This window comes from Taudactylus pleione, unplaced genomic scaffold (genome assembly GCF_031769625.1).
Source record: "Taudactylus pleione unplaced genomic scaffold, aTauple2 ptg000103l, whole genome shotgun sequence".
Classification (NCBI taxonomy): domain Eukaryota; kingdom Metazoa; phylum Chordata; class Amphibia; order Anura; family Myobatrachidae; genus Taudactylus; species Taudactylus pleione.
Window position 1 is genome coordinate 1,004,018 of NW_028284505.1, and position 72,089 is coordinate 1,076,106.

The window sequence follows — 72,089 nt, forward strand, 5'->3', positions numbered from 1 at the left end:
ATAGTGCTTAACAAAAGAAAGAGCACTGTTCTTCCTTATTTGAATGTCAGGTCCAGGTCGCTGGGCAACTAGATACACTTGTCTTCGTGCCCAAGATGGTGAAGGAGGTCACAAACTCCCGAAGAGTTCAGACCAAAAATACTGGACTATAGTACACCAAAGAAATGCAAAAAATTCTTTAGCAAGTCTAGGAAGGGTCCAAACTAATGTCCGACCAGCATATAAGGGCATGGAATTTGGACATCGAACCACCATTTATTAGGACACACATTCTCCAGTTCCCAAACGCTGTTTTGCTTTTCTTAAATGACACTTTGTGAATGATTGCAAAACTGGTGTAATTACAGATAGGGGAGCCTCGAGGAGGGGTGAAAACTTGTCTGTGCGAGTAGAGGACATGGAACTGGCATTTATTTGTTTATTATCATATTATAGAGGATTTAGATTCACAAAAATACACTTTAGTAGATGCACAAGATAAGCAGCAAGAAGACATTAATATACACAAAATCTTCCACCATGCCCAAAAAGTCCAACTACGGAAGTTTTATACTTATTATAAACCCTCAACGTTCCAGAGATACTCACTCTGTGGACACGTCATCTCCAAGCAGGGCCCAGCAGCTGAAAGGATGACCCATGTTGATGGCTTGCATAGAAACCCACCGTTCTATTATATAAGAAAATAAATATGGTGTGTGTGTGTCTTTGCATGCACTCTCATTTGTAAAGAGAGATAGTTTTTATTATTTGTCCTTTTATTATTTATATTTTGTAGGAGCCTTCTTATTTTTTTCCTTAAAAATTAGCTGTTGACATGAACACACGAGTTTTCACATAAGAATGTAAAACACTTTGACTATTTTTAAAGCACAAAACATAAAAATATTGGTTTAATAGTATAGTCCTTAATAATTCTAAAAATATTTTTATCATTTAGTCAAAACCTGGCCTGCGGCCAAACTGACTTCAAAGTGCACCGGCCATCTAGATATACCGCACAGAGAACCACTTTGTGGCAAAGCTGACAAACTGCATTGTTTAAAGGGCAACTTCACTCAAAAATGATTCCATGTTGTTACTGTAATCATTCCTGATACTTGAACTAGGACTTGAAAGCACCTAAAGCGCCTGCTGAAGGCTCAGATGCTGCCATTTAACATCTGTGGGCTGCACGGTCTTCACATGCTGCTAAGGAAGGACAATTAGACACAACCCACTTACTATACTAGTGCTCTCCCAGGTCCCTCACTCATGTATTAATCTCCATTCTTAGTTTCACTCGGTCCCTCCTGTCTCAGCTTTGCTTTTTTGCCCACTAGACTGTAAGCTCTTATGGCCAGGGCCCTCCCTAAATTTTTCCTGACTACCTTGTATGTCTATTTCTTATGTATGCTCTCTTTTCCCCAATTTCCAAGGCTGTAGAGCACAGTGGAGACTTGAAAATCCACAACAATAACTTATTTGTCAAATGGCAGAAAACTGTGTTTTTCTGTGGTTTCAACAGTCGATTTCATGCATAAGTTTAATTTTTCAAGTATTAAGAGTTAGACCTTTTAGTTGTAGCGCGCGGCACGAGAATGATAAGTAGGTAAAAAATTTTTTTTCCAAATTCAGCTACTTTATCCATGCATTGATCATTACATACTAGTCATACTAGTATAGGGTTCACCTACATTTTTTTGTGATTTTTGGTCAGTTTTGTAATTTTAGGACCAATTTGCTCTGCGTAGGCCCAGACCAATATCCTACGCCTGAAATTACCCCGACCTCCAAAAGAACACAGCTGCCCAACTTGGCCTTCTAGTGGTATGGTCAAATAGGAGACAAGTGTGGACATTTTGTGAGTTGATCCCTGAGAAATCTATCATTATAGGTTGATAATAGGATTGCAAAAGAACCCAGCCAGTGATTATCCAGTAACAGCGGACGTCCAGACCACCCGGTGAAAAATATGGGATGGAACTCATGGGCAAGTAACAAATTTATGTAAGGCATGGAACTAAACAGTGATTTCTAATGCTAGACAGAAAGCCAAAAACACACAGGATGACAAGACAGGGCCGCCGGCCGCAGCTGCAGTTAATGCATTAGCATAGGAGTGCAAAATGTTTGCATTATATTAATCTTTATTTTATTGCACCATCTCTGAGGAAGAGGTGTTGTCATTCCGCGTTTTATAATGTAAGCTGCAAATTGGAGGAGACAAAATAACAGCGAGTAAGCAGAGAAAATAACCACAGCAAACACTGCCAGAGCGTTGAGCGCGGCAGCCGTGAACACAGTCCATCACTAATCAGACCAGACTGAAATTAAGTGCAGCATTTAAACGGCAGTGACAAATAAATTGTGTAAACGGCGACAGTTCATCTGCTCGCGCAGGAATAAAAGGGCTCCCAGTAGTTATCCTAAATGCTTCGAATTGTCTGTAATAACTCAATGTGCCAGCAATATGCTGGGGATTTCAGATGAGGAAGGAGTTTGGTTGCTGCTAATTTCATCCGGAGGCCTGTAGGCTTAGACTGTTGAACACAGAGAAAATCTTGCAGTGCAAAGAGATACTGAGGGCTTAATGCTGAAGAAGGGGAACAGGCGTGTGATCACTAAAATTTGCTATCCCCACAATACAGCTGCCCAAACATGGCAATCGGATAAATTCACTGGATCAATAAAACATTTTTAGCAATTGAACAACGCACAAAATTATATTGCAAGTGAAACGAGCTTGCTTGCCAGTGTCTAAATTAATTTTTATATCTGTGCATTCTAATTTCTATACTGTCATGGTCATGTTGCAAAAAATGATAACAGGATTAGGCAACATGTAGTTCTCCATCAACTACAAATCTCAGTCTGTCCTGGTACACTGAGGCTTGCAGTTCATCCTGGGACTGGTAGGTCCATGCACGCCGGAAAGCCATAAATTGGCTACCCTTGGGAATAATGAGTATGCAATTAATTTGCCTAGTGAACTTTGTAATAAATATTTTTAATGTCTAATTTTAATGAAAAAAAAAAAATTATACTGCCGCACAGACGAAAAGGGTAAAATAAATCTTCCTCGACAATCTGTGGAGACAAGTTGATCCATAATGTAATGAGAGGCAATTTACATTTTTTTTTAAAAAAAGGTGAATTTAATTGACTGAATTTAAAAACAAAAACAAAACTTGAACCACAAAAAATAAATCCCTTTTTACGGAGTTCATTAGGTAACGTATTTCACATAAATTGTTATTTGCTGTAATATAGACTGTATGCAGTAGTACTAGTATGTATAGCTGTTAATGCAGTTGATATTACTTTGCAATACAATTGTTTTGCACATTTAATGCAATCACATGGAATTACTTATATTGTTTCCAGAAACATTAAATCCTACTTAAGTCGCCAGTTAAGATCTGCTGCGTGTTTATAGGAGGGAATTTATGGTAATTTATAGGCAGTGGAATAGTATTAAACACTTTTACCAGGAAAAGAAAAATTCTCTACCTACCTGGTGTTCTAGTGAACAAAAGGACCACAACTCCAACAACGTATCTCTTGTACAGTTTTACAAAATCGCTCCTCAATGAATTAGTTGGCAACTGAACTAAATTAAAGTTATAGGGCATCCTTGCAATTAATGTAAAGAAATATGTAATTTTCTTTAGTTCTAGAAAACAGCAGCTCCCTCGGGATGGACAGAGAGATTAGCACATCGCCAAGACATCTGTGAAATAAAAAAAGACATTTCTACCTCTTTTTTTATATATATATACAGTACCGTACATCAAATACTTATCCCAGAATTGTGAAGGACCTGTTTAATATACTGAAGCACAGCTGGATACCAACTCATAGATAACTCAATTTCACTTTTCATATCTTTGAATCATTATTTAAATTTCTCTTTTACTTTTTTTTTTTCAAGAACAAATACAGAAACGGGTTCATCACATTAACCCTTCAAAGCAGTTTTTAAATAGTTATTGAGCTAAATGGCAGCAGACTTTTACAAAATTTTAGGAAAAATGTCAAAAAATATATAGTTTTTTGCCTGGAAAAATGTTTAGGAATATAAACCCGGAATAGTATTTTTTTTAATAATAGGTATATTTAAATAAAAAAATTATAGTATTTAGTTATTATGAATTATTTTTATCTTTTTAGTATAGGTCACATTTTAATATTTTCCTTTGTGATTTATCTTACAGGAACCGATTGCATGTGACATACACAATATATGCGCTAACAAAACATGTACAGAGTACCTTGCAAATCAACAAATGTGAATATAAATTGTGTCTGACACATAACCCCCAATATTCATACATTTGTTTCATGAAATATCAAAGTAAAAATCACAAAAATGCCAATTAGTTGCCATATCTCATTTTCAGTATTGCTGTATTTATATTTATTTATTAACAGTTATTTATACTCCATATTGTATAATGTAATATATCTATTTTTTTGCTTCTAATTAAGCAAAGGAAATAAAAAATAGGTGTTTTTAGTTAATGCCACAATAAAGCATCTTATTTATCGAATATACACAATATAAACGGTTCTTTACTTTTATTTATTTTTTTGCACTCAATAATAAAAATAGGAAATGGTCTATATTTCTTGAAAATAAATATATTTCAGATGTATAAAATATAATTTTCATTATTTAATAGAATAGAGTTTAAAGTGATACAGTCATTCATACATTTAAAATGGATTTTTTCAGGATCCTTCACTTACTGTATCTAGAAACCCTCCATATTAACCAATTTATGGATGAATGTATGTACAGTCTTAAACTCCTTAGCTGTGTGTGTGTGTGTATATATATATATATATATATATACACATACACATACATACATACACATATATACACACAAATATGTATATATTTATAAAATATGATTGAAAATATATAGTATATTTGTATTTCTATTTCTACACAGTTGCATACAAGGCCCACATTAATAATCACCCTCTCTTAAAAAGATAATAAATACAAGAAAAGTTAAAAAAAATCATGTAAGCTCTATAAAGCAAATTTTTATCAGGAAAAAAAGAGAGCTTAATATGTAGTGGTAAGGGCAAAACTTGGTATAATCAAAACAGTCAAATATGTCAACAGAAGTAGAGATTCCAGGGGCAAATGTTGCGTAATCTTTGGAGATAAAACTAATGGCCACCGCTGCTTACAGTTATTATTAAAAATCAAAACACTGGTACACCAGACGAGAATATGTCATGTGCAGTGTTCAAAAACACACAATAATAATAATAATAATAATAATAATATACAGCAATAACATTAGATTTACTATGCATTAAATACGATACGCACATTCGCTGATGAGTGCCAGCATATAGCATTTAATGTGCATAATAAACTTTACAAAGAATGGTGGCTTCAGATTTCTGTCCTCCTGGGCGCTCGCTGCTTCCAAACGTTAAATCTCAAATTATTTTGCAGCAGGAGGAAATTTGACAAATTACCGTCCAGACAATATTGTCAGCAGCCGCTTCCTCTCGAAAATTAACAAAAACAAACATGGACACCTAAGCCCCCCTACCAACCCCCATCTCGCCCCAATGTATTTCTTGCTTCGTTACATTTTTATGTATTATTTTTTCCTAATGGCCCCTATCTAAGCTTTCCAAACCTGGCAGCGATTCGCCCCCCGAACAGGAGGCGGTTACAGCTAGCAAAAAAAGAAAACGTCTACGTTAACCAGGGAGCCCTTAACTAAACTGAGGGAGATGAAACAAAATAAACATGTTGAACAGACCACGAAACTAATCTGCAAACACTAAATAAATGTTAGTGTTCTGAGAATTTATTGTACAAAACTGCAGTTAAACAAAAAAATATATATACGTATACTATATATTCGCGCTTTAGTGGTTCCAGATCCTGCTAAGGAGGAAATATTCAGGGTGCATATTTTGGGCTGTCAGCTGAACAAAGACCTAAATACACATGTAACTTATTACATAGTCACGTCTTAACGTAACCATATTCGCCTGTACTCTGACAGCGGTCTATGCCCAACACTAATTGAACATGTTAATCAAATGTAAGGTTATTAGATTTCATAAGTTCTACTTCAGAAGGTCACAACGGGCCCTATTTACAGCCATGCATAGGAACGCACGTGATGCATATGATTAGGTCCATGCAAACATGTGGCGCTCGCATTCCAGGGCTATCGTATAGATCCTAAAGAACATGCCGGCTATATTTAAGTTAAACACTTTCCCCCTGTAACACGACACGGCGGCCTTGTATATGCATTCCGAATCTTTAATTTCATCAGTATATGCCATTATACAAACAATGCTGCCATTACACATTTAGTCTGGTCAGCAAATGAACACATTACTGCAGCGGCAAAGTGCGGCCGAGCAGGATAAAGTGTAAGATGGCGCCACCTAGGGGCCTTTAGGAGAACTTCACATTGTGACTATGAACGTTATAGAAAATTAAATAAGTATCACAACATAAACTCATATAAATCGTTACAGGTATTAATGACAGGGAGGTTATCTTATAATGCTGAGGATAGCAATAAATACCATTACTTAGATTAAATAAGTAACAAGTTAAAGGAACTGTCCAGTTTTTTTTTTGTCATGCTTGCTGCCTTGCACGGTAAAAAACAAAATGTAAAATTATTAGCTTCTTTACAGAACTGAAGATGACCTGATGACCACTGTTTCAACAAAGTTAATAAAAAATTAAAATAATAATAAAAATTAGACAGCTGCGTACCAGGTCCTGTTTTAGTGAATAGAAAGAGAGGCCAAATTACTGTATATATTTAAATCTACTGGATATTCACTCACATGTAGACAGGTTGGAACAGCATCTGCATTTGTAATTTAAATCCACACTGTACGTAAAACCTTTAATACTATGACCTAGCCCCGTTTCACTGACAGTGAACATCCAGCAGGAGTTAAAAGTGACATCATCGAGGCATGGGGTGGTTCATGATGTCACTACTACATAGCGGATTGATAAATATTGTTTCAGCCCGCAAACGGTCTGCTACCACTGTGTATAGGTGACGGGAAGACTTCAGTAACATCAGCCAGACCTCCTGTCCCAACCAAAATGTTGAGCTCTTTCTCCAAGTTGTTCCAGCTACAGCGATGACAGTTAGTATGAACATACGGATATTCGATCCTCCTTTCTATACAATCAATAGTTAAAGGTTACCTCATCCTGAAAACACAGAATGTGCTTGCGGTTATTTATTCAGCAAAAATCAACAGAAATCCAATTACCTAGGGTGGAAAAAAAACCTTGGGACACCCCTAGCCTAGATTACCATCTACGTCAGGTGCACCAAAACAAGTGGAACCGATTAAGAAATCATCACAGTGTAGCTTGAAGAGCCCATAAGTACAGCAAGGAGAAAAAATGTCCTTCTAGGTTAGTCTCAGCCATTGAAGTGAGTGGAAACACGTCATGCTAAGATCAGCAGATCTGAGGGTGCCCTAGAAGGTCTGTTGGTGGCCGTGCACTTGGGTGGGGTTACTAAGCAATGTCTGAGGATTTCCAAGGCAGTCACGTTGCAGTATGACAGATTATGTACAGATGGAGAACACTCAAGGTCCCTGGCAAACCACCAAGAATGCACTGTCCTGATGATACGCACTGACTGAAAGATGCTCAACCAGGGATCCAAGAATCTCCAGCTAATGGGTCTACAGGTATCACAAATGTTAATCAGCATGCATGGGACAACAGTCAAAAAGAGATTGAAGAAATCTACAAGGGAAGTCAGGAAAGCAGAAGCCTCTCGGACGGCATCATATATTGGATATCGACTGAGGGTAGAGAAAGCTCTTTGGAACAATGTACTCTGGAGCAATGAGTAAAAGGTGGAGTCAGTGGGCAGCAATGCCAGGCAGGATTGGCGCTAACCAAAAAACTGACTTTAAATAGATGATCTTCTTACTAGACACAAGACTTCTGGTGGTAGGTGCATCATGGTTTGGGGGCTGCATTACTGTCTCAACAATGTAGGACAGTTCTCGGTCATTGATCAACCATGGATTCCACAATATACCAAGGTAGACTTGATCAGAATATGAGGCCATGGGTTAAAATGCTCATCAAAGGTATGGACCATCAGTAGAACAATGATCCAGGACACTGTAACAAATCTACATATTTGGTGAAGAGCGGCTGAAGGAGGATTTTTGGGTTACAAAACAGAATAAGATCACACTGGCGCAGACTGTGACTCGGTGGGAACTATCACCTCTCTGCAGCTCTGGGGGCTTGGTGTGCTATCTGTGTGGAGTTTGTATGTACTGTACACATCTGCCAGGATTTCTTTGACTGTTCTAATTTCTAGTAAAAGTCCAAAAGCTTACTGGTAGGTTAATTAACTAAATTGCATAGGCGTATTACTATACCTGTGATAGGGAAACCGAGCAGGGGTGGGAGCTGATGTGTTAGTATAACATTACCTGTCCAGCACTGCGCAGTTTGAAGGCACTGTATGAATAATGAATAGTAATAACTTATTTGAGGGCATGTAATGATTTTACTTTCTCTTATTATTTAGAGCTTTCAAAACACTTAAGCTGGGAACACACTTACTGATGTGTGTACCCGGCGATGCGACGGCAATATATCGGGCAGCCAGTACACGTTACACGATGTGGTGTCCAACCACCCGATATGTCAGGCACCGGCTCCATTCACCAGCCTGGCTGGGTTGTTCCATCAGGCCAACTGATCGACCCCAATGCACGACCTGCGGGAGCACACATGGTCATCCATAGTGGGTACTCATTTGCCGATTTTGCTTGTATTCATATTTTTTTTTATTACTTCTAGTGTTTAGAATATAAATTACCCTTATACTGAGACAAATCCCATAGACCTAAATGTTTGCAGTTTGAGTGACATCACAATGAAGGTAAAACCTAATAAACAAGAAGTCAAGTTTACTACAGCAACAAAATACTTTCCATAGATAACATGTAGAACACTGCCACCTAGTGGTCATGATAAGGAACAGTTTTTTTGCATTTATTGTGCATCAGAATGGCCTATTCATTAATGATGGCATTTGCAATGCGATCTGGGCGCGATATTAGCGATAATGGTCTCTTCACACCTGTGCCGTGACTCTTGTGCATGCGTGGCCTCCAGACCACACGTGTGGCGCCCATTGTGGCAATATGTAATATGTATCCCATAGGCTACAGCACATTACGCCATTTTCAGATGGCGTAAACTGCGGGGACCAAGTTCCGCAATGGTTCACATTCCGAAACGTGTTAAGTCTGGCAGAATCGCATCCCTCATAGAATCCTATGGGAGTTGCGGTGCTGGCAAAAATGGAGGACCAGATTTCTGCTGCGATTCCCTACCAGGGCCGCCATCAGCGGGGGGGACTGCCAGGACTGGAGTCTCGGGCCCGGACATAGAGGGGCCCATGTGGATTGGTTCCGGACTGCCGTCTGCCAGCTAATGGCAGCCCTGATCCCAACATAGTACATCTGGGAGATACTTTATATTTATGGATATCCCCGTGTTTTCGGGAAATACACCACAAATATTAAATGATAAATGGACCTCCTAGTAAGAACAGCTTACGGTGCACTTTGGTCAGAGTACGGAGCCTACTATTCTATCAGCATCTCACATGTAGTATTCTCAGAGCCGATGGACTACATAAAACTAGGACTTAAAACTTTTCAAGGGATAATATATGTAAAAATAAAACACCACTTGCTTTGACCTTTATGATTTTTTCTTGCATTATACAAATGAGCAAAGCTCTGCCTTGCTGGGGCTTATTACATTGGGAAGCCTTCCGTCACCTGGCTGGGAAAGATGCCATCACACAGGTTGGTGAGCTGTCCCGTGACAGATGGTGATGGGCAGGAAGGCAAAGTCTGAACCATAATACACTCAGCGAGTGCAGGAGACTGCACCAAACAACCGCAACACGTAACAAAGACAAAGGTCTCTTTAAAGGGAACGCCAAAAGCTCTGAACAATGATACACTGCAATAGAATATTAGACACAAATTATATCAAACTGTTAACAGTATAAAACCTGCCCACTGCAGTCAATAGTTACACGCGGTAAATTACCGGTATAAAACCTGTCCACTGCAGTCAATGGTTACACGCGGTAAATTACCGGTATAAAACCTGCCCACTGCAGCCAATGGTTACACGCGGTAAATTACCGGTATAAAACCTGCCCATCGCAGCCAATGGTCACACGCGGTAAATTACCAGTATAAAATTTGCCCACTGCAGCCAATGGTCACACGCGGTAAATTACCAGCGTAAATCCTGCCCACTGCAGACCAATGGTTACACACGGTAAATTACCAGTATAAAACCTGCCCACTGCAGCCTATGGTTACGCATGGTAAATTAACAGCGTAAAATAGGCATACCATAACGTATTTCTGCTTCAGTGTAAATCTTGTGCCTAATCTACATTTATCCAGCAATGGCCAGCTCAGTGCCCATAGGTTTTGCCAAACTTCTGCACCCCCTTAAATGCCATCATTTGAACCCACTTTGTCCGCTTCATTGGGTCTTACGCCCCTTTAGTTTTGCTAACATTGCTATCCTTCTGAGATGCTCACTCTTACATGTAGCTGTTGAGTATTGTATTTCATGTAGATGTTTTCTGTACAGCCTACAGTATATATGTTGTATCTAGGTATATTTATGGCTTTATACTGCACTGTGTAATAATGATGCAAACTCGGGGTGTAGCAGCCAATGTAGCGCCCTCTTCTTTCCGGGTCTGATTGCGATTCGCACACAAATCGCAATGCGTCCGGATTTCGTGGAGTTCAGCATAATGTGCATGAACCAAAGAAAGAAATATCGGCTTCTGCACAATGCGCCTTACCAGGTATCTGCACACGGACGGAGGTCGCTAGTGCGTCCAGACTGATCCGTCTGTTGACGGATCGCACTATGCAAGAAACGGATATTTCAGAGCAGCGTTCAATGCGATCGCACGGAACTCTTTTGTGGGAGTGTCACGGACATGCGAGCTGACTTCCTTGCTGGATTGTATCATGCGGCTGGAGATGGGACGTCTGTGTCGGCCGAATCTTTTGCACCCAGTACAGGGCTGGTGTAAGTCTAAGTGCTAGTGATGTAAGAACAGCGGGCGGGATAGGCTTCCACATGCAGCCGCAGGGATTTCTATTCTACAAAGGCGGAATCTCGTTACCATAAGGTAGTAGGCGGACATCCGTGGCCAGATGGAGAAGTGCCCAGGGATGCGTGCGATACAGAATCAGGCCCTCGTGATGCCTTTCCAAGCGCTTAGGGAGCAGAATTGCGCAGTACATATAAAGGTCTTAGAGCAATTATATAATAACCGCACCAAGTACACAAATAAACTGTAAACAGCGCCATTTAAAGGTCTGTTCCGTATCTACCACTCGGGGAAATTATTATCTTCTATGGATTGAACATTTGTAAATAATCGGCAAAGATCACCATCTACAGCCATATGATTATCTACATATGATTACCAAATGTAATGGACAACATTTCATATTAGTCAGTGGAGTAAAGTTTTACTTGATGAAACTGAATTCTCTCTCTCTCTCTCAATGCATTTATTCTCCATATAGTATACACGACTTAAAAACTTAGAGCTATAGAAAATAACACGGATATCATCACACCAGGACAATAGATTTTATGTTTACTATGCCTTTACTAGTTATGTACAAATGTTGTATGAATCCATCAATTATAAACTTCATGGAGAAACTCCATAAATGATCTTTTATAGCATCTGGCCAATTTATGTATTTAATACTGTATATACATCACTTCCCGTACTGACAGAGCAGTAGGCATGAGGATGTGACTGTGTTATTGCGGAGACTGGTCAGGAACGTGCGGGCAGCTGGGTGGGCACCTTACGGTCTTTACAAACAAGCAGAAATATCTGAAATACAGAAGGTCTATATCCCAACCAGGCGAAACGCTGCCACCCGCCTTTGGGTTAACAAGGAACTTGTGCTTTATTATGTCTTTATTATTATATCAGGTTTAGTATTTGCCTGTAATATTGCTCATTGTGGCAGTTGTATTTTGAAACATTATTACAACAGATTGTGGTCATACCGGGATTGTTACGATGTACCTCTCATTGTGCACTTACCTAAATGATACCTTTACTTACATGTATGACCTGGAATATTGTTTTCTTTTCATATCCAGTATTCTCTCATGGTATGTTTATATCCACTGTGTTATATAATTTGGCTTTATTTTCTGTATCCCCATAATTTGGATTTGTTTTCTGCACCCCTATTGTTGCATGCTCAATAAAAACAGTATTATTATATTAATAATAATAAAAAAAAGGACACTGCCAATCTAACATTGTTCGCCTTAGTAGAGCCCGGGAACTTCACACCAAAACATTTTTCACTCATTCTCCAGCATTGCTTTAAAGGGAGGCAATCGGGAAGCCGACTGCCTAAATACCGGCAGCCGGCTTCCCGACTGTCTTATCCCGGCATGGGTATAGACGCACACATTTCCCCGACGCCGGGAGACCGGCGCCCGGCATCACGATCGTAGTGATGCCGGGCGCCGCGAGCGGACAGCCGCGCGGGGGGGGTTAGGGCTCCCGGGGGAGACTTAGGGTTAGGCAGCGGGGAAGGGGGTGGTTAGGGTTAGGCACTTGGGGGGGAAGTTAGGGTTAGGCACCCCTAAGGAGGGTTAGGGTTAGGTTAGGGGATACTTACCTATCCACGATCGGGATTTCCAGCGCTGTCGGGCTTCCGCTGTGTCGCACTCTGCTTCTGTCGGGCTGCCGCTGACGGGAATCAAACCGCCGGCCATGCGGCCGACGGTATTTCATACCAATTCCGCTGTAATATAATGGCAAAGAGCGTTAGGGGTCGTTACCGGTCCGTAGGGTTACACCCCCCACCTGGCAGACACATTTGGGCACTTATCCGAAAAACTGTGTAAGCGAGAAGATTCCGGGAGTTCTGCTAAGGTGAAAGAGACGATCAGTTAAACATCAATGTTTACTGGCTTGGCTCAGTTAAAGCATATATATTTTTTTTTACCTGAAGACAAAGTGGTAGGCTATAAGAAGAATATGTTGCCTTTGTTTATGTCTTCAGGTTAATATTAATGATTTATAATTCTGCACAATGTCATAGACTACCATGGCAACCACAGTCACATGTCACTTTGAGTGAGCAGAGAGGCTTTGAAAAAGTCCCTCTGAGCTCTGTCTGCTCTGGGCACTGTGACATTCTACCCCCCCCCCCCCCCTCTGCCTTCACCTGACATGTTAAGAGTTACAAGTTTGTGTGTAACAGAAAGCTATTTTTTATTTTTTTGCAACATCCAGAGAGATTTTGACAAGGAGATATTGATTTGTAGAAGGACTGCTAAGTAAAATTGCTAGTTATGTACAAGAAAAACACTTAACTTGCTTTTTAAAGAAAATCAATAAATAATCCTATTGCTGCTTTAATATGGAATAAGACTATAATAGATCATCATCATGATGGAATAAGACACTGGTGTCTGTATCATCAACTCCATCTTCACTCAGACCACAGTCTGATCTCTTGTCCACGTGGTGCTTTCTCCTGCGCCGGGTATAGACGGGACTGGAATCCTCGGCCTCGCAATCTAGGTCACCGACACTGTTCCTCTTGTGTAACGCCGTCTGGAGGCAACGATAGAACCTGCAGAGAGTCAGAGGGTAATATGCATGGCCCCTTGTGTCCAGGATGAAGCAGACACTGCTGTTATTGCTGGAAAACAAAATGGCCGACAATGCCCCCTTGTGGGGGAATGGCGCAGTTACAGTACAATAACATTACTTGCTGTGTGGTAAGAAATTCAGGACTGTGAATTTCATAACTTTATGGATTTATACAACCTTATACTAATAGCGCAAAATGTGAAAACATTTATATATCAGCCTGGACCCTGCCCTGATGCTCTTGTCAATACTTTTTCCCAAACACGCAGTATAGGGAGCCATTTGTGTACTGGGCCACAGTGCCTCACAGGAACTAGTAGAATGACCGGCTGTGCATAGGTTCAGTGTATAAATGACTGCCTTCAGGGAATGTGGTAACGGGAACGCTTTAATAGTCCTCGTTATTAAATAAGATCTAGGTCTAGGAGTCGGAGAACACAACTATAATATGTATTATTACACACCTGGCAATTCTCTTCTTGTTCTCTTGCATCTTCTGGTTCGCTGTTTGTACTAAGAATGTAATATATTCATTGCTCACCAAACATTCTCCCTTGTGGCTCAAAGGCACTTCCAGGCAATGAGTACTACGTACAGCCTGTAACACAGAGATACAGACAAACTGCTCAATTATAACGGACAACAGCTGGAGAGTAAAACATTTTATTTTTCAATTTATTTATTTAGTTTTTTCAGATATGTGTTGTGCTTGTTGTATGTATAAGGTAAGGCATGAATGTACATAAATATCCTGGTTATAGCTTTTCCCATTGTGCCGGTCACGTTTGTTTGCAGAGTTAACCGATCGCTACACTGGCCGCTGTCTGACTTCCCTTCTCCATGTACTAAGCCTTAAAGTGGACGGAGAGAAAGTACCAACCAATCAGGTCCTGTCACTTTACAGGCTGTGCTTGAAAAATCACAGTTAGGAGCTGATTGGTTGGTACTTTCTCTCTATCCATGGCTTAGTACATAGACCCCAGAGCTTGTACAATGGCAGTTAAGGTGCTGATAAGTTGGTACTTTGGGGACTATATACTAACCCTTAGGTCAGTATTCAATTAGAGGCGAAAAGTTGGAAAAGTTTCGACTTTCTGCCTCCTTCGCCTGTTTCAGAAGCGAAAACTTTCCGTGCGCGTCCCCGCTTTTCTCCCTATCAATTCCTAAACAGGCCAAAACGGAAAGCGGCGAATGCGGAACAGGCGGAAAGTACTGTCAGAATTGGGGAAATCAGTCTGTACCCCCAAATAAGATGCACTAACATAGGAAATCAATGTAGATGTGTACTAATAGCCCTAATAATAGTGTTTGGGGTACTTGAGTAATTTAAATAGCTTCTTATTAGCGTCTATGCAAAAGTGAAGAATGGCAGAAAGCTGTATTGTCTGGTGAAAATAAGTAGTGCAGTCATATTTGGGTACGTGTAAATAGGTGCTATAGAAACATAACATTTTTTTTCAATAGTGAACTTAAAAACAATGTGAAACCACCCTCACACATGCACCTGCAATCCCAAAAACACTTGGCCCCTCCTTACAACACCCCAAGAAGTCTATTTCGCTAGTTTGTATAGTTGTCCGCCCACTTTTTACTTTTTCGCCCCCAAAACTAAAGTACTTTTTTTGGGGGTGTTCTGAGGTAAATTTTTTTTTTGGTTGATTTGTCCGTTGGGGAACTGTCGTTTGCACCCCAAAATAACGATTTTGCACTTTTTTTCTGCTGCTATTCATAGGAGAAACTTTTCCGCCTATTACCATGCATTGAGTTTCCGCTCACGCGAAATCGTCCTGTACATGAATATGGAGATACTTTGAAAACAGGCGGAAAGTCCGAATCCGCGGAAACTTTTCGCCACTAATTGAATCCGGCCCTTAGATGGAGAAAAGGTTAACAGAGGTAAAGTACCAACCAACAAGCTCCTAACTGCCATGTCACAGGCTGTTTTTCAAAAATAACAGTTAGGAGCTGGTTGGTTGGTACTTTATCTCCATCCAAGGCTTACTAAATAGACCCCTGAATCTCCATCCACACGATGACACTTTCACACCATGACAAAACCATCTGGCACTGTCGGGGGGATACATTATATACATAAAGGAAATCACCACAGAACTAATTTTGTGTTTTAGGTTTATACGTCTGATTCTTGATCCATGTGGTGTATCTGCTATCTGTCTCCTTGCTCTGTAACATATTCTGGTCACGCCCTCAATTCATCAACAGAATGGCTAATATAGTAATTAATCAGCTTTCATTTCTGCCGCTAGAACGCGGCACCTAATCTGTTGCATGAAGTCTAAAGAGTGTTGAGCGTAAACATTAATGACATCATAATTACCATAATAATTTTCCCCTTCTTGCCGACGGTGATTCCAGAGTTTCTGAACCCTGAACTGATGGCGACTCTGTGCTGCATGGACAGAGGAGACAAAGATTATAATTGTGTACAGGTGACAGATCGTAAGGAAAAGCGATAGAATGTGTAAGTCGACCGTAAGTTTCTTTCAACAAATGCCGGCAGAACGTCGTCTTACTAGGAGCTGCGCATCCTTCAATGTGCGACACTGGACATGCAGGACGAAGGGTTCAAATTTCAACACTGCGTCCCCCGTGGATCTCTGAAGGGCTGCAAACTGATTGAAGGCAGAAATTAATTAAAACGCTGACCCAATGGGCTAAATCGCAGTTACGGTACGTTGTAAGCTGTACTGAGGAGGCAGGATACCGGGAACCCTAAGGGGGTCTATTTACTAAGCAGCGTTAGGAGACAGAGTGAAAAGTGATAAGGTACCAGCCAATCAGCTCCCAACTGTCATCTCACAGTCTGTGTTTGAAAAATGACAGTTAGGAGCTGATTGGCTGGCACCTTATCACTTTTCACTCTGTCTCCTAACACTGCTTAGTAAATAGACCCCTGAAATGTTTGACGGCTAGAAGAGGGTCAGATGGGGTAGGTGCTGTGCGCAAGAGCTAATGAACAAGAATGACGGGTTATTGGTCAATCACAGAATATAAGAGTACAATTATTTAAAGAGCCATTAAAGATACAATGTCACATTATCCTATATCAAATGCTGTGTATAACTGGGGCAAATTATAATCCTGAATTATTTATAAATAGCCAAATGTATCAATAATTCTCTCATTTCACACCTATTCCGCATATTATCTCATTATAGAGAAGTCCCACTCTATATGAGCCAGCAGACAGTGACTGACTGACAAGCTTGTAGTCCTGCTCTGTAGAAAGGTCCTGTGTGAGTTGGTGGATTCATACCAGTGTTGTCACATGTGATGTTCCCAGACTGTGCCCCGCATCCCCCGTACAGAGGTGCCAGAGGCGGGAGGTCAGTCTGGTCCCTGGCAGAGGCAAATAGCGTCTCCTCTCCTCCCCGCCAAACGTAGGCAATATGCCAGAGATTGGAAGCACGAGAGATATAATGATTAGCGCACCGTGTGCGCACTCACCACGTCATCGCTTCCGCAGAACTCATGAGTTACAAAAAGCCACGAGCAGTTCTCCTTCCGTACTACGGACAGATCAGGATCCTGGGAGAAAGTTATATGCATAATGAACAGATTATTAGAACACATTGATATGAGGGAATTTATTTCTGCGTTAATAGGATGGTCAGAGCGCAGACAGAAGATAAAGTTTATCACACAAAAGCGATAATCGGGAGCTATATGCTACCCTCCGTATGCAAATGTACCCCCTACCCAAATTATTCTACTGTATATGACAAGAATATACTTACCTTATTTTAGGTTGGCCTAGTAGTGCCGACTAATGTAGTCTAATGGTGCGTACACACTGGGCGATTAAAGTGGACGACTGAACAATAACGATATTGTTCACTTTATCGTCCATTTTTTCACCAAAACGACCAACGATGCGCATTCCCGCAGGTCGTTCGTCTATATCGTTCACCTGGCAAACATGCAGGCCAACCTGACAATATCGTCAGGTTGTTGCATGTTGGGGAATGGGGGAGAGAGCCCGGCGCTGAATGATATCGTTCAGCGGGTGTGCTCAATGTCATGAACGACATTGAGCACACCCTGCCAGGACGATATCGCTCAGGGAGCATATAGTCTAGTGTGTATGCTCCTTTAGACTTTTACTTATTATAGGGGATGCAAAATAGCACATTGGGGTGATAAATGTGACGCCCTCTCTAGTGTTAGTTGATCCTGTTATGACTGCAGGCGGAGTGATACAGCCTTGTAGGTATGCGTGATCGGTCACAAGTAGAGGGGCGGAGTCATTTAGCTCACGGTGATTTGTCCCGTCAGAGAAAGAGGGGTGGAGGGATATAGGGGCTTATGCAATAGCCTGCAAGATGCAGGCACGAGCGTAATTCCAGCCAGTCAGCCCTTATGTTTAACCTGGCTTTGTCTATTAAATTGTTTGTGTGGGAGGTGGTAGGGGCGGAGGGGACTGGCACCCTATTGATTTTAAAAAGAAGGGGAGCACTACCACACTAACAGAGTTTAAAACAGAAGGGGGTGTCCCCATTACAAAGCCGCAGCAGCCAGAAAGGAGGAAAGTGTAATTCCTGACAGGACTATACAGTAGGGGGCTGAGGAACCAGCAGTGTGAGAGGGGGGCAGCGCTGCCAGGCCTTATACAGAGATGGACGTAACCGCGAGTTGTGGCTTCTTCAGCGCTTGCTTGTCTTTTCACTATAATATATATACATATATATATATATATATACACATACATATATATATACATACACATTAATATATCCTTCCTACTTATTATCTACACTATACAACTCATTATTTAGGTTCCTTTTTACCTTAGTTTGTTTCATCATACTGCTATTAATAATTGATAATTCATCAGGTTTTCACGTGTTATATGACTACCATAGCAACCACAGTCACATGATATAGTGAGCAGAGATGCTTTGCAAAGCCCCTCTCAGCTATTTTGTGACACCCTCCCCTTCTTCCCCTCTGCCATTGCATGGCGCGCTGGTAGCTTGTATCTGTGTAACAGAATTACTGCTTTCCTACCAGAGAGATTTTGAAAGAGAAATGATGAAAAATGCATGACTAAAAAGGTATGTTACTATAGCAACTATAGAAAGATGATAGCCATTTTATGTGGGATTACGGTTTTAAAGAGACCTGTCCCCTGGACTAGCCATCTCTCTAAACACTAATATCTTTCTGATGATGTTTTCCTAACTCTGCGACAACCAGCTCTCCTTCACATTGGCTAATGCAAGAAGACAGCAAGTGATTATGACACACTATACCCATATAGAAGACTCATGGAAGATAGGACATCAACAAGTACTACCAGCTTTGTAAAGGAGATAAGAAGATCAGTGTAGTCTCCAGGAAAATAGATCATCTGTTCCTTGTAAACATCCTAAATGTCTACCTCATCGATGAGGATGATCCTTCCAGAGCAGGAGCTGGTGGTGAAGTAACAGTCCTGGAGATTAATGTCTCTCACAGTCTCCTCTATGTCCTTGTCCACACTTCCCTTCTTACTAAGGTCTGTCCTGCGGGACGCCTGGAGCTTCCAGTGGGAGAAGGGCCCAGGGGACTCGGAGATGGAAGATACGGTCTGCGGCTTCACCAGGCTGCAAGGAGTGATGTGCTTCTTCAGGTTCTCCAGGCTGCTGGGGACACTCTGGTTCTGTGATTCCTGGAGACTACAGGGAGGGGTCTCCATGCTGCAGCAGGCACCTTACTCTGGGGGATTGCCAAGATGAAGAGGTTATCCTAGTTCTTTGGGGATACAGGATAAAACTAGGCTCCTTGGGTCTGTGGGTACAGCCGGGTGGAGGAGGGGTCCCTGGGTCTGTGGGTACAGCCGGATGAGGAAGGTGTACCTGGTTCTGTGGGTACAGCCGGGTGAGGGAGGGGTCCCTGGGTCTGTGGGTACAGCCGGGTGAGGGAGGGGTCCCTGGGTCTGTGGGTACAGCCGGGTGAGGGAGGGGTCCCTGGGTCTGTGGGTACAGCCGGGTGAGGGAGGGGTCCCTGGGTCAGTGGGTACAGCCGGATGAAAGAGCGGTCCCTGGGTCTGTAGGTACAGCCGGATGAGGGAGGGGTCCCTGGGTCTGAGGGTACAGCCGGATGAGGGAGGGGTCACTGGGTCAGTCGGTACAGCCGGATGAGGGAGGGGTCCCTGGGTCTGAGGGTACAGCCGGATGAGGGAGGGGTCCCTGGGTCTGAGGGTACAGCCGGATGAGGGAGGGGTCACTGGGTCAGTGGGTACAGCCGGATGAGAGAGGGGTCCCTGGGTACACCCGGCTGAGAGCACCAGGCTGCAGAAGGAGTCCCTGGGTCTCTCAAGTGTGCAGAGAGGGTATCAGACAGTCTTACAGCTCAGTGCTGGGGGTACAGACATATCACTGAGCTCTGGTCCTTGGGGCGCACAGCAGCCAGTGTCCGAGATGCAGGTATCCGGGACCTGGAACAGCATTCACATTCCACCCAGCAGCTGCACACCTGGGAGCCGCCATATTATGTACGGAAGCTCAGGCTAGCCAAAACAATTCTCTGACTAGTCCGCGAAGCCAGCACGTTGGCTGTGTGACAGTTTCCCTAAACAAACATGGCGGCGGCCGCCCCTACTTCCCACCCACATGTCAGTGCAGGACACGCCCCCTGCTGGCCGGGTAAGTACAAGTAGCCGCTGTGCTGTGTGTGCTGCTGGTTCCTCCTCCAGGGTCCTGGTGCTGACAGCTGCAGGGTGAGAGCACAGCCATGCCGGGTTACAGAACCGACACAAAGTAACATTGTCTGTCTGTCTCCCCCACTGGATGTTGCATAGCAGGCTTTTACGGTTGCAGTTCTGTATATGTCAGACTGTCAGTGCATGCTGAGACTTGTAGTCCTACATCCTTTGGAGATCCCATAGTTTCCCCCTCTATGGTTGCATACAGCCATCCTATAGCTGCCCAGCACTGACTGCAGCTGACCCTGATCTCCCGCAGGTGGGAGGAGCTCTGCAGCCACAGATAATAATAATAATAATAATAATATAATAATAATAATAATAATAATATTACAGTATGAGCTGAGCCTCTTCTCTCCACATTACTCAGTCACCATCTGTGTTACTGTAATTAATATATATATATATATATATATATATATATCTCCTCTCAGAAATCCCTATGTGAGACGGGGCACCAGGTTCATATAAGGGGGCGTCACTGGGACAGAGCGAAGGTCATTTGTACAAAATTCCGTTCATACCGCTATATAATGTGGACATTAACCCTGCCACTAACTTGTCCTGGATTACAGATTACATGTTCAGCAGCCGCCACACATTTCACCAATCCTCATTATTATTACTTTGCTGTATGTGAAAACTATTTATTTGGCTTTAGGGCCACAAAAGATGAATGTTTCAGACTATCGTAGATCTTTAGGGTAATATTGCTGCGTCACGTCTACAGAACAGCTTCCTATCTGGCCCTTTGAACTGGAATGTGGTTAATTACTATCAAAATAAACTCTGGTAAGTGCTGAAAACTGCATAAAACCAATTTGGACCCCAATATTCTGCACCTAACTGGTGTATGCAATGGTTCCCAAACTGTTCTGCGGGGCAATAGCAGGGGTGCCATGGGTTGGTGGTCCAAGACCACATCAAATTATGATTATTTATGGTCTAGAATAGACAAAATCAGAGCTGGTGGCTGCCGATCAGAAAATGTGTGTACAAACCGAACGTAACCCTCCCCGTCACCACGTAACTGACCCTAAGGATGACCTATAAGCACAGTTTACTTAGGGCCGGACTCAGTCGGTATTTCAACGCCTATCTTAAGTCCAATGTCGGGATACGGATGTCTGCATTGGGACCGGCGGCCGCAACATCCCCTTTTCCTCGCACGTAAATCTTTGGCTAACGCATGTTAACCCATATATTGCGTGATAAGTACACGGAGCTAAGGGTTAACGTGTTCGAGGCAGCCACGATAAGGGCAGAAAGCGCTACTTAACGCAGGCGTCTGTACGATCCTCAGCAGGAGGTAACCTGAAATCCCTGTTAAGTGCTGCCTGAGGGCTTATCACAGGCTGCAATTGAATAGCCCTGGGCACAGCATCGCGGCTAATCCTCGCTTCGAGGGTAGTCGAATTCTGCCCTTATTTTGTTAATTTTTGCAGCGTTTCGCATTTGGCCTCGGGGCGCCGTGGAAAACCATGCTGGTATTTTAGGGTGCTGTGATTCAATAAACAAGTGTTCACGTTTTTGTAATTAAACACAGTGGGGCTTGGGTTATGGGTGTGTTCCAAATCTGGTAATCTCTACACGCGACCTGCAGCCTGCACTGGATAATACAGGTACTGGCACCGGTTATAGGCTACACTCCAGCAGACACTGGGACTGTGCCATATGCTTGGAGCAACCATAATATGTCCTCTGTGCTCTTGAAAGGTATTTATTAATTTAGTTTTATTTATCCATTCCCAGTATATTCTGCAGCAATGTACAATCCGGTCATTTTGTCAGAATATTTTATTCCGTTAGATTATTCCCTGCACAGTGACTCTTCCTATCTAAGAGGGAGATGTATCAAACTTTGGGGAGAGATATTGGGGTCTATTCCTGTAGCAGTAAAAAAAAGCCCTTTATCAGTGATAACAGGACTCTTCAATGCTTCACCCTATTCATAAAAGGTTACCGTGAAGAACACTCAGATTTCCCCAGTGGTGCCCTTGATTGTTGTGGATACCACTTCTCCATACAGTAGTATGGGGAGAGCGATTCATAGAAGCTTCTATAGAATAATTTGGCAGCTCAGGATGGTGTAAGGAGGCTTGTTAGGGGAGAAGAGCAGAGAACACCGCTGTCTCCCTGCCTTCCCGCTGTTCTCCCCGCCCCCTTCACCAAAAGCAACCAGTCAGAGGAGCCCAGGGCATATGCCCCAGTCCCCCCTCGCTCTTCCCCTTACCCCAACCGCCACTATAGTAAGGTGACCCAACCTATGCATATGCCGGTTCACTGGTATGCAGTCGGAATGCAGACAGTCTAAATGCTGACTGTCGGCATCCCGACTGTCTAATCCCGGCAAGTGTCTAATGACAGGCGTCGAATTCCCAATGCCTGTCATTAGACCTATGCCGGGAGCCCGACACGCGGCTTACCGATCGAAGGTAAGCTGGACACGGACAGCCGGGCGGGGGCAGGGATAGGTTAGGGGCTCCCGGGGGGGACTTAGAGTTAGGCACCACCCCGGGAGGTTAGGTTTAGGCTAGGGGGGGTTTAGGCACCCCCCCCGGGAGACTTGGGGTTAGGCTGCGGGGAAGGGGGAGGTTAGGTTTAGGACTTAGAGGGGGGTTAGGCACTTGAGTGAGAGGTAAGGGTCAGGCACCCCTAAGGCAGGGTTAAGTGGCGGGGGGGGGGGGGGGGGTTAGTAAATAGATTAAATACTTACCTGTCGGGATTTTCACTGCCTGGCTTCCGCTGTTGGGATTCGAACCGCCGGCCATACTGATCCCGGTTCACCACCTCTTAACTACCCGCTCCCCCCTCGCACTGCCCCACACCTGCCGCCGAACTGACTTGAGATGACCAGGTGGCAGGAGCATATGCTGAAGGGAGAACCTTACCAAATCCAGAGGACCACAGTATCGCTGGAGCCTTGGTTACCGGATTACATCGCAGGATAGGTAAGTACACATTTATATATCACATCGAACTGATGTGATATATAGTGAAAAGTTATTATTTTTTTACATGAATAGACCCCAATGTACCAACCAGTGACTTCTGTCATTTCTCAAACCCAGCCTGTAAAATGACAGTAAGACACTGATTGGTTGATACGTTATCAATCTCCAAGGTTTGATCCATTGCACCCTAAAGGACATAAAGAATAACCTGTGATATTCTTGTTATTGTTTGTTACTAATCTTAAATGGTGCTCCAACCAATCAGCTCCTGTCATATATCTGAAAAATGACAGTTCATAGCTGATAGGTTGGAGTTATTTAAGATTAGTAACGATTGATAACAAGATTAACATGGTACTAATACTATGAGGGTGGAGAGTGTCTGGGATTATCTTTGTGAGAGCTCTCAAACCTTCAACTCTCCGGCATCCATCTTGGCTGTCGGTGGCGTCCAGTTGCAGGAGTGACTCCGTCAGAACTCCAGAAGGTCCCCGCACTGTTCGGCCAGACTCACTTACGATAAATGTAAGCTCTTGATCATACTGAAATATGTATTTATCACGTGTGTTGCAGGTAAACTAACATGGCGTCCGTGGGAAGAGTCATGCGCGCTATAAGGGTCCTGGAATTCGGGAAACCTGATGTTCTTAAACTCTTCACAGATGTCCCATTGCCTTCACCAGGAGATAACCAGGTACACACGCCTTGCTTAGCAGTTATTGCAGGTGGGATGGTATGTACCAGAGGGCTGTCCTCATTTATAAACGATGGCAAGTTTACACCTTGGCCAGCACAGTCATTTTCTTATTTCTAAAGGCGCCCGTCCCTCTGATGTGCCCGGAGTGCTGCAGCTGACTGCACCCTCTCCCGGCTAATTATGCGATGCATGGCCCATAGGCTACAGCGGCTAACGCCATCTTCAGATCGCATTCCGGAATTTGGTAAATTTGGCAGCATCGCCTCCCGCATGGAAACCTAATGGGGAAGCGGGAATGGAGGGATCACGTCAGGTATCGGAGATATCATCTGCTGCGGCCCCTCCATCATACATCCGGGGGAAATGAATCCCCTAAAAACGTGTGTTTTCAGGGATTAAACCGCAAATATACAATGATAAATGGTCCCAGGAGAGATCTCTATGGCGAGCTTGCGATGGTTGTTTGTTCTTCCTGTAGAGAAAACAAGTGTAGTACAGCTGGATCCGGTAACAGGGATCCTGGCAGGGAGCAGCTCCCCATATGTGCTGTATACAGGGGGAAGGGTTAGTCCAAAAGTGGACAACCATTAATACTAGCATGTAACCTACCCGCTAGGAACCTGTCTATAATATCAGTCGGATATGGTGTCGGTAATGTCAGCGGCAGTTGGCAATTACAGTGTTCTGGCTCAGCCTCGGCTGTGTAGGTGACACTTTAAAAAAACATGGGGGTACAGATTACACATTATGTGACGGACGTGTGCAAACCATTTTGTAATTGGAGTCGCTGAACCTCTCTCCCTGTTGAGCAGAAAAATGCAACCGCAGTGTCGCTCATCTGGGAGTTTCTCTTATGTGACTAAGGAGCATTTAATGGAATTACAAGTGAAAGTCAGTTATCTTCTCCTCTTATGCTCTGTACATCATGTATTATCTTGGGCCTGCCATAAATAGGTGTCACTGGAATGGGGAATGTATCATTAAGCATCGGGTGGTAGTGGAGACGGACATTCCTGGAAAAGCTTTGTGGATAATGGGTGTGACCCGCGTGAAGCAGACACCCCATCGCCGAGTGCACACTTCAATCGAACACTGATGTGTGTGTGGTTTGCCAAAGGACGGATCAATCTGTACGCATTGGTCAACTCTATCCATGTGCTTAAGTCTGATTTGACAATAAATTGCACAATTTGACGATTTGTCATTCCTCTTCGTCTAAAATCGTCAAATTGTCCAATTTATCGTCTAGTATGTATGCACTGTTGCGCGCTCCCATACGCCATTCATCGCATCTTCTGATCTGCAGTGCAGGCAGATCTGAAGATATCGTTAACTATTTTGTACAATTTGTCTAGTGTACACGGCCAAGCGGACGACCAGGCGATATATTAACGATGAAACAACCAATCAATGCAAGATCTATCGTTCGGTCATTTGGAGGATTGCACAGCGTGTACGCACTATGGGCCTGATTCAGAGCCGCTTGTAAGCGGACGCTCGTTCGCTCCGAGCGATGTTTGCCCAACTGCGCATGCGTACGGATTGTAATACGCATGTGCGAGCCAGTCAGTGCGGTCGAAAATCGTTTGTTCGCTAAATAGCGAATGCCTGCTATTTTGAGTGACAGAATGAGGCGTATGTGGGTGGTAACAGGGGAAGGTGCTTGAAAACGGGGAGTGGAGATCAGAACGCAGGCGTGCTTAAAGGTCAAAACGGGCGTTTTATGGGTGTGCATAATTAATACAGCAGCGTCATTGACCACGTCACTGGGTTATTTTATAGCCAGAACTGCTCGCAAAATTGTGGTAGCAAAAACCAACCACAAGAATAGCGAGCAGCTCATACCCTGGTCGATGTACTTGATTAATCTAATAAATAGCGGACATGACGTATGATGCGAGCGGCCAGGGGGCGTATTTTATTCAAGAAACGACCGCAAGTTTTGTTCGCTCGTTCAGACATAGAGGCGTGAACAGACCGCAAAGAGCGAACGGTTCATTTGAATAGCCACCCCTATTTTCTGAACGAGCGAGCGCAAATAGCGTCCGGCTCTGAATCAGGCCCTATATCCGTTCCTTTGAGGATGAAGAGAATTTGGAACGACCATTGCGTCATCTGGTCGAAGTGTGTACCCAGCTTTAGTCATACTGCTCCGCTTGGGGGCAGATGGGTTTGTTTTTATTAACAAACATGTTTTATTTTTTGTTTTTTTTAATTTATATTTTTGTTTGTTTTCTTTCTTTATAGGTTTTAATCAGAGTTCACGCATGTGGGGTGAATCCAGTGGAGACTTACATCAGAGCTGGTGTCTATGCTCGGAAGCCGAACCTGCCGTACACCCCTGGTTCTGACGTGGCCGGAGTTGTGGATGGAGTTGGGAAAAACGTAACCTCATTTAAGGTAAGTGATATATTTCTATAACTTACAATTTCTTTTTTTTTTTTTTTTTTTAAATGTATTTATCTTTTTTATAATAAATGGACTGTAAAGGTGCGTACACGCTGGGCGATATTTTGGACGACGGAACGATGACTATATCATTATCGCTCAGTTGTCCAAAATATCGTTCAGTTTTTGCGCAAAAACTATCAATGATAACGACCAGTGATGCACGCTCCCGCTGGTCATTGGTCTTTGACGTTCATCGCCTAAACATGCAGGCCAACCTGACGATATTGTTTGATTCAAGAGTGCCCTAGCAACTAGCCCTACTTTTCTCTTTGTCTTTATACGATATTGTCAGGAATGAGGGAGGTAGCCCAGTACTGAACGATATCGTTCATGATATTGTTCAGTGCTTGTGCTCAGTGTCGTTAACGACACTGCGCACACCCCTGCCGGGGCGCACTAGATGATGTTGTTCATGGAGCAAATTGTCTAGTGTACGCACCTTAATGCTTTGCTTTAGTCCCTGCTGGTACATATTTGAGATGGTGCATCTGAAATGGTGTGCAGCAATTTCTACGTCACTACAGGGATTGAAATTTGTGTTTTAAAAATAAATGAATGAAAACAAAAAAAATGTAGACACCTCTCCGCCCCCCACCACCACAAAAAAAAATTAAGAAAATTAAAACCATCACTAGCGCTTCTACCTCGGCTGATACTGGAAACATTGGGGGGCCAAAGCATATGGGGTCCACCGGTTTTTCCATTATCAGCACAAAGCTGTGAACGTCATTACTGATCCAGGCACGCCCATTACCCATTGATTTTGTTGATCGCCATCACTTACATTTTTTTTGTTTTTTTTGTTTTGTTTCTTTATTGCAGCATCAGCATTAGAGAAAAGTAACAATTAGATGCTTACAAAGTATTATAAAGACAATTATATAAATATATTGGAGTCTATACATATATTTCAGTAATTTGGAATACAAGCGTTAACAAGATGATTGTATTGAGTTATACTGTACATGTAATAAAGAAAACCTGGAAACAAACCAAACCTAGGTAATTCTTTAGAGTGAAATGGGGATAATTTACGTTTAAAATTTTTCAAAATGAAACCATGCCGTGTCTCGCTCAGCACTGCACGGAATAGGTGTATAATGGGTTTTTTTTTGGTTTCCTTTCTAAAAAGTACAAACTATAGTACCCAGCGTTACCCAGGTTTAAATCAAACTTAAGTTTTATTATGTGAATTTGTTCACATTCATCCAGTGGAAGGCTCAGTACAGGCTCCCTGGGTCAAAGTTCTGCCCAGCGTACACCAACGAGAGGTCCGACCGGGACCTCAACCCCCAAAAACTTGGCCAGGATCCAGCTGGACCATCTCTTTAGTTTTTTCCCAATCGGCGCAGGGGTGTCTGACTGCATAACCAGACAGACAGACAAACAGACCAATGGCTGGGACCCACGTGGGCTTAGCCAATGAGCGGCTCCTCCACGTGGGTCCCAGCCAATGAGCGACCACTAATGGAAGCGGCCGCTGATTGGCTGGCGCCCCAGCTCTAATGATAGCTCATTCCCGCAGCGGTCATTAGCGATACTGTAACAATACGCTGTAGCGTCTTGTTAGTGTCTCCGGGGCCCTTTTTGGAATACTGGGGAGAACATCGTGGGACAAAAGGTGAGTATTGGTTCTTTTTGTCAGGTACAACCATTGGATACTTTACATTGAGAAGGGGACGTGAACATCTGGGAGTGCAGGTAAGTGTGTATGTGTGTGTATGTATGTAATTTATTTTCAGTGTGTTTTTTTTTTTTTTTTTTTTACACATTTCTTTACAGGTGAACTACATGTACCATTGAGCTCTTAATGCCCAGCATGCTGGTACTTGTGGTTCTCCAAATACCAGCATGCGGGGAGGCATGCTGGGACCTGTAGTTCCACTGTAATGACAATGTGAATTATTCAAATTTTTACACACTACACCTACACTATCAACCCACCGCCGGGCGGGCAGAGCCCCAAGCTATCAGCCTAGGCCAGGGGTGCCCTGGAGAGGTGGTCTCCTTTATTGGAGGGGTCCCCAACTCCCCAGGGATCCCTGGCCTGGACTGACTAGCGGTTAGGGCTGATGCTGTGGCCCGGTGAAAGGGCTCCCCTGGCTGTGGCATCAGTCCCACGCTAGAAAGGGTCTGGAGCTGGTTTTAAAAATAGGTGGAAACTCACGCCATTTTTTTTTTTTTTTAAATCAGGTCTGGCCCTGTCGCCTGGTGCTGGTTCTTTAAATTACGGTGGAACCCTATTCATTTTGTTCCCCATAATGTTAGGAACCAGGACTGGCTGGCAAGTCTGGGGCTGATTATGCTTTTTTGGGGGGGATCCTATGTAATTTTATTTTTAAATAAAAACACTTTGTTTCTCCCTGTATATGTAATATAAACAAAGTCTATTTTGAAACTTCTATTTCACAGTGAGTTTGCTACAATCTCGCATGAGATTGGAAACTCGATTCTTAGTAAATTTGTGAGTTGCTTATTTATCATCTAAAGTACTTCCTATTTTGGCCGATGGTGAGTTTTTTTCAAGTCTGCAAACTCACACAAACTCGAATCTTAGTAAGTTTACCGCTAGGGCCAGGGGCAGAAGTATGGTAGACAATGGAGGCCCCTGCCGCCGGGCGCCAGCATTGAAAGGGCACCTCCTCCATCAGCCATAATATATTCATCCCACTTAGGGCTGTAAATATGAGGGATAGGGGGGCACTAAATGATGCCTTGCCTCCAGGCGTCTGGGATGAACTTATGTCACTGCCTAGGGCTGCTGTGTTAATATAAATATAAATATATATATATATATATATATATTAGTAGATTTGGAGGCCAGTCTTAATAAAGACTCAAGTTATTGTGACAGCAAAGTCCTCTTTCTATTGCATGGGTACTAATTATGGATGCTCCAAATGATGATCTAAATACATATTAATATTTTAAAAACGTTTTCATTTAGGCCGAGAAATCAGAATTTGTGTTGGGTTTGCAGAACCCTCAGAATTCCCGATCACCCCAATCAGAGAGACCCAAACTCATGACTGTTTTTCCTAATCCCAAACCAATCCCGGTGTGTTCTTGATAATGATTTAATTTGTGATGTTGGATGATGAGGAAGTATAACTGTAAATTCCCAACCTGTGTTTAATATTTTGTGTTCATTTGATGCTGTACAGAAAGGTGATCGGGTGTTCACCATGGCAACCATCACAGGCGGCTACGCGGAGTACACAGTGGCGTCTGAAGATACGGTTTTCCCTCTGCCCGAGAAGCTGAACTTCAAACAAGGAGCAGCCATATCTATTCCGTACTTTACCGCCTACCGGGCGCTCTTTAACAAGTCAGTTCCATGATTGTCTAATCACTTTTTCTATGCATAATTTCATCTGCTGGGCACCTCCATAAGGTAGCTATATATGGTCTTCTCTGGCCGATCAGTATGATTGCCTAAATGTGGTCTTTTTGGTAACGCACATTGTGATCCGTCAGCCCAATCGCAGAGCCACCAGATCTGAGGAACGATGGGATCCGACCAGGCCATAGGGAACATTCTTCCCCAGGCGACACAAGTCACGGCATATAGGGGCAGATAGTCTATTCTATGCCCATCTGTTTAGTCCTCTAGTGGACACAATAGCTGCCAAACAGAGACTGCGATGTCTCCCTAATTTAAGCACAATCCTCCGTTTTTACTGGTACCTTTATTTTGTGTACTGTATGTAAGGAAGCAGAAATGATGCTGCTGTAAGGTAGAGCTTACAGAATCCATGTAGTACTGTATAAGGGAAAAACAGAGTTTCAGTAATAGTATAAACATTTTTTATTCATACGTCTATTTGCACTCTCCACTTTGCTAGTGGCAGTTTTTCTTTCTTGCTGGTGAAACGCCTTGAAGTTGCACGTTGGTCTCCCCCCTTTATTAATCAGTTTATATTATGGTCGTTGGTTACAAACACCCTCCCCAATTGTCTTCTAATATGGAGAGAGCTATTGAGACCAGGGGTATAGACGGTTTCCCAGCCCGGTTAAGCATTTATAACTGCTGACACTTTATACAAGGGCAGAGCTTCTGATGACTGGCAGCTTTAACCGACTGACGGATAGGAAATATACCCATTAGAGGAGGTATATTTACTAAGTGTCGACTTCTCAAAAACTCTGCTTGGTAGCATCCACAGGATTTAAAGTAACCATAATAAAAATAAATGTAAAACCCTCCAGGTTTTGTATCTTGGTAAATATACTCCTCAATGTGGCTCTACACAGGCCGACTGGTCAGCCAGATCTCGTCACAGGTGTGTGTCCAAATCTGAAAGGTCTGTCCATTCCAGCACATGGGGCAGGGTCTGGCATGGGTTTGTGGTCTGCTTTGCCCAACACCTGACGTGTGTGTGTGTGTGTGTGTGTGTGTCTGTCTGAACACTTTGATTTATTGTCAATTATGTTTCAAACTGACAGATTTCCTATTAATTATGTCCAACAGCTTTCCTATAGCAGAATATGTAATTATTCTGAAAAAAAAAAACACTACAGTTTCTTTACATTAATTTGTACATATAAACTCTATACATGATTCATGCTGTTTGTGGTGTTCTGTAATTCTCGTTCTGTTACACAGAGCGCATGGCCGGCCTGGAGAGGTGGTTCTCGTACACGGTGCCAGCGGAGGAGTAAGTCACACGGCCAATGGGGACAGCTACAGCTTTACAACTTAGTAATGATAGAGACAAAAAAGACAAATTATAAGTGCACAACTCCAAATTACTAGGTGTACTGTGCCACTTAGCTGTAGTCTCTTACATAATGCCAGGTGGTCTCTATTTAGAAGGTGCACTTCAAATGTGTTGATTATATGCTGTGCCCTCCATCTTATGCCGGCAGCCATGTTGGCACCTAAGGCATGTGGGTAATGGGCTCCACCATGGCAGGTTTGTGCGCTTACCCCCTGCCCGATCTTCCTTTATAGGTGGGGATCGCAGCCTGTCAGATCGCCAGAGCCCATGGTTTCAAGGTGTTTGGGACTGCAGGTAGCGCCGAGGGATTACCAATCGTTCTGCAAAATGGGGCGCATAAAGTGTTCAACCACAGAGATAAGGATTACATTGAGAAGATCCAGGTAATGCCCTCCTCCTGTTCTAGACTGTCTTATACTTTATCTAATTCTTCCCAAACCCTCGCCTCCCGGAAACTTGTCTTGGTAAAATGCTGTCTTTAAATTTGATAGATTGTTAGCTCTGACGAGCAGGGCCCTCTTTCCTCTTTTATACCATCATCTTCACCCCGTTGACTTCAACATCACCAAAGTGTTGGGTTCAGCCGGTGCTGGTTTTGTGGGTATGAGTGCCGCAGTGGTAATATCTTATTCCCATGTTATGCGCTTTTTATTTTTTCTTCTTGTTTTGTTTGCATTGCTTCTGTCTATGTACGGTTAGGCGCTGCGGACCCCTTGTGGCACCATATAAACAACGGACAATAATAATAGTTGCCAAATGAGCAAAGAGAGACATTCAAACAAAATAAAAAATATTACTACAGTAATAAGTGGCTAAAGGACAAATACAGCTAATAGCGTCCTGTTGTTATTATGTTTAGGAGGCCGCCGGAGGAGAAGGAATTAATGTTATTTTAGAAATGTTGTCCAATGTCAACCTCAGTAATGACCTGAAACTTCTGTCTACTGGAGGCAGAGTGATTGTAAGTACCAATACACCCCCCCCCACACACCCTCGTGAGCACAGACACCCCCCACCCCTGAGCTCCCCCCCCCCCCCCCCCTCACACACACACCTGAGCTTATACCTATTCTACCTGATGTCATCCTGCGCCCCTCCCATTTATATATACGTATCCCATCTGATGAGCCCGCCCACCCCAAATGCTGTATTTACCCCTATTGTTCACACTGACTGCGCTATCTCCTTTACCCCAGATTATTGGCTGCAGAGGTTCGATTGAAATAAACCCGAGAGATACAATGGCCAAAGAATCCAGTATAATCGGAGTTTCACTGTTCAGCTCAACTCAGGTAATGATCTATAACAAGGCATTATACATTCTTGATTGAGTCTTGCCTACGGTTTCCTTTTTGTTCTGACCTTGTTTAATTTTTGTTTTTTTTTATTTATTTGCAAAAAATGTTAACTCAAAAAGTTCACATTGCAGGAAAGATAACTAAAAGAACAAGGTAATAGCGGGCATTTCCCAACTCACTGTGGGTAATAGACCGTAGACTAAAAAGCCCAAATATACAACTGCTGCACTTAAATCTAATTAATGAGAAAAATGGACATTGCTGCCTTCCACACACTGGATAAAGACTTCGGGCTTGAATCACTACCTATCGCAACTGTGAATGCAAGTTCCACTGCGATAGTATGCTAATCCATTGCGATCGCTATGCTACCGCAGCACAACATAAGGACGCCCACTTTACCTTACCCACATCTGTAATGTTTGGCAAGACTGCGAAATCATCGGTACAACAAAGTACCATCGCAGCCTCACGCACACTTGCACAAGGCTCTGACCTTACTCAGAAATTGCCAACTTCAGCGCACGCTATGAGTACTCAAGCTGCGTAAGGCATCGCAGTGAATAATTTATATATGCCCCCACAACTGCATTCAAACGAACTGGCATGTCTGCGTTTCACAGACCAACCCCCCACCCCCGTTACCTCTCACTGATGGCACTGCCTGTCAATCACTTTGTGATGGCTCTGCGTAATCCCTGCGATCGCAGTGGATGGCTCACGTACTGCGATTCATGCGCAGTATGCAACAATCGGCTGATTCACTACTGATCGTAACTGCGATTACGTAAGCAATCAGGCCCTTGGACAATATATAGATATTATATATTCTTTTTTAGAATACATATTTTTATCGATGTAAAGGAAATTCAATTACACATTTTTAATTGTAAATTGTACTCCAGTATATTTACAACTCTGAATCAGTGTCCAGCGCAGGGCCGACAGGGGCAATCGTCCCTGGGCCCCCACACGTTAAGGGTCCCCACACCCATCGGGGTTAAAGTGGACCGAAGGAGACAGAACCAGTTCCGCCCCCTCCGGCCAAACTAACCCCGGCGCCGCAGGGAAGCTCCATTTGCCAGGCGTCCGCTCTAACCAGCGGACGCCCGGCTCCCTCCCCGCAGCGGCAACCGGAGTCGGAGCTCACGTGAGCTCCAGTTTCAAGCTCATGCAGTGCACCAAGGGAGGGACGTCATGACGTCTCTGCCATAGTGCAGAGGAGCAACCGAGCGTACACGGGGCTTAGCTTAAGGTAAGAATCAGCTTTATTTTTTTTTTTTTGAATGCAGGCGGCCTACTGGGGGAATTACTGGGGGTGGGGCATTACTACAGGGGACATTACTCGGGGGGGGGGAGCATTACTCGGGGAGGCATTACTACTGGGGGCATTACTCAGGGGACATTACTCAGGGGGGGGGCATTACTCGGGGGGAGGCATTAATCATGGGGCATTACTATTGGGGGCTCTACTAGAGAGGGAGCATTAGTATTGGGGGCACTAATAGAGGGGCATTTCTACAGAGGGCTCTACTACAGGGGGAATGACTACTGGGGGCATTACTATTTGGGGTACAACTACAGGGGTATTACTACTGGGGGCATTTATACAGAGGGCATTAATACAGAGGGCACTACTAATGGCAATATTGCATAAGGGGCACTACTACTGCGTGCACTGCATATGGGGCACTACCACTGTGGGCACTGACACTACTGGGTGCACTGCATACGGGGCACTAACACTACTGGGGGCTCTGCATAAGGTCCCCATTGCGCATACCCCCAGTTTGTCACATTTAATAGGAGCCCCCACATGTTTGTTGCCCAGGGGCCCCCACAGACCTTAATCCGGCCCTGATCCAGCGTATCTGTGATCATTCCATGGACTCCAGGTCTGTAGTATATACTTACCACTCTGGATCAGTGTCACGTGTGTGTGTGTATATATTTTCATGTGTAAAATGTATGCAAGCTCGAGCCAAAGGTGGCAGATCAAGTTCATTTATCTGAGAATCAGTGTAGGGACTGGCCAGATGGGAATGACCGTGAAGCGGTGGTCAGCTTAACAAATTATTGCAGTATTTTGGAACCAACAGTCCCTATGTTCAAAGGAGTTGCATATATATGTATATATATGTATGTATGTATGTATGTGTGTATATATATATATATATATATATATATATATTTAAGCAGATTAACCCTTTTTGCGCCTATTATTTATATCAGCTGCACCTTGGAGGGGGATCCCCTGTTAGTGGGACCCAAAAGTACAATGTTTATAGGGATACAACAATTGTGTAAAATACACTAGTCTTGGTACCAATCAATAGGTAAAACTCCAGTGTTCGTGAAGATGATCACCCAACAAATGGCCAATGACAAAATTAAATCTAAATAATGATTTATTTGATAAAAATTCACAGGTCAGAAAATACAGCTTATATAATATTGCTGTGATGCCACTAATAGGAAGATGCCGTATATCTTTTTTTTTTCAGCCTTTTCCAAAAGCCATTTTGAATAGCGGTAATTGCGTTGAATATCAAACACTACGCGTTTTGTCCGCATGGGACTTCTTCAGGGGTAATCAAGTTCTTAAATGACAATTCTCATGTGGTGTGAACTTGGTCTTAAAGTGGACCCGGGATTCAAAAGGGGGTTAGATCCTTTGAATAGGATTAAGCCTGATTTGGATAATAAGTCAGGTGTGATAAGAACTTGCAATTAGAGAGGCCATACACCTCCAAAAACGGCTTGATCTCTTGTATAGGGTTAAGCTTTGAAGAAATTCTAGAGCTTCTATCCGGGAGTTCAGTAGAAAACAGTCCAACTGCTGTAGTAGCTGTATTTTGTGATCTGTGAATTTTTATCAAATAAATCATTATTTAGATTTAATTTTGTCATTGGCCATTTGTTGGGTGATCATCTTCACGAACTCTGGAGTTTTACATATTGATTGGTATTAAGACCAGTGTATTTTATGCAATTGTTGTACAAATGATGGAGTTTTAGCGCCCTTGAAGGTACCCTCTTTGCTATATCTCTGGAACGCAGTTTCCCCAAACTCTGTCAATACAGTCCAGGTTTTTAGGATAACAATGCTGGAACCCAAGTGGTTAAATTATCTTAGATATGGTCAAGCATGGATATCCTAAAAACCTGGACTGTAATTGCGGAGTTTTTTGGAACCTGCGCTCTAGAGATCTTAATAGCAGTTTCTACTGTTTCCTTGATGGTAAAAAAAAATCAATTATAGAAAAAAAAAAAGTATATTATAGATTTTTTTATTTTTTATTTTAATTTCTGAATTTAGGATGATTGGAAGGAGGCTGGGGCAGCGCTGTTTGGAGGCATGGAGGCTGGCTGGCTGAATCCGTTGATTGGTCCAGAGTATCCCCTGGAGAAAGCCCCACAGGCCCATGAGGACATTATACAGACTAGTGGAGCCACCGGGAAGATGGTCTTTGTTCTCTAGGGGCTGCAATGGTGGCATTTAATAAAACAAATAAACAGAGCACTTATGATCCATTAAATCAATGCTGGAACTGTATGAAGCAACCTGTTACATTAATCTCTGAAAGTGTTTCATTCAAAATTCCAGGATCACTTCTTAAATGTGAAAAATTAACCTAAATCCATTTCTCAATTATTATAATTTTTTTCCTTTTTGTTATCATAAATGCATTCTCCATAGTGATGGTGTAACACATTGCTGCCTCTATCTAAGGTTATGTCTGTGTTTAACCCTGTAATGGTACCGTAATACTATTGCGGATTACACCCGGTGCAAGCCCCTAGGCAGTCGAAAGCTCGGGGCCCCACTCGCAAATTAACTCCTAATACATTTTTAATTTTACAAATCAAGAATTTTAATAAACCAATTTTATTACACAAAATAAACATTAACATATTATGTTAAACAAAAATTCTTAAAACAATATTAAAGAAAAAAAAAAAAATATTTCTAGTAATCCAACAAAACTATAAGCATTTCACTTGATTCAAATTTTTTTTTTTTTTAATATGGTGAAATCTCTCATCATATTGGAAGTCTGCCTTTTGCAAGACGTGGTATTCGGTGGCCGTAATGGCAAGTGAGTTCAGTTCTTCATGTGTCACTGAAGGTCGATGACAATTTTTCAATATTTCTCCATTGTCGGGCCTGTAGGCCGGTTCCTACTCTGCCTATCTGGTAATCTGGCACGGTGTGATACTACGGTATTGCTGCACCATAACGGTGCATAGTATTATGCTGTAACTCTGCCATGTCATCGCTCCAGACAGAGCCCATCTCTCTCCCTTGGTACATCCTACAATGTAGCCCCATCCAGGCTCATATAGGAGGTCTCCCATTCATCTATTGGACACTGAAGGAGTGATATAGAGGTGGAGCTAGTAAAGCATCGGGCGCAAGAGCCTAATGTTTTACCTCTGCACATATGTCCCGATGGTTACAGCCGGGGAACACAGATGAAAACTCCATGGAGATCCATACAATTCCAATGGGCATTTCTGGGTGTTAACTGGGGTAGGGGGGACGCACACAGCAGTTGGAGGGGTAGAGGGTGTCTGAGTCAGCCATGGGCAAGTGCATGGTCCGACTGTGCGGCCAATGGTGCGTCGATAGTGCGTCTTTGTTGGCACCTCAGCAGGTGGGCGTTTCAAAAGGATGCCCATTGGTCGAGGCTTAAACATAAATAGCCAAGAAATGCAGCTGCTACTGCAAATACGTTCACCTCTGAATTACTCCCTCACTGACAATGGGTTAAGCACTGCTGATCCTTGCCTGTGTCTGACTACCGACTTCACTTCTGCTCCTCCTGCTGATACAGTGCACTGATCATGGCCTGTGTCTGACTACCGGCTTCACCTCTGCACCTCCTGCTGACACAGTGTTCCGATCCCGGCCTATGCCTGACTACTGGCTTCTCCTCTGCCTCTCCTGCTGATACAGTGTACTGATCCCAGCCTGTGTCTGACTACTGGCTTATCCTCTGCCCCTCCTGCTGATACAGTGTACCGATCATGGCCTATGTCTGACTACTGACTGCACCTCCTGCTGATACAGTGTACCGATCCCACCCTGTGTCTGACTACTGGCTTCTCTGCCCCTCCTGCTGATACAGTGTACCGATCATGGCCTATGTCTGACTACTGGCTTCTCCTCTGCCCCTCCTGCTGATACAGTGTACCGATCCCGGCCTATGTCTGACTACTGGCTTCTCCTCTGCCCCTCCTGCTGATACAGTGTACCGATCCCGGCCTGTGTCTGACTACCGGCTTCTCCTCTGCCCCTCCTGCTGATACAGTGTACCGATGATGGCCTATGTCTGACTACTGACTTCACTTCTGCCCCTCCTGCTGATACAGTGTACTGATCATGGCCTATGTCTGACTACCGGCTTCTGTTCTGTGACCTCCTGCTGATACAGTGTACTGATCATGGCCTATTTCTGACTACTGGCTTCTCCTCTGCCCCTCCTGCTGATACAGTGTACCGATCCCGGCCTGTGTCTGACTACTGGCTTCTGTTCTGCTCCTCCTGCTGATACAGTGTACCGATCCCACCCTGTTTCTGACTACCGGCTTCTGTTCTGCTCCTTCTGCTGATACAGTGTACCGATCCCGGCCTGTGTTGCTGGTCCTGTATATGCTGGAATTATGCAACACAATATACTTTGTATGTAACATATTAAAGCTGGATAAGTGACAATTATGCCCTCTTCATAGACTGGCTACACTCACTCTAAAATCAGGCATTTGGAAACCCCCCTCTAGAAATCCTGTGTTTGCCACTGGTCCAGGGGGTTTAATTAGAGCACATAAGCAATATCAGGTGGTGTTTGAGCAATATCAGATGATGTTTTCATGATCTTTACTTAGACAGGTACAACAAATAATAACAAGGTTTATGTTTGTCATGTCCCAGGATGAGTGATGCCATCAAAGACATTGGGCCAGATTCGGAGCTGCTCACAAGCGGCTCGATGTTAATGCACTGCGCATGCGCCGCGTCTGGATGCGTGAACCCCGATGAGCGACTGAAGTTCAGCCGCTACGGGGCTCGCTACAAGTCAGGGCGGCTGTCGATGTTGACTGACAGCTCGCTCCATTTTTTGGCGGGTAGGGGGGGTGGCCGGACAAACGCAGATGCTCCCTTAGGAACGCATGGCGTTTGTTGGGAGGGGTTATTGTCATTACTAGTGATGTCACTAGTGGACTTCCTGCTCTATTAGAGCAGGAAGTCCACTTGGGATTGTGGCAGCTAAACCCTACTACAGGGTCTCATCGCAAGCCCGATGGTCGCGATTATCATGACGCTCTCCTTGCCGCTCGCACAAGCTGTGGGTGGTCTCCCACAGCTTAGCGAGCGGTCGGAGAAAAAAAAACAAAAACGCCCACATTCAGAGCGAGCGCCCGCCAGCAGCGAGTGGCTCTGAATGAGGTCTATAGTTCATGAAATTCTCTTTATAACCACATCTCCCTTTTCATAAAAATTTTAGTTAACGCATCATCAATTTGTGTCACTGCAAGAGTTTAGCAGCAGACAATTATATTGAACAAACTTCATTAATTTAATCAGACAATACAAACACCATTTTCATTTAACTCTATCACTGACTGCTGGCTTCTGTGCTGCTCCTCCTGCTGATACAGTGTACCGATCCCGGCCTGTGTCTGTCTACCGGCTTCTGTTCTGCTCCTCCTGCTGATACAGTGTACCGATCCTGGCCTGTGTCTGACTACTGGCTTCTGTTCTGCTCCTCCTGCTGATACAGTGTACCGATCCTGGCCTGTGTCTGACTACCGGCTCCTGTTCTGCTCCTCCTGCTGATACAGTGTACAGATCCCGGCCTGTGTCTGACTACTGGCTTCTGTTCTGCTCCTCCTGCTGATACAGTGTACCGATCCCACCCTGTGTCTGACTACCGGCTTCTGTTCTGCTCCTCCTGCTGATACAGTGTACCGATCCCGGCCTGTGTCTGACTACCGGCTTCTCTGTCCCTCCTGCTGATACAGTGTACCGATCAAGGCCTATGTCTGACTACTGGCTTCTGTTCTGCCCCTCCTGCTGATAGTGTACTGATCCCAGCCTTGGTCTGATGATAAGGTAATTTTTCTTTGCACTGCCTGTTTTTTGATAAAGCACATAATGTTTATTTAAGAAACATCTCCACTTTTCTGTGCAGAGTGATGTGGAGTAATTACAGTAAAGCTGGGTACACATTAGACGACTTGCAAACGATGCAATGTCGTCAATGATTTCCCTCGAACTACCCGGCAAACGATCTAGTGCATACACACTGTGCTATCTTACCAACGACCAAATGATAGATCGTGCATCGTTTGGTGGTTAGATCGTTAACTATATAATGTAACCATAGCGCCAGGTCATTCGGTAGTGCGTACACACTGCACGATAAGAGGGTAATCATTGACGAGATTGACAGATCTTCCTGCATGTACAAAAGATCTGAAGATGCGATGGGCGATGCCATGTGAGTGGGCATACTGTGTACACACTTGACAATTTGAAAGATTTATTGTTCGGCGGAATCCGCCAAATTGATCAAAATATCGTCTAGTGTGTAAGGGGCCTTAAGAAGTCAATCGGATTTCTGATATGTTGAAGAAATGACAGAGCATCTTATACACACAATTACAGGATCATTTACAGATAAGTGTTCACAAGTACATTACAATACAGATATTTAATTGGATGATGTACAGAAAGGGGTAGAACAATGTATAGTCCACATAGGCAAACGCAGGGGGGTTTCCGTCTGCCTGGAAACCCCCCTCTCCAGCACACACCATGACCACAATAGAAGTAGTAATATAATAGAATGTTACTAGTGCTGCATGTTCTTCTCAGTATCACAAATTAAATGATTAGCACCACCTGTGGATCTTTTAAAATGTGTCATGCAGTAATAAATAAATATACCTGTGCACCAACTCGGACATGTGGAAAACATGCACTGTTAGGGGTGCACTGCTATAGACCATCAATAGGGTTAATTATTAATACTGTATAATAATACACTATCCAGTGCATTAGGAGACCAATATGTACATGTCTAGGCTCTTCTGCTGCTCCCTCAGACTCCCGGCCTTGCTCCCATGCTCAGGAATGGTGACACATCTGAAAAAAAACAAAAACATTAATCTCAGACAGGATGGACCTACTGCCGCATCTAATGGCTTTCTGTGATCACTGGTCCTGTATATGCTGGAATTATGCAACACAATATACTTTGTATGTAACATATTAAAGCTGGATAAGTGACAATTATGCCCTCTTCATAGACTGGCCACACTCACTCTAAAATCAGGCATTTGGAAACCCCCCTCTAGAAATCCTGTGTTTGCCACTGGTCCAGGGGGTTTAATTAGAGCACATAAGCAATATCAGGTGGTGTTTGAGCAATATCAGATGATGTTTTCGTGATCTTTACTTAGACAGGTACAACAAATAATAACAAGGTTTATGTTTGTCATGTCCCAGGATGAGTGACGCCATCAAAGACATTGGGCCCGATTCGGAGCCGCTCGCAAACGCCCACATTCAGAGCGAGCGCCCGCCCGTCAGCAGCGAGTGGCTCTGAATGAGGTCTATAGTTCATGAAATTCTCTTTATAACCACATCTCCCTTTTCAGTAAAAATTTTAGTTAACTCATCATCTATTTGTGTCACTGCAAGAGTTTAGCAGTAGACAATTATATTGAACAAACCTCATTAATTTAATCAGACAATACGGACACCATTTTGATTTAACTCTATCACTGGCTACCGGCTTCTGTTCTGCTGATACAGTGTACCGATCCCGGCCTGTGTCTGACTACTGGCTTCTGTTCTGCTCTTCCTGCTGATACAGTGTACCGATCCCGGCCTGTGTCTGACTACCGGCTTCTGTTCTGCTCCTCCTGCTGATACAGTGTACCGATCCCGGCCTGTGTCTGAATACCGGCTTCTGTTCTGCCCCTCCTGCTGATACAGTGTACCGATCCCGGCCTGTGTCTGACTACTGGCTTCTGTTCTGCTCCTCCTGCTGATACAGTGTACCGATCCCGGCCTGTGTCTGACTACCGGCTTCGGTTCTGCTCCTCCTGCTGATACAGTGTACCGATCCCACCCTGTGTCTGACTACCAGCTTCTGTTCTGCTCCTCCTGCTGATACAGTGTACCGATCCCGGCCTGTGTCTGACTACTGGCTTCTGTTCTGCTCCTCCTGCTGATACAGTGTACCGATCATGGCCTGTGTCTGACTACCGGCTTCTGTTCTGCTCCTCCTGCTGATACAGTGTACCGATCCCAGCCTGTGTCTGACTACCGGCTTCTGTTCTGCTCCTCCTGCTGATACTGTGTACCGATCCCGGCTTGTGTCTGACAACTGGCTTCTCTTCTGCCCCTCCTGCTGATACAGTGTACCGATCATGGCCTGTGTCTGACTACCGGCTTCTGTTCTGCTCCTCCTGCTGATACAGTTTACCGATCCCACCCTGTGTCTGACTACCGGCTTCTGTTCTGCTCCTCCTGCTGATACAGTGTACCGATCCCAGCCTGTGTGTGACTACTGGCTTCTGTTCTGCTCCTCCTGCTGATACAGTGTACCGATCCCACCCTGTGTCTGACTACCGGCTTCTGTTCTGCTCCTCCTGCTGCTACAGTGTATTGATCCCATCCTGTGTCTGACTACTGTCGTCTGTTCTGCTCCTCCTGCTGATACAATGTACAGATCCTGGCTTGTGTCTGACTACCAGCTTCTGTTCTGCTCCTCCTGCTGATACAGTGTACCGATCCCAGCCTGTGTCTGACTACCGGCTTCTGTTCTGCTCCTCCTGCTGATACTGTGTTCCGATCCCGGCTTGTGTCTGACAATTGGCTTCTCTTCTGCCCCTCCTGCTGATACAGTGTACCGATCATGGCCTGTGTCTGACTACTGGCTTCTGTTCTGCTCCTCCTGCTGATACAGTATACCGATCCCACCCTGTGTCTGACTACCGGCTTCTGTTCTGCTCCTCCTGCTGATACAGTGTACCGATCCCACCTTGTGTCTGACTACCGGCTTCTGTTCTGCTCCTCCTGCTGATACAGTGTACCAATCCCAGCCTGTGTGTGACTACTGGCTTCTGTTCTGCTCCTCCTGCTGTTACAGTGTACCGATCCCACCCTGTGTCTGACTACTGTCGTCTGTTCTGCTCCTCCTGCTGATACAGTGTACCGATCATGGCCTGTGTCTGACTACTGGCTTCTGTTCTGCTCCTCCTGCTGATACAGTGTACCGATCCCACCTTGTGTCTGACTACCGGCTTCTGTTCTGCTCCTCCTGCTGATACAGTGTACCGATCCCAGCCTGTGTGTGACTACTGGCTTCTGTTCTGCTCCTCCTGCTGTTACAGTGTACCGATCCCACCTTGTGTCTGACTACCGGCTTCTGTTCTGCTCCTCCTGCTGATACAGTGTACCGATCCCAGCCTGTGTCTGACTACCGGCTTCTGTTCTGCTCCTCCTGCTGATACAGTGTACCGATCCCAGCCTGTGTCTGACTACTGTCGTCTGTTCTGCTCCTCCTGCTGATACAATGTACAGATCCCGGCATGTGTCTGACTACCAGCTTCTGTTCTGCTCCTCCTGCTGATACAGTGTACCGATCCCAGCCTGTGTCTGACTACCGGCTTCTGTTCTGCTCCTCCTGCTGATACTGTGTACCGATCCCGGCTTGTGTCTGACAACTGGCTTCTCTTCTGCCCCTCCTGCTGATACTGTGTACCGATCCTGGCTTGTGTCTGACAACTGGCTTCTGTTCTGCTCCTCCTGCTGATACACTGTACCGATCCCACCCTGTGTCTGACTACCGGCTTCTGTTCTGCTCCTCCTGCTGATACAGTGTACCGATCCTAGCCTATGTCTGACTACTGGCTTCTCCTCTGCAGCTCCTACTGGTAAAGTGTACTGATCCCAGCCTGTGCCTGACTACCGGCTTCTGTTCTGCCCCTCCTGCTGATACAGTGCACCTATTATGGCCTATGTCTGACTAACGGCTTCTCTGCCCCTCCTGCTGATACAGTGTACCGATCATGGCTTATGTCTAACTACTGGCTTCTCCTCTGCCCCTCCTGCTGATACAGTGTACCGATCATGGCTTATGTCTGACAACTGGCTTCTCTTCTGCCCCTCCTGCTGATACAGTGTACCAATCATGGCCTGTGTCTGACTACCGGCTTATGTTCTGCTCCTCCTGCTGATACAGTGTACCGATCCCACCCTGTGTCTGACTACCAGCTTCTGTTCTGCTCCTCCTGCTGATACAGTGTACCGATCCCAGCCTGTGTCTGACTACTGTCATCTGTTCTGCTCCTCCTGCTGATACAATGTACAGATCCTGGCTTGTGTCTGACTACCGGCTTCTGTTCTGCTTCTCCTGCTGATACAGTGTACCGATCCCGACCTATGTCTGACTACTGGCTTCTCCTCTGCAGCTCCTACTGGTAAAGTGTACTGATCCCAGCCTGTGCCTGACTACCGGCTTCTGTTCTGCCCCTCCTGCTGATACAGTGCACCTATTATGGCCTATGTCTGACTACCGGCTTCTCTGCCCCTCCTGCTGATACAGTGTACCGATCATGGCCTATGTCTGACTACTGGCTTCTCCTCTGCCCCTCCTGCTGATACAGTGTACCGATCCCACCCTGTGTCTGACTACTGGCTTCTGTTCTGCTTCTCCTGCTGATACAGTGTACCGATCCTGGTCTGTGTCTGACTACTGGCTTCTCCTCTGCCCCTCCTGCTGATAGTGTACTGATCCCAGCCTTGGTCTGATGATAAGGTAATTATTCTTTGCACTGCCTGTTTTGTGATAAAGCATATAATGTTTATTTAAGAAACATCTCCACTTTTCTCTGCAGAGTGATGTGGAGTAATTACAGTAAAGCTGGGTACACTTTAGACAACTTGCAAACGATGCAATGTCGTCAATGATTTCCCTCGAACTACCGGGCAAACGATCTAGTGCATACACACTGTGCAATCTTACCAACGACCAAATGATAGATCGTGCATCGTTTGGTGGTTAGATCGTTTACTGTATAATGTAACCATAGCGCCAGGTCATTCGGTAGTGCGTACACACTGCACGATAAGAGTGTAATCGTTAACGAGATTGACAGATCTTCCTGCATGTACAAAAGATATGAAGATGCGATGGGCGATGCCATGTGAGTGGGCATAGTGCGTACACACTTGACAATTTGAAAGATTTGTTGTTCGGCGGAATCCGCCAAATTGTTCAAAATATCGTCTAGTGTGTAGGGGCCTTAAAAAGTCAATCGGATTTTTGATATGTTGCAGAAATGACAGAGCATCTTATACACACAATTACAGGATCATTTACAGATAAGTGTTCACAAGTACATTACAATACAGATATTTCATTGGATGATGTAGAGAAAGGGGTACAACAATGTATAGTCCACATAGGCAAACGCAGGGGGGGTTTCCGTCTGCCTGGAAACCCCCCTCCCCAGCACACACCATGACCACAATAGAAGTAGTAATATAATAGAATGTTACTAGTGCTGCATGTTCTTCTCAGTATCACAAATGAAATGATTAGCACCACCTGTGGATCTTTTAAAATGTGTCATGCAGTAATAAATAAATATACCTGTGCACCAACTAGGACATGTGGAAAACATGCACTGTTAGGGGTGCACTGCTATACACCATCGATAGGGTTAATTATTAATACTGTATAATAATACACTATCCAGTGCATTAGGAGACCAATATGTACATGTCTAGGCTCTTCTGCTGCTCCCTCAGACTCCTGGCCTTGCTCCCATGCTCAGGAATGGTGACACATCTGAAAAAAAACAAAAACATTAATCTCAGACAGGATGGACCTACTGCCGCATCTAATGGCTTTCTGTTATTACTGGTCCTGTATATGCTGGAATTATGCAACACAATATACTTTTTATGTAACATAATAAAGCTGGATAAGTGACAATTATGCCCTCTTCATAGACTGGCTACACTCACTCTAAAATCAGGCATTTGGAAACCCCCCTCTAGAATTCCTGTGTTTGCCACTGGTCCAGGGGGTTTAATTAGAGCACGTAAGCAATATCAGGTGGTGTTTGAGCAATATCAGATGATGTTTTCATGATCTTTACTTAGACAGGTACAACAAATAATAACAAGGTTTATGTTTGTCATGTCCCAGGATGAGTGACGCCATCAAATTCATTGGGCCCGATTCGGAGCTGCTCACAAGCAGCTCGATGTTAATGCCCTGCGCATGCGCCGCGTCCGGATGTGTGAGCCACGCTGATCGACTGAAGTTCAGCCGCTACGGGGCTCGCTACAAGACAGGGCGGCTGTCGATGTTGACTCACAGATCGTCCCATTTTGTGGGCGGGTAAGGGGGGGTGGCCAGACAAACGCAGATGCTCCCTTAGGAACGCCTGGCGTTTGTTGGGAGGGGTTACTGTCATCACTAGTGATGTCAGTAGTGGACTTCCTGCTCTATTAGAGCAGGAAGTCCACTTGGGATTGTGGCAGCTAAACCCTACTACAGGGTCTCGTCGCAAGCCCGATGGTCGCGATTATCGTGACGGTCTCCTTGCCGCTTGCACAAGCTGTGGGTGGTCTCCCACAGCTTAGCGAGCGGCCGGAGAAAAAAAAATAATAAACACCCACATTCAGAGCGAGTGCCCGCCAGTAGCGAGTGGCTCTGAATGAGGTCTATAGTTCATGAAATTCTCTTTATAACCACATCTCCCTTTTCAGTAAACATTTTAGTTAACGCATCATCAATTTGTGTCACTTGAAGAATTTAGCTGTAGACAATTATATTGAACAAACCTCCTTAACTTAATCAGACAATACAAACACCATTTTCATTTAACTATCACTGACTACTGGCTTCTGTTCTGCTCCTCCTGCTGATACAGTGTACCGATCCCACCCTGTGTCTGACTACTGGCTTCTGTTCTGCTCCTCCTGCTGATACAGTGTACCGATCCCACCCTGTGTCTGACTACTGGCTTCTGTTCTGCCCCTCCTGCTGATACAGTGTACCGATCCCGGCCTGTGTCTGACTACTGGCTTCTGTTCTGCTCCTCCTGCTGATACAGTGTACCGATCCCGGCCTGTGTCTGACTACCGGCTTCTGTTCTGCCCCTCCTGCTGATACAGTGTACCGATCCCGGCCTGTGTCTGACTACTGGCTTCTGTTCTGCCCCTCCTGCTGATACAGTGTACCGATCCCGGCCTGTGTCTGACTACTGGCTTCTGTTCTGCCCCTCCTGCTGATACAGTGTACCGATCCCGGCCTGTGTCTGACTACTGGCTTCTGTTCTGCCCCTCCTGCTGATACAGTGTACCGATCCCGGCCTGTGTCTGACTACTGGCTTCTGTTCTGCCCATCCTGCTGATACAGTGTACCGATCCCGGCCTGTGTCTGACTACTGGCTTCTGTTTTGCTTCTCCTGCTGATACAGTGTACCGATCCCACCCTGTGTCTGACTACCGACTTCTGTTCTGTCCCTCCTGCTGATACAGTGTACCGATCCCACCCTGTGTCTGACTACTGTCGTCTGTTCTGCTCCTCCTGCTGATACAGTGTACCGATCCCACCCTGTGTCTGACTACTGTCGTCTGTTCTGCTCCTCCTGCTGATACAGTGTACCGATCCCACCCTGTGTCTGACTACCGGCTCCTGTTCTGCTTCTGCTGATACAGTGTACCGATCCCGGCCTGTGTCTGACTACCGGCTCCTGTTCTGCTTCTGCTAATACAGTGTACCGATCCCGGCCTGTGTCTGACTATAGGGCTCCTGTTCTGCTTCTGCTGATACAGTGTACCGATCCCGGCCTGTGTCTGACTACCGGCTCCTGTTCTGCTTCTGCTGATACAGTGTACCGATCCTGGCCTGTGTCTGACTAACGGCTTCTGATCTGCTCCTCCTGCTGATACAGTGTACCGATCCCACCCTGTGTCTGACTAACGGCTTCTGTTCTGCTCCTCCTGGTGATACAGTGTAGCAATCCCGGCCTGTGTCTGACTACCGGCTTCTCTTCTGCCCCTCCTGCTGATACAGTGTACCGATCACACCCTGTGTCTGACTATCGGCTTCTGTTCTGCTCCTACTGCTGATACAGTGTACCGATCCTGGTCTGTGTCTGACTACTGGCTTCTGTTCTGCTCCTCCTGCTGATACAGTGTACCGATCCCGGCCTGTGTCTGACAACCGGCTTCTCTTCAGCCCCTCCTGCTGATACAGTGTACCAATCCCACGCTGTGTCTGACTCCCGGCTTCTGTTCTGCTCCTCCTGCTGATACAGTGTACCAATCCCGGCCTGTGTCTGACTACTGTCGTCTGTTCTGCTCCTCCTGCTGATACAGTGTACCGATCCCAGCCTGTGTCTGACTACCAGCTTCTGTTCTGCTCCTCCTGATAATACAGTGTACCGATCCCGGCTTGTGTCTGACTACTGTCGTCTGTTCTGCTCCTCCTGCTGATACAGTGTACCAATCCCAGCCTGTGTCTGACTACCAGCTTCTGTTCTGCCCCTCCTGCTGATACAGTGTACCGATCCCACCCTGTGTCTGACTACCGGCTTCTGTTCTGCTCCTACTGCTGAAACAGTGTACCGATCCCGGCCTGTGTCTCACTACTGGCTTCTGTTCGCTTCTGCTGATAAAGTGTACCGATCCCACCCTGTGTCTGACTTCTGGCTTCTGTTCTGCTTCTCCTGCTGATACAGTGTACCGATCCCGGCCTGTGTCTGACTACCGGCTCCTGCTCTGCTTCTGCTGATACAGTGTACCGATCCCACCCTGTGTCTGACTACTGGCTTCTGTTCTGCTCCTCCTGCTGATACAGTGTTCCAATCCCGGCCTGTGTCTGACTACCGGCTCCTGTTCTGCTTCTGCTGATACAGTGTACCGATCCCGGCCTGTGTCTGACTACCGGCTCCTGCTCTGCTTCTGCTGATACAGTGTACTGATCCCGGCCTGTGTCTGACTACTGGCTTCTGTTCTGCTGATACAGTGTACCCATCCCACCCTGTGTCTGACTACTGTCGTCTGTTCTGCTCCTCCTGCTGATACAGTGTACCGATCCCACCCTGTGTGTGACTACTGGCTTCTGTTCTGCTTCTCCTGCTGATACAGTGTACCGATCCCGGCCTGTGTCTGACTACTGGCTTCTGTTCTGCTTCTCCTGCTGTTACAGTGTACCTATCCTGGCCTGTGTCTGACTACTGGCTTCTGTTCTGCTTCTCCTGATGATACAGTGTACCGATCCCACCCTGTGTCTGACTACTGGCTTCTGTTCTGCCCCTCCTGCTGATACAGTGTACCGATCCCGGCCTGTGTCTGACTACTGGCTTCTGTTCTGCTCCTCCTGCTGATACAGTGTACCGATCCCGGCCTGTGTCTGACTACTGGCTTCTGTTCTGCCCCTCCTGCTGATACAGTGTACCGATCCCAGCCTGTGTCTGACTACTGGCTTCTGTTCTGCCCCTCCTGCTGATACAGTGTACCGATCCCGGCCTGTGTCTGACTACTGGCTTCTGTTCTGCCCATCCTGCTGATACAGTGTACCGATCCCGGCCTGTGTCTGACTACTGGCTTCTGTTCTGCCCATCCTGCTGATACAGTGTACCGATCCCGGCCTGTGTCTGACTACTAGCTTCTGTTCTGCTTCTCCTGCTGATACAGTGTACCGATCCCACCCTGTGTCTGACTTCTGGCTTCTGTTCTGCTTCTCCTGCTGATACAGTGTACCGATCCCGGCCTGTGTCTGACTACCGGCTCCTGCTCTGCTTCTGCTGATACAGTGTACCGATCCCACCCTGTGTCTGACTACTGGCTTCTGTTCTGCTCCTCCTGCTGATACAGTGTTCCAATCCCGGCCTGTGTCTGACTACCGGCTCCTGTTATGCTTCTGCTGATACAGTGTACCGATCCCGGCCTGTGTCTGACTACCGGCTCCTGCTCTGCTTCTGCTGATACAGTGTACTGATCCCGGCCTGTGTCTGACTACTGGCTTCTGTTCTGCTGATACAGTGTACCCATCCCACCCTGTGTCTGACTACTGTCGTTTGTTCTGCTCCTCCTGCTGATACAGTGTACCGATCCCACCCTGTGTGTGACTACTGGCTTCTGTTCTGCTTCTCCTGCTGATACAGTGTACCGATCCCGGCCTGTGTCTGACTACTGGCTTCTGTTCTGCTTCTCCTGCTGTTACAGTGTACCTATCCTGGCCTGTGTCTGACTACTGGCTTCTGTTCTGCTTCTCCTGATGATACAGTGTACCGATCCCACCCTGTGTCTGACTACTGGCTTCTGTTCTGCCCCTCCTGCTGATACAGTGTACCGATCCCGGCCTGTGTCTGACTACTGGCTTCTGTTCTGCTCCTCCTGCTGATACAGTGTACCGATCCCGGCCTGTGTCTGACTACTGGCTTCTGTTCTGCCCCTCCTGCTGATACAGTGTACCGATCCCAGCCTGTGTCTGACTACTGGCTTCTGTTCTGCCCCTCCTGCTGATACAGTGTACCGATCCTGGCCTGTGTCTGACTACTGGCTTCTGTTCTGCCCATCCTGCTGATACAGTGTACCGATCCCGGCCTGTGTCTGACTACTGGCTTCTGTTCTGCCCATCCTGCTGATACAGTGTACCGATCCCGGCCTGTGTCTGACTACTAGCTTCTGTTCTGCTTCTCCTGCTGATACAGTGTACCGATCCCACCCTGTGTCTGACTACCGACTTCTGTTCTGTCCCTCCTGCTGATACAGTGTACCGATCCCACACCTGTGTCTGACTACTGTCGTCTGTTCTGCTCCTCCTGCTGATACAGTGTACCGATCCCACCCTGTGTCTGACTACTGTCGTCTGTTCTGCTCCTCCTGCTGATACAGTGTACCAATCCCACCCTGTGTCTGACTACCGGCTCCTGTTCTGCTTCTGCTGATACAGTGTACCGATCCCGGCCTGTGTCTGACTACCGGCTCCTGTTCTGCTTCTGCTAATACAGTACCGATCCCGGCCTGTGTCTGACTATAGGGCTCCTGTTCTGCTTCTGCTGATACAGTGTTCCGATCCCGGCCTGTGTCTGACTACCGGCTCCTGTTCTGCTTCTGCTGATACAGTGTACCGATCCTGGCCTGTGTCTGACTAACGGCTTCTGTTCTGCTCCTCCTGGTGATACAGTGTAGCAATCCCGGCCTGTGTCTGACTACCGGCTTCTCTTCTGCCCCTCCTGCTGATACAGTGTACCGATCACACCCTGTCTCTGACTATCGGCTTCTGTTCTGCTCCTACTGCTGATACAGTGTACCGATCCTGGTCTGTGTCTGACTACTGGCTTCTGTTCTGCTCCTCCTGCTGATACAGTGTACCGATCCCAGCCTGTGTCTGACAACCGGCTTCTCTTCTGCCCCTCCTGCTGATACAGTGTACCAATCCCACGCTGTGTCTGACTACCGGCTTCTGTTCTGCTCCTCCTGCTGATACAGTGTACCGATCCCGGCCTGTGTCTGACTACTGTTGTCTGTTCTGCTCCTCCTGCTGATACAGTGTACCGATCCCAGCCTGTGTCTGACTATCAGCTTCAATTCTGCTCCTCCGGATAATACAGTGTACCCATCCCGGCTTGTGTCTGACTACTGTCGTCTGTTCTGCTCCTCCTGCTGATACAGTGTACCAATCCCAGCCTGTGTCTGACTACCAGCTTCTGTTCTGCCCCTCCTGCTGATACAGTGTACCGATCCCACCCTGTGTCTGACTACTGGCTTCTGTTCTGCTCCTACTGCTGAAACAGTGTACCGATCCCGGCCTGTGTCTCACTACTGGCTTCTGTTCGCTTCTGCTGATACAGTGTACCGATCCCACCCTGTGTCTGACTACTGGCTTCTGTTCTGCTTCTCCTGCTGATACAGTGTACCAATCCCGGCCTGTGTCTGACTACCGGCTCCTGTTCTGCTTCTGCTGATACAGTGTACCGATCCCGGCCTGTGTCTGACTACCTGCTCCTGTTCTGCTTCTGCTGATACAGTGTACCGATCCCACCCTGTGTCTGACTACCGGCTTCTGTTCTGCTCCTTCTGCTGATACAGTGTACAGATCCCGGCCTGTGTCTGACTACCGGCTTCTGTTCTGCTTCTACTGATACAGTGTACCGATCCCGGCCTGTGTCTGACTACCGGCTTCTGTTCTGCTGATACAGAGTACTGATCCCGGCCTGTGTCTGACTACTGGCTTCTGTTCTGCCCCTCCTGCTGATACAGTGTACCGATCCCAGCCTGTGTCTGACTACTGGCTTCTGTCCTGCCCCTCCTGCTGATACAGTGTACCGATCCCAGCCTGTGTCTGACTACTGGCTTCTGTCTGCTCCTCCTGCTGATACAGTGTACCGATCCCGGCCTGTGTCTGACTACTGGCTTCTGTTCTGCCCCTCCTGCTGATACAGTGTACCGATCCCAGCCTGTGTCTGACTACTGGCTTCTGTTCTGCCCCTCCTGCTGATACAGTGTACCGATCCCGGCCTGTGTCTGACTACTGGCTTCTGTTCTGCCCATCCTGCTGATACAGTGTACCGATCCCGGCCTGTGTCTGACTACTGGCTTCTGTTCTGCTTCTCCTGCTGATACAGTGTACCGATCCCACCCTGTGTCTGACTACCGACTTCTGTTCTGCCCCTCCTGCTGATACAGTGTACCAATCCCACCCTGTGTCTGACTACCGGCTCCTGTTCTGCTTCTGCTAATACAGTACCGATCCCGGCCTGTGTCTGACTATAGGGCTCCTGTTCTGCTTCTGCTGATACAGTGTTCCGATCCCGGCCTGTGTCTGACTACCGGCTCCTGTTCTGCTTCTGCTGATACAGAGTACTGATCCCGGCCTGTGTCTGACTACTGGCTTCTGTTCTGCTGATAGAGTGTACTGATCCCGGCCTGTGTCTGACTACTGGCTTCTGTTCTGCTGATACAGTGTACCAATCCCGGCCTGTGTATGACTACCAGCTTCTGTTCTGCTGATACAGTGTACCGATCCCACCCTGTGTCTGACTACTGTCGTCTGTTCTGCTCCTCCTGCTGATACAGTGGACCGATCCCACCCTGTGTGTGACTACTGGCTTCTGTTCTGCTTCTCCTGCTGATACAGTGTACCGATCCCACCCTGTGTCTGACTACTGGCTTCTGTTCTGCTTCTCCTGCTGATACAGTGTACCGATCCCACCCTGTGTCTGACTACTGGCTTCTGTTCTGCTTCTCCTGCTGATACAGTGTACCGATCCCAGCCTGTGTCTGACTACTGGGTTCTGTTCTGCTCCTCCTGCTGATACAGTGTACCGATCCCGGCCTGTGTCTGACTACTGGCTTCTGTTCTGCCTCTCCTGCTGATACAGTGTACCGATCCTGGCCTGTGTCTGACTACTGGCTTCTGTTCTGTCCCTCCTGCTGATACAGTGTACCGATCCCAGCCTGTGTCTGACTACTGGCTTCTGTTCTGCTTCTCCTGCTGATACAGTGTACCGATCCCACCCTGTGTCTGACTACTGGCTTCTGTTCTGCCCCTCCTGCTGATACAGTGTACCGATCCCAGCCTGTGTCTGACTACTGGCTTCTGTCTGCTCCTCCTGCTGATACAGTGTACCGATCCCGGCCTGTGTCTGACTACTGGCTTCTGTTCTGCCCCTCCTGCTGATACAGTGTACCGATCCCAGCCTGTGTCTGACTACTGGCTTCTGTTCTGCCCCTCCTGCTGATACAGTGTACCGATCCCGGCCTGTGTCTGACTACTGGCTTCTGTTCTGCCCATCCTGCTGATACAGTGTACCGATCCCGGCCTGTGTCTGACTACTGGCTTCTGTTCTGCTTCTCCTGCTGATACAGTGTACCGATCCCACCCTGTGTCTGACTACCGACTTCTGTTCTGCCCCTCCTGCTGATACAGTGTACCGATCCCACCCTGTGTCTGACTACTGTCGTCTGTTCTGCTCCTCCTGCTGATACAGTGTACCGATCCCACCCTGTGTCTGACCAACGGCTTCTGTTCTGCTCCTTCTGCTGATACAGTGTACAGATCACGGCCCGTGTCTGACTACCGGCTCCTGTTCTGCTTCTGCTGATACAGTGTACCGATCCCGGCCTGTGTCTGACTGCCGGCTCCTGTTCTGCTTCTGCTGATACAGTGTACCGTTCCCGGCCTGTGTCTGACTAAAGGGCTCCTGCTCTGCTTCTGCTGATACAGTGTACCGATCCCAGCCTGTGTCTGACTACCGGCTCCTGTTCAGCTTCTACTGATACAGTGTACCGATCCCAGCCTGTGTCTGACTACCGGCTCCTGTTCTGCTTCTGCTGATACAGTGTACCGATTCTGGCCTGTGTCTGACTAATGGCTTCTGTTCTGCTCCTCCTGCTGATACAGTGTACCGATCTCACCCTGTGTCTGACTAACGGCTTCTGTTCTGCTCCTCCTGGTGATACAGTGTACCAATCCCGGCCTGTGTCTGACTACCGGCTTCTCTTCTGCCCCTCCTGCTGATACAGTGTACCGATCACACCCTGTGTATGACTATCGGCTTCTGTTCTGCTCCTCCTGCTGATACAGTGTACCGATCCTGGTCTGTGTCTGACTACTGGCTTCTGTTCTGCTCCTCCTGCTGATACAGTGTACCGATCCCGGCCTGTGTCTGACAACCGGCTTCTCTACTGCCCCTCCTGCTGATACAGTGTACCAATCCCACGCTGTGTCTGACTACCGGCTTCTGTTCTGCTCCTCCTGCTGATACAGTGTACCCATCCCGGCCTGTGTCTGACTACTGTCGTCTGTTCTGCTCCTCCTGCTGATACAGTGTACCGATCCCAGCCTGTGTCTGACTACCAGCTTCTGTTCTGCTCCTCCTGATGATACAGTGTACCGATCCCGGCTTGTGTCTGACTACTGTCGTCTGTTCTGCTCCTCCTGCTGATACAGTGTACCGATCCCAGCCTGAGTCTGACTACCAGCTTCTGTTCTGCCCCTCCTGCTGATACAGTGTACCGATCCCACCCTGTGTCTGACTACCGGCTTCTGTTCTGCTCCTCCTGCTGAAACAGTGTACCGATCCCGGCCTGTGTCTCACTACTGGCTTCTGTTCTGCTTCTGCTGATACAGTGTACCCATCCCAGCCTGTGTCTGACTACCAGCTTCTGTTCTGCTCCTCCTGATGATACAGTGTACCGATCCCGGCTTGTGTCTGACTACTGTCGTCTGTTCTGCTCCTCCTGCTGATACAGTGTACCGATCCCAGCCTGTGTCTGACTACCAGCTTCTGTTCTGCCCCTCCTGCTGATACAGTGTACCGATCCCACCCTGTGTCTGACTACCGGCTCCTGTTCTGCTCCTCCTGCTGAAACAGTGTACTGATCCCAGCCTGTGTCTGACTACTGTCTTCTGTTCTGCTCCTCCTGCTGATACAGTGTACCGATCCCGGCCTGTGTCTGACTACCGGCTCCTGTTCTGCTTCTGCTGATACAGTGTACCGATCCCGGCCTGTGTCTGACTACCGGCTCCTGCTCTGCTTCTGCTGATACAGTGTACCGATCCCACCCTGTGTCTGACTACCGGCTTCTGTTCTGCTCCTCCTGCTGATACAGTGAACCAATCCCGGCCTGTGTCTGACTACCGGCTCCTGTTCTGCTTCTGCTGATACAGTGTACCGATCCCGGCCTGTGTCTGACTACCGGCTCCTGTTCTGCTTCTGCTGATACAGTGTACCGATCCTGGCCTGTGTATGACTAACGGCTTCTGTTCTGCTCCTCCTGCTGATACAGTGTACCAATCCCACCCTGTGTCTGACTACCGGCTGCTGTTCTGCTTCTGCTGATACAGTGTACAGATCCCGGCCTGTGTCTGACTACCGGCTCCTGTTCTGCTTCTGCTGATACAGTGTACCGATCCCTGCCTGTGTCTGACTACCGGCTCCTGTTCAGCTTCTACTGATACAGTGTACCGATCTCGGCCTGTGTCTGACTACCGGCTCCTGTTCTGCTTCTGCTGATACAGTGTACCGATCCTGGCCTGTGTCTGACTAACTGCTTCTGTTTTGCTCCTCCTGCTGATACAGTGTACCGATCCCGGCCTGTGTCTGACTACCGGCTCCTGTTCTGCTTCTGCAGATACAGTGTACCGATCCCGGCCTGTGTCTGACTACCGGCTCCTGTTCTGCTTCTGCTGATACAGTGTACCGATCCCGGCCTGTGTCTGACTACCGGCTCCTGTTCTGCTTCTACTGATACAGTGTACCGATCCCGGCCTGTGTCTGACTACCGGCTCCTGTTCTGCTTCTGCTGATACAGTGTACCGATCCTGGCCTGTGTCTGACTAACGGCTTCTGTTCTGCTCCTCCTGCTGATACAGTGTACCGATCCCACCCTGTGTCTGACTAATGGCTTCTGTTCTGCTCCTCCTGCTGATACAGTGTACCAATCCCGGCCTGTGTCTGACTACCGGCTTCTCTTCTGCCCCTCCTGCTGATACAGTGTACCGATCCTGGCCTGTGTCTGACTACCGGCTTCTGTTCTGCTCCTCCTGCTGATACAGTGTACCGATCCCGGCCTGTGTCTGACAACCAGCTTCTCTTCTGCCCCTCCTGCTGATACAGTGTACCGATCCCACGCTGCGTCTGACTACCGGCTTCTGTTCTGCTCCTCCTGCTGATACAGTGTACCGATCCCGGCCTGTGTCTGACTACTGTCATCTCTTCTGCTCCTCCTGCTGATACAGTGTACCGATCCCAGCCTGTGTCTGACTACCAGCTTCTGTTCTGCTCCTCCTGATGATACAGTGTACCGATCCCGGCTTGTGTCTGACTACTGTCGTCTGTTCTGCTCCTCCTGCTGATACAGTGTACCGATCTCAGCCTGTGTCTGACTACCAGCTTCTGTTCTGCTCCTCCTGATTATACAGTGTACCGATTCCAGCCTGTTTCTGAGTACCAGCTTCTGTTCTGCCCCTCCTGCTGATACAGTGTACCGATCCCGGTCTGTGTCTGACTACCGGCTCCTGCTCTGCTTCTGCTGATACAGAGTACCGATCCCAGCCTGTGTCTGACTACCGGCTTCTGTTCTGCTCCTTCTGCTGATACAGTGTACAGATCCCGGCGTGTGTCTGACTACCGGCTCCTGTTCTGCTTCTGCTGATACAGTGTACCGATCCCGGCCTGTGTCTGACTACCGGCTCCTGTCTGCTTCTGCTGATACAGTGTACCGATCCCGGCCTGTGTCTGACTACCGGCGCCTGTTCTGCTTCTGCTGATACAGTGTACCGATCCCACCCTGTGTCTGACTACTGTCGTCTGTTCTGCTCCTCCTGCTGATATAGTGTACCGATCCCACCCTGTGTCTGACTAACGGCTTCTGTTCTGCTCCTTCTGCTGATACAGTGTACAGATCACGGCCTGTGTCTGACTACCGGCTCCTGTTCTGCTTCTGCTGATACAGTGTACCGATCCCGGCCTGTGTCTGACTGCCGGCTCCTGTTCTGCTTCTGCTGATACAGTGTGCCGTTCCCGGCCTGTGTCTGACTATAGGGCTCCTGTTCTGCTTCTGCTGATACAGTGTACCGATCCGGGCCTGTGTCTGACTACCGGCTCCTGTTCAGCTTCTACTGATACAGTGTACCGATCCCAGCCTGTGTCTGACTACCGGCTCCTGTTCTGCTTCTGCTGATACAGTGTACCGATCCTGGCCTGTGTCTGACTAACTGCTTCTATTCTGCTCCTCCTGCTGATACAGTGTACCGATCCCACCCTGTGTCTGACTAACGGCTTCTGTTCTGCTCCTCCTGGTGATACAGTGTACCAATCCCGGCCTGTGTCTGACTACCGGCTTCTCTTCTGCCCCTCCTGCTGATACAGTGTACCGATCACACCCTGTGTCTGACTATCGTCATCTGTTCTGCTCCTCCTGCTGATACAGTGTACCGATCCTGGTCTGTGTCTGACTACTGGCTTCTGTTCTGCTCCTCCTGCTGATACAGTGTACCGATCAAAGCCTGTGTCTGACTACCAGCTTCTGTTCTGCTCCTCCTGATGATACAGTGTACCGATCCCGGCTTGTGTCTGACTACTGGCTTCTTTTCTGCTCCTCCTGCTGATACAGTGTACCGATCCCACCCTGCGTCTGACTACCAGCTTCTGTTCTGCCCCTCCTGCTGATACAGTGTACCGATCCCACCCTGTGTCTGACTACCGGCTTCTGTTCTGCTCCTCCTGCTGAAACAGTGTACCGATCCCGGCCTGTGTCTCACTACTGGCTTCTGTTCTGCTTCTGCTGATACAGTGTACTGATCCCAGCCTGTGTCTGACTACCAGCTTCTGTTCTGCTCCTCCTGATGATACAGTGTACCGATCCCGGCTTGTGTCTGACTACTGTCGTCTGTTCTGCTCCTCCTGCTGATACAGTGTACCGATCCCAGCCTGTGTCTGACTACCAGCTTCTGTTCTGCCCCTCCTGCTGATACAGTGTACCGATCCCCCCCTGTGTCTGACTACCGGCTCCTGTTCTGCTCCTCCTGCTGAAACAGTGTACCGATCCCAGCCTGTGTCTGACTACTGGCTTCTGTTCTGCTCCTCCTGCTGATACAGTGTACCAATCCCGGCCTGTGTCTGACTACCGGCTCCTGCTCTGCTTCTGCTGATACAGTGTACCAATCCCACCCTGTGTCTGACTACTGGCTTCTGTTCTGCTCCTCCTGCTGATACAGTGTACCAATCCCGGCCTATGTCTGACAACCGGCTCCTGTTCTGCTTCTGCTGATACAGTGTACCGATCCCGGCCTGTGTCTGACTACCTGCTCCTGTTCTGCTTCTGCTGATACAGTGTACCGATCCTGGCCTGTGTCTGACTAACGGCTTCTGTTCAGCTCCTCCTGCTGACACAGTGTACCGATCCCACCCTGTGTCTGACTAACGGCTTCTGTTCCGCTCCTCCTGCTGATACAGTGTACAGATCACGGTCTGTGTCTGACTACCGGCTCCTGTTCTGCTTCTGCTGATACAGTGTACCTATCCCTGCCTGTGTCTGAATACCGGCTCCTGTTCTGCTTCTACTGATACAGTGTACCGATCTCGGCCTGTGTCTGACTACCTGCTCCTGTTCTGCTTCTGCTGATACAGTGTACCGATCCTGGCCTGTGTCTGACAAACGGCTTCTGTTCTGCTCCTCCTGCTGATACAGTGTAACGATCCCACCCTGTGTCTGACTAACGGCTTCTGTTCTGCGCCTCCTGCTGATACAGTGTACCAATCCCGGCCTGTGTCTGGCTACCGGCTTCTGTTCTGCTCCTCCTGCTGATACAGTGTACCGATCCCGGCCTGTGTCTGACCACCGGCTTCTCTTCTGCCCCTCCTGCTGATACAGTGTACCGATCCCACGCTGTGTCTGACTACCGGCTTCTGTTCTGCTCTTCCTGCTGATACAGTGTACCGATCCCGGCCAGTGTCTGAATACTGTCGTCTGTTCTGCTCCTCCTGCTGATACAGTGTACCGATCCCAGCCTGTGTCTGACTACCAGCTTCTGTTCTGCTCCTCCTGATGATACAGTGTACCGATCCCGGCTTGTGTCTGACTACTGTCGTCTGTTCTGCTCCTCCTGCTGATACAGTGTACCGATCCCAGCCTGTCTGACTACCAGCTTCTGTTCTGCTCCTCCTGATGATACAGTGTTCCGATCCCAGCCTGTGTCTGACTACCAGCTTCTGTTCTGCCCCTCTTGCTGATACAGTGTACCAATCCCACCCTGTGTCTGACTACTGGTTTCTGTTCTGCTCCTTCTGCTGATACAGTGTACCAATCCCGGCCTGTGTCTGACTACAGGCTCCTGCTCTGCTTCTGCTGATACAGTGTACCGATCCCAGCCTGTGTCTGACTACCGGCTTCTGTTCTGCTCCTTCTGCTGATACAGTGTACAGGTCCCGGCCTCTGTCTGACTACCGGCTCCTGTTCTGCTTCTGCTGATACAGTGTACCGATCCCGGCCTGTGTCTGACTACCGGCTCCTGTTCTGCTTCTGCTGATACAGTGTACCAATCCCGGCCTGTGTCTGACTACCGGCTCCTGTTCTGCTTCTGCTGATACAGTGTACCGATCCCACCCTGTGTCTGACTACCGGCTTCTGTTCTGCTCCTTCTGCTGATACAGTGTACAGATCCCAGCCTGTGCCTGACTACCGGCTTCTGTTCTGCTGATACAGAGTACTGATCCCGGCCTGTGTCTGACTACTGGCTTCTGTTATGCTGATACAGTCTACCGATCCCGGCCTGTGTCTGACTAGTGGCTTCTGTTCTGCTGATACAGAGTACTGACCCTGGCCTGTGTCTGACTACTGTTTTCTGTTCTGCTGATACAGTGTACCGATCCCGGCCTGTGTCTGACTACCAGCTTCTGTTCTGCTGATAAAGTGTACCGATCCCGGCCTGTGTCTGACTACCAGCTTCTGTTCTGCTTCTACTGTTGATACAGTGTACCGATCCCAGCCTGTGTCTGACTACCGACTTCTGTTCTGTTCCTCCTGCTGATACAGTGTACCGATCCAGGCCTGTGTCTGACTACCGGCTTCTCTTCTGCCCCTCCTGCTGATACAGTGTACCGATCCCACCCTGTGTCTGACAACGGCTTCTGTTCTGCTCCTCCTGCTGATACAGTGTACCGATCCCGGCCTGTGTCTGAATACTGTCGTCTGTTCTGCTCCTCCTGCTGATACAGTGTACCGATCCCGGCCTGTGTCTGACTACTGGCTTCTGTTATGCTCCTCCTGCTGATACAGTGTAACGATCCCGGCCTGTGTTTGTCTACCGGCTCCTGTTCTGCTTCTGCAGATACAGTGTACCGATCCCGGCCTGTGTCTTACTACCGGCTCCTGATCTGCTTCTGTTGATACAGTGTACCGATCCCGGCCTGTGTCTGACTACCGGCTCCTGTTCTGCTTCTACTGATACAGTGTACCGATCCTGGCCTGTGTCTGACTAACGGCTTCTGTTCTGCTCCTCCTGCTGATACAGTGTACCGATCCCACCCTGTGTCTGACTAACGGCTTCTGTTCTGCTCCTCCTGCTGATACAGTGTACCAATCCAGGCCTGTGTCTGACTACCGGCTTCTCTTCTGCCCCTCCTGCTGATACAGTGTACCGATCCTGGCCTGTGTCTGACTACCGGCTTCTGTTCTGCTCCTCCTGCTGATACAGTGTACCGATCCCGGCCTATGTCTGACAACCGGCTTCTCTTCTGCCCCTCCTGCTGATACAGTGTACCGATCCCACGCTGCGTTTGACTACCGGCTTCTGTTCAGCTCCTCCTGCTGATACAGTGTACCGATCCCGGCCTGTGTCTGACTACTGTCATCTCTTCTGCTCCTCCTGCTGATACAGTGTACCGATCCCAGCCTGTGTCTGACTACCAGCTTCTGTTCTGCTCCTCCTGATGATACAGTGTATCGATCCCGGCTTGTGTCTGACTACTGTCGTCTGTTCTGCTCCTCCTGCTGATACAGAGTACCGATCTCAGCCTGTGTCTGACTACCAGCTTCTGTTCTGCTCCTCCTGATTCTACAGTGTACCGATCCCAGCCTGTTTCTGAGTACCAGCTTCTGTTCTGCCCCTCCTGCTGATACAGTGTACCGATCCCGGCCTGTGTCTGACTACCGGCTCCTGCTCTGTTTCTGCTGATACAGTGTACCGATCCCAGCCTGAGTCTGACTACAGGCTTCTGTTCTGCTCCTTCTGCTGATACAGTGTACTGATCCCGGCGTGTGTCTGACTACCGGCTCCTGTTCTGCTTCTGCTGATACAGTGTACAGATCCCGGCCTGTGTCTGACTACCGGCTCCTGTTCTGCTTCTGCTGATACAGTGTACCGATCCCAGCCTGTGTCTGACTACCGGCTCCTGTTCTGCTTCTGCTTATACAGTGTACCGATCCCAGCCTGTGTCTGACTACCGGCTTCTGTTCTGCTCCTTCTGCTGATACAGTGTACAGATCCCGGCGTGTGTCTGACTACCGGCTCCTGTTCTGCTTCTGCTGATACAGTGTACCGATCCCGGCCTGTGTCTGACTACCGGCTCCTGTTCTGCTTCTGCTGATACAGTGTACCGATCCCACCCTGTGTCTGACTACCGGCTTCTGTTCTGCTCCTTCTGCTGATACAGTGTACAGATCCCGGCCTGTGCCTGACTACCGGCTTCTGTTCTGCTGATACAGATTACTGATCCCGGCCTGTGTCTGACTACTGGCTTCTGTTCTGCTGATACAGAGTACTGACCCTGGCCTGTGTCTGACTACCGGCTTCTGTTCTGCTGATACAGTGTACCGATCCCGGCCTGTGTCTGACTACCGTCTTCTATTCTGCCCCTCCTGCTGATACAGTGTACCGATCCCACCCTGTGTCTGACTACCGGCTTCTGTTCTGCTCCTCCTGCTGATACAGTGTACAGATCCCACCCTGTGTCTGACTACAGGCTTCTGTTCTGCTTCTCCTGCTGATACAGTGTACCGATCCTGGCCTGTGTCTGACTACTGTCGTCTGTTCTGCTCCTCCTGCTGATACAGTTTACCGATCCCGGCCTGTGTCTGACTACCGGCTTCTGTTCTGCTCCTCCTGCTGATACAGTGTACCGATCCTGGCCTTTGTCTGACTAACGGCTTCTGTTCTGCTCCTCCTGCTGATACAGTGTACCGATCCCACCCTGTGTCTGACTAACGGCTTCTGTTCTGCCCCTCCTGCTGATACAGTGTACAGATCACGGCCTGTGTCTGACTACCGGCTCCTGTTCTGCTTCTGCTGATACAGTGTACCGATCCCGGCCTGTGTCTGACTACCGGCTCCTGTTCTGCTTCTGCTGATACAGTGTACCGATCCCTGCCTGTGTCTGACTACCGGCTCCTGTTCTGCTTCTACTGATACAGTGTACCGATCTCGGCCTGTGTCTGACTACCTGCTCCTGTTCTGCTTCTGCTGATACAGTGTACTGATCCTGGCCTGTGTCTGACTAACGGCTTCTGTTCTGCTCCTCCTGCTGATACAGTGTACCGATCCCACCCTGTGTCTGACTAACGGCTTCTGTTCTGCTCCTCCTGCTGATATAGTGTACCAATCCCGGCCTGTGTTTGGCTACCGGCTTCTGTTCTGCTCCTCCTGCTGATACAGTGTACCTATCCCACCCTGTGTCTGACTAACGGCTTCTGTTCTGCTCCTCCTGCTGATACAGTGTACCGATCCCGGCCTGTGTCTGACAACCGGCTTCTCTTCTGCCCCTCCTGCTGATACAGTGTACCGATCCCACGCTGTGTCTGACTACCGGCTTCTGTTCTGCTCCTCCTGCTGATACAGTGTACCGATCCCGGCCTGTGTCTGAATACTGTCGTCTGTTCTGCTCCTCCTGCTGATACAGTGTACCGATCCCAGCCTGTCTGACTACCAGCTTCTGTTCTGCTCCTCCTGATGATACAGTGTTCCGATCCCACCCTGTGTCTGACTACCGGCTCCTGTTCTGCTCCTCCTGCTGAAACAGTGTACCGATCCCAGCCTGTGTCTGACTACTGGCTTCTGTTCTGCTCCTCCTGCTGATACAGTGTACCAATCCCGGCCTGTGTCTGACTACCGGCTCCTGCTCTGCTTCTGCTGATACAGTGTACCGATCCCACCCTGTGTCTGACTACCGTCTTCTGTTCTGCTCCTCCTGCTGATACAGTGTACAGATCCCACCCTGTGTCTGACTACAGGCTTCTGTTCTGCTTCTCCTGCTGATACAGTGTACCGATCCTGGCCTGTGTCTGACTACTGTCGTCTGTTCTGCTCCTCCTGCTGATACAGTTTACCGATCCCGGCCTGTGTCTGACTACCGGCTCCTGTTCTGCTTCTGCTGATACAGTGTACCGATCCTGGCCTGTGTCTGACTAACGGCTTCTGTTCTGCTCCTCCTGCTGATACAGTGTTCCGATCCCACCCTGTGTCTGACTACCGGCTCCTGTTCTGCTCCTCCTGCTGAAACAGTGTACCGATCCCAGCTTGTGTCTGACTACTGGCTTCTGTTCTGCTCCTCCTGCTGATACAGTGTACCAATCCCGGCCTGTGTCTGACTACCGGCTCCTGCTCTGCTTCTGCTGATACAGTGTACCGATCCCACCCTGTGTCTGACTACTGGCTTCTGTTCTGCTCCTCCTGCTGATACAGTGTACCAATCCCGGCCTGTGTCTGACTACCGGCTCCTGTTCTGCTTCTGCTGATACAGTGTACCGATCCCGGCCTGTTTCTGACTACCGGCTCCAGTTCGGCTTCTGCTGATACAGTGTACCGATCCTGGCCTGTGTCTGACTAACGGCTTCTGTTCTGCTCCTCCTGCTGATACAGTGTACCGATCCCACCCTGTGTCTGACTAACGGCTTCTGTTCTGCTCCTCCTGCTGATACAGTGTACAGATCACGGCCTGTGTCTGACTACCGGCTCCTGTTCTGCTTCTGCTGATACAGTGTACCGATCCCGGCCTGTGTCTGACTATCGGCTCCTGTTCTGCTTCTGCTGATACAGTGTACCGATCCTGGCCTGTGTCTGACTACCGGCTCCTGTTCTGCTTCTACTGATACAGTGTACCGATCCTGGCCTGTGTCTGACTACCGGCTCCTGTTCTGCTTCTGCTGATACAGTGTACCGATCCCGGCCTGTGTCTGACTACCGGCTCCTGTTCTGCTTCTGCTGATACAGTGTACCGATCTCGGCCTGTGTCTGACTACCTGCTCCTGTTCTGCTTCTGCTGATACAGTGTACCGATCCTGGCCTGTATCTGACTAACGGCTTCTGTTCTGCTCCTCCTGCTGATACAGTGTAACGATCCCACCCTGTGTCTGACTAACGGCTTCTGTTCTGCTCCTCCTGCTGATACAGTGTACCAATCCCGGCCTGTGTCTGGCTACCGGCTTCTGTTCTGCTCCTCCTGCTGATACAGTGTACCGATCCCGGCCTGTGTCTGACCACCGGCTTCTCTTCTGCCCCTCCTGCTGATACAGTGTACCGATCCCACGCTGTGTCTGACTACCGGCTTCTGTTCTGCTCCTCCTGCTGATACAGCGTACCGATCCCGGCCTGTGTCTGACCACCGGCTCCTGTTCTGCTTCTGCTGATACAGTGTACCGATCTCGGCCTGTGTCTGACTACCTGCTCCTGTTCTGCTTCTGCTGATACAGTGTACCAATCCTGGCCTGTGTCTGACTAACGGCTTCTGTTCTGCTCCTCCTGCTGATACAGTGTAACGATCCCACCCTGTGTCTGACTAACGGCTTCTGTTCTGCTCCTCCTGCTGATACAGTGTACCAATCCCGGCCTGTGTCTGGCTACCGGCTTCTGTTCTGCTCCTCCTGCTGATACAGTGTACCGATCCCGGCCTGTGTCTGACCACCGGCTTCTCTTCTGCCCCTCCTGCTGATACAGTGTACCGATCCAACGCTGTGTCTGACTACCGGCTTCTGTTCTGCTCCTCCTGCTGATACAGCGTACCGATCCCGGCCTGTGTCTGAATACTGTCGTCTGTTCTGCTCCTCCTGCTGATACAGTGTACCGATCCCAGCCTGTGTCTGACTACCAGCTTCTGTTCTGCCCCTCCTGCTGATACAGTGTACCAATCCCACCCTGTGTCTGACTACTGGCTTCTGTTCTGCTCCTCCTGCTGATACAGTGTACCAATCCCGGCCTGTGTCTGACTACAGGCTCCTGCTCTGCTTCTGCTGATACAGTGTACCGATCCCAGCCTGTGTCTGACTACCGGCTTCTGTTCTGCTCCTTCTGCTGATACAGTGTACAGATCCCGGCGTGTGTCTGACTACCGGCTCCTGTTCTGCTTCTGCTGATACAGTGTACCGATCCCGGCCTGTGTCTGACTACCGGCTCCTGTTCTGCTTCTGCTGATACAGTGTACCGATCCCGGCCTGTGTCTGACTACCGGCTCCTGTTCTGCTTCTGCTGATACAGTGTACCGATCCCACCCTGTGTCTGACTACCGGCTTCTGTTCTGCTTCTTCTGCTGATACAGTGTACAGATCCCGGCCTGTGCCTGACTACCGGCTTCTGTTCTGTCCCTCCTGCTGATACAGTGTACCGATCCCAGCCTGTGTCTGACTACCGGCTTCTGTTCTGCTCTTTCTGCTGATACAGTGTACAGGTCCCGGCCTGTGTCTGACTACCGGCTCCTGTTCTGCTTCTGCTGATACAGTGTACCGATCCCGGCCTGTGTCTGACTACCGGCTCCTGTTCTGCTTCTGCTGATACAGTGTACCGATCCCGGCCTGTGTCTGACTACCGGCTCCTGTTCTGCTTCTGCTGATACAGTGTACCGATCCCACCCTGTGTCTGACTACCGGCTTCTGTTCTGCTCCTTCTGCTGATACAGTGTACAGTTCCCAGCCTGTGCCTGACTACCGGCTTCTGTTCTGCTGATACAGTGTACCGATCCCGGCCTGTGTCTGACTACTGGCTTCTGTTCTGCTGATACAGAGTACTGACCCTGGCCTGTGTCTGACTACTGTTTTCTGTTCTGCTGATACAGTGTACCGATCCCGGCCTGTGTCTGACTACCAGCTTCTGTTCTGCTTCTACTGCTGATACAGTGTACCGATCCCAGCCTGTGTCTGACTACCGACTTCTGTTCTGCTCCTCCTGCTGATACAGTGTACCGATCCAGGCCTGTGTCTGACTACCGGCTTCTCTTCTGCCCCTCCTGCTGATACAGTGTACTGATCCCACCCTGTGTCTGACTACCGGCTTCTGTTCTGCTCCTCCTGCTGATACAGTTTACCGATCCCGGCCTGTGTCTGACTACCGGCTTCTCTTCTGCTCCTCCTGCTGATACAGTGTACTGATCCCACCCTGTGTCTGACTACCGGCTTCTGTTCTGCTCCTTCTGCTGATACAGTGTACAGATCCCGGCCTGTGCCTGACTACCGGCTTCTGTTCTGCTGATACAGAGTACTGATCCCGGCCTGTGTCTGACTACTGGCTTCTGTTCTGCTGATACAGAGTACTGACCCTGGCCTGTGTCTGACTACTGGCTTCTGTTCTGCTGATACAGTGTACCGATCCCGGCCTGTGTCTGACTAACGGCTTCTATTCTGCTGATACAGTGTACCGATCCCGGCCTGTGTCTGACTAACGGCTTCTATTCTGCCCCTCCTGCTGATACAGTGTTCCGATCCCACCCTGTGTCTGACTACCGGCTTCTGTTCTGCTCCTCCTGCTGATACAGTGTACAGATCCCACCCTGTGTCTGACTACAGGCTTCTGTTCTGCTTCTCCTGCTGATACAGTGTACCGATCCTGGCCTGTGTCTGACTACTGTCGTCTGTTCTGCTCCTCCTGCTGATACAGTTTACCGATCCCGGCCTGTGTCTGACTACTGGCTTCTGTTATGCTCCTCCTGCTGATACAGTGTACCGATCCCGGCCTGTGTCTGACTACAGGCTTCTGTTCTGCTCCTCCTGCTGATACAGTGTACCGATCCCTCCCTGTGTTTGACTACCGGCTTCTGTTCTGCTCCTCCTGCTGATACAGTGTACTGACCCCGGCCTGTGTCTGACAACCGGCTTCTCTTCTGCCCCTCCTGCTGATACAATGTACCGATCCCACCCTGTGTCTGACTACCAGCTTCTGTTCTGCCCCTCCTGCTGATACAGTGTACCGATCCCACCCTGTGTCTGACTACCGGCTTTTGTTCTGCTCCTCCTGCTGATACAGTGTACCGATCCCGGCCTGTGTCTGACTACTGTCGTCTGTTCTGCTCCTCCTGCTGATACAGTGTACCAATCCCAGCCTGTGTCTGACTACTGGCTTCTGTTCTGCTCCTCCTGCTGATACAGTGTACCGATCCCGGCCTGTGTCTGACTACCGGCTTCTGTTCTGCTCCTTCTGCTGATTCAGTGTACAGATCCCGGTCTGTGTCTGACTACCGGCTTCTGTTCTGCTGATTCAGTGTACAGATCCCGGTCTGTGTCTGACTACCGGCTTCTGTTCTGCTGATACAGTGCGCCGATCCCGGCCTATGTCTGACTGTAGGCTTCTGTTCTGCTGATACAGTGTACCGATCCCGGCTTGTGTCTGACTACTGGCTTCTGTTCTGCTCCTCCTGCTGATACAGTGTACCGATCCCAGCCTGTGTCTGACTACCGGCTTCTGTTCTGCTCCTCCTGCTGATACAGTGTACAGATCCCACCCTGTGTCTGACTACCGGCTTCTGTCCTGCTGATACAGTGTACCGATCCCGGCCTATGTCTGATTGTGGGCTTCTGTTCTGCTGATACAGTGTACCGATCCCGGTTTGTGTCTGACTACTGTCGTCTGTTCTGCTCCTCCTGCTGATACAGTGTACCGATCCCAGCCTGTGTCTGACTACTGGCTTCTGTTCTGCTTCTCCTGCTGATACAGTGTACTGATCCCAGCCTGTGTCTAACTACCGGCTCCTGTTCTGCTTCTCCTGCTGATACAGTGTACCGATCCCACCCTGTGTCTGACTTCCGGCTTCTGTTCTGCTCCTTCTGCTGATTCAGTGTACAGATCCCGGTCTGTGTCTGACTACCGGCTTCTGTTCTGCTGATTCAGTGTACAGATCCCGGTCTGTGTCTGACTACCGGCTTCTGTTCTGCTGATACAGTGTACCGATCCCGGCCTATGTCTGACTGTAGGCTTCTGTTCTGCTGATACAGTGTACCGATCCCGGCTTGTGTCTGACTACTGTCGTCTGTTTTGCTCCTCCTGCTGATACAGTGTACCGATCCCAGCCTGTGTCTGACTACTGGCTTCTGTTCTGCTCCTCCTGCTGATACAGTGTACCGATCCCAGCCTGTGTCTGACTACCGGCTTCTGTTCTGCTCCTCCTGCTGATACAGTGTACAGATCCCACCCTGTGTCTGACTACCGGCTTCTGTCCTGCTGATACAGTGTACCGATCCCGGCCTATGTCTGATTGTGGGCTTCTGTTCTGCTGATACAGTGTACCGATCCCGGTTTGTGTCTGACTACTGTCGTCTGTTCTGCTCCTCCTGCTGATACAGTGTACCGATCCCAGCCTGTGTCTGACTACTGGCTTCTGTTCTGCTTCTCCTGCTGATACAGTGTACCGATCCCAGCCTGTGTCTGACTACTGGCTTCTGTTCTGCTGATACAGTGTACCGATCCCGGTTTCTGTCTGACTACTGTCGTCTGTTCTGCTCCTCCTGCTGATACAGTGTACCGATCCCGGCCTGTGTCTGACTACTGGCTTCTGTTCTGCTCCTTCTACTGATACAGTGTACCGATCCCGGTCTGTGTCTGACTACCGGCTTCTGTTCTGCTGATACAGTGTACTGATCCCGGCCTCTGTCTGACTACCGGCTTCTGGGCCTGATTCAGACCCGTTTGCAAGCGCTGAGCGCTCGCAACTGGGTCGATGGTGGCCCAGAGCGCATGCTTCGTGCGCATGCGCGAGACCCGGATAGCGATGGGCAATCCGTCGCTCCGGGTCTCGCACCAAAGGGGGCGTGCTGTCGATGTTGAGTGACAGCATGTCCCCTTTGAGGGGCGGGCCAGAGGGAAACGAGAACGTCTAGCGTTTGGGGCCATCCAAACTGACATCACAAGTGATGTCAGTGGAGAGATTCCGGCTCTGTTAGAGCCAAAATTTCTCTGGGGCTTGCGGCAACGAGACCCTACCACAAGGGTCTCGTCACAAGCCCGATGGTCGCGATGGTCTTGACCATCATCGTGGCCGCTCGCTATAGCTGTGGTTGGTCACCTACATCTATGCGAGCGGCCAGGAGGCCGTTCTTCTGCTGATACAGAGTACTGATCCCGCCCTGTGTCTGACTACCGGCTTCTGTTCTGCATTCCTTGCCACCTTTGGGTTGCTTACTCTTTGTTGACATTGTTGCAATACAGTGAACAATCAATAATGCCGTTCCGTTTATTTTTTATGTATCTTTTAATATGTCCTTTAATGTATGCCACATGGTAAATATGTATCATTGTAGTAACATAGTACTATTTTTTATACTGTACATTGTTCAATTTGTTCCTATTTTCCATTACTGTTCAAACACCAGACTTTTGAGCGTTTCTCTTTACTCTTTTCCTTTGTACTTCAGGGTTCAGTCTTCAACCCGGGCAACGCCGGGTATCCCAGCTAGTATATTAATAATTGTTTTTATATAGTTCAATATACATAATTTTTTATTGACATACAGGTAGAAAATAGTCATGCAGAACCAATGTTTTATGGGGATCACATAGTAGAAACCAGGCAAAAGCATGTAACATTCAGTATAGTAACTCCAAACACTGGGCCCGATTCAGAGGTGGGCCGATGCTTTTAAATCTGAGCAAGGGTCCCAATAGTTAGATCCATGCAATTCCGATGAGTTCCTGGGCAGTGACTGTGTGTGCGTGTGTGTGCGCGCACGCGTGTGTGTGTTCCACTGGCACCGGTGGCCATATACCGTTGGACATTTTCAGAAACCATGGGGTTGCTCTAATGTCCGATTGTGTGGCCGATGTCAGCTCGATGGTGCAACTATTTGTGCACCGCAGTGGATTAAAGTCACAACCTGTACTGCATTAGCGTCCACCCTTGGTGCCTAACTCTAACCCTCCCTCCTAGTGCCTAACTCTAACCGTTGGGGTATATGCCTGACCCTAACCATCCTGCCTGGTGCCTAACCCTCACCGTCGGGGTAAGTGCCTAACCCTAACTCTTAAAAAAAAAAAAAAAGTGCGTCGACCTTTTGTTCCTGTTGACATTGTTCCATGTCGATCTTTTGTCCCTGTCGACTGTTTGCTTGTCTAACATCTGGCATCTATCTAGACACTGTCGACCTTCTAATGGTCTATCTATAGTCTAGAACCCACTGTCTACCTGTAGGTTATGTTTTTCCAGGGCTCTAAAGTTTACTCTTTTCAAGAAACACTCCTTTAGTAAATACATGGAGACATCAAGAAAATTATGATAATAACAACACCACATTGTAATAAATGGTACTATAAACACCACATTGTAATAAATGGTACTATAAACACCACATTGTAATAAATGATACTATAACACCACATTGTAATAAATTATACTATAACACCACATTGTAATAAATGATACTATAACACCACATTGTAATAAATGATACTATAACACCACATTGTAATAAATGATACTATAACACCACATTGTAATAAATTATACTATAAACACCACATTATAATAAATGGTACTATAAACACCACATTGTAATAAATGGTACTATAAACACCACATTGTAATCAATGATACTATAACACCACATTGTAATACATGGTACTATAAACACCACATTGTAATAAATTATACTATAAACACCACATTGTAATAAATTATACTATAAACACCACATTGTAATAAATGGTACTATAAACACCACATTGTAATAAATGATACTATAACACCACATTGTAATAAATGATACTATAACACCACATTGTAATAAATTATACTATAAACACCACATTATAATAAATGGTACTATAAACACCACATTGTAATAAATGGTACTATAAACACCACATTGTAATCAATGATACTATAAACACCACATTGTAATAAATGATACTATAACACCACATTGTAATCAATGGTACTATAAACACCACATTGTAATCAATGATACTATAAACACCACATTGTAATCAATGATACTTTAAACACCACATTGTAATAAATGGTACTATAACACCACATTGTAATAAGTGGTACTATAAACACCACATTGTAATAAATTATACTATAAACACCACATTGTAATAAATGGTACTATAAACACCACATTGTAATCAATGATACTATAAACACCACATTGTAATCAATGATACTATAAACACCACATTTTAATCAATGATACTATAAACACCACATTGTAATAAATTATACTATAAACACCACATTGTAATAAATGGTACTATAAACACCACATTTTAATCAATGATACTATAAACACCACATTTTAATCAATGATACTATAAACATCACATTGTAATAAATGGTACTATAAACACCACATTGTAATAAATGATACTATAAACACCACATTGTAATAAATGGTACTATAAACACCACATTGTAATAAATGTACTATAAACACCACATTGTAATAAATGATACTATAACACCACATTGTAATAAATGGTACTATAAACACCACATTGTAATAAATGGTACTATAATAAACACCACATTGTAATAAATGGTACTATAAACACCACATTGTAATAAATTATACTATAAACACCACATTGTAATAAATGGTACTATAAACACCACATTGTAATAAATGGTACTATAATAAACACCACATTGTAATAAATGGTACTATAAACACCACATTGTAATAAATGGTACTATAAACACCACATTGTAATAAATGGTACTATAACACCACATTGTAATAAATGGTACTATAAACACCACATTGTAATAA

General features: G+C 47.0%; 2 protein-coding genes across 4 annotated transcripts; one reads left to right on the forward strand and one right to left on the reverse strand.

Moving 5' to 3' along the window:
- Positions 1-13,323: 13,323 nt before the first annotated feature.
- On the reverse strand, positions 13,324-20,300 carry TYW3 (tRNA-yW synthesizing protein 3 homolog). 3 transcript variants are annotated; one of them, XM_088470765.1, is made up of 6 exons: positions 19,150-20,297; positions 17,217-17,297; positions 16,283-16,381; positions 16,087-16,158; positions 14,213-14,346; positions 13,324-13,728 (listed from the first exon to the last, which is right to left on the reverse strand). In XM_088470765.1, exons 1-6 carry the CDS (start codon positions 19,444-19,446, stop codon positions 13,524-13,526), a joined length of 888 nt encoding a protein of 295 aa, XP_088326891.1. In that variant the 5' UTR covers positions 19,447-20,297; the 3' UTR covers positions 13,324-13,523. The 3 variants fall into 3 exon arrangements, with proteins under 3 accessions (XP_088326891.1, XP_088326893.1, XP_088326892.1); XM_088470767.1 differs by having other exon boundaries at positions 13,575-13,709; positions 19,150-20,299; XM_088470766.1 differs by lacking the exon at positions 13,324-13,728 and adding an exon at positions 13,735-13,826 and having other exon boundaries at positions 19,150-20,300.
- Positions 20,301-20,399: 99 nt separating this feature from the next.
- On the forward strand, positions 20,400-36,139 carry CRYZ (crystallin zeta). The gene is made up of 9 exons (XM_088470768.1): positions 20,400-20,469; positions 23,982-24,102; positions 26,353-26,505; positions 29,721-29,884; positions 31,163-31,214; positions 31,511-31,660; positions 32,137-32,238; positions 32,474-32,569; positions 35,895-36,139. Exons 2-9 carry the CDS (start codon positions 23,992-23,994, stop codon positions 36,054-36,056), a joined length of 990 nt encoding a protein of 329 aa, XP_088326894.1. The 5' UTR covers positions 20,400-20,469; positions 23,982-23,991; the 3' UTR covers positions 36,057-36,139.
- Positions 36,140-72,089: the final 35,950 nt, after the last annotated feature.

Bases quoted from the DNA above. Each gene is read 5' to 3' on its own strand.
- TYW3 (XM_088470765.1), bottom strand. From the start codon at position 19,446: ATGGAGACCCCTCCCTGTAGTCTCCAGGAATCACAGAACCAGAGTGTC. The intron at 17,298-19,149 runs GTAGACATTTAG...ACTTTCTCCCAG, and splicing joins GGATCATCCTCATCGATGAG to GATCCTGATCTGTCCGTAGT. The intron at 16,382-17,216 runs GTGAGTGCGCAC...GCCTTCAATCAG, and splicing joins TCTGCGGAAGCGATGACGTG to TTTGCAGCCCTTCAGAGATC.
- CRYZ (XM_088470768.1), top strand. From the start codon at position 23,992: ATGGCGTCCGTGGGAAGAGTCATGCGCGCTATAAGGGTCCTGGAATTC. The intron at 29,885-31,162 runs GTCAGTTCCATG...TCTGTTACACAG, and splicing joins TACCGGGCGCTCTTTAACAA to AGCGCATGGCCGGCCTGGAG. The intron at 31,661-32,136 runs GTAATGCCCTCC...TATTATGTTTAG, and splicing joins ATTACATTGAGAAGATCCAG to GAGGCCGCCGGAGGAGAAGG.